Source organism: Cyprinodon tularosa, unplaced genomic scaffold (genome assembly GCF_016077235.1).
Source record: "Cyprinodon tularosa strain WSP-4 unplaced genomic scaffold, ASM1607723v1 ctg12, whole genome shotgun sequence".
NCBI lineage: Eukaryota > Metazoa > Chordata > Actinopteri > Cyprinodontiformes > Cyprinodontidae > Cyprinodon > Cyprinodon tularosa.
In genome coordinates, this window is record NW_024038003.1 from 2647783 (window position 1) to 2718479 (window position 70697).

The 70697-nt window shown below is 38.4% G+C and overlaps 5 protein-coding genes across 9 annotated transcripts in view; 2 read left to right on the forward strand and 3 right to left on the reverse strand.

The window, feature by feature from the left end:
• Positions 1-11385: 11385 nt before the first annotated feature.
• On the reverse strand, positions 11386-19205 carry metap1d (methionyl aminopeptidase type 1D (mitochondrial)). Its single transcript, XM_038271122.1, has 10 exons — positions 19115-19205; positions 16745-16905; positions 16268-16417; positions 16026-16174; positions 15607-15649; positions 15346-15509; positions 15150-15247; positions 13837-13884; positions 13688-13766; positions 11386-11744 (listed from the first exon to the last, which is right to left on the reverse strand). The coding sequence occupies exons 1-10, from the start codon at positions 19161-19163 to the stop codon at positions 11660-11662; spliced, it is 1026 nt and encodes a 341-aa protein (XP_038127050.1). The 5' UTR covers positions 19164-19205; the 3' UTR covers positions 11386-11659.
• A 2984-nt stretch (positions 19206-22189) lies between these two features.
• On the forward strand, positions 22190-36184 carry LOC119773910 (calcium-binding mitochondrial carrier protein Aralar1-like). Its single transcript, XM_038271135.1, has 18 exons — positions 22190-22351; positions 22955-23008; positions 24544-24689; positions 25048-25163; positions 25947-26086; positions 26217-26363; positions 26740-26878; positions 26966-27059; positions 27177-27261; positions 28108-28189; positions 28273-28431; positions 29493-29545; positions 29868-29948; positions 30410-30550; positions 30674-30812; positions 34103-34261; positions 34348-34438; positions 35221-36184. The coding sequence occupies exons 1-18, from the start codon at positions 22340-22342 to the stop codon at positions 35432-35434; spliced, it is 2052 nt and encodes a 683-aa protein (XP_038127063.1). The 5' UTR covers positions 22190-22339; the 3' UTR covers positions 35435-36184.
• Positions 36185-36259: 75 nt separating this feature from the next.
• On the reverse strand, positions 36260-46242 carry LOC119773919 (dynein, cytoplasmic 1, intermediate chain 2a-like). 4 transcript variants are annotated; one of them, XM_038271150.1, is made up of 17 exons: positions 46092-46242; positions 44153-44261; positions 43943-44066; positions 43383-43467; positions 42981-43043; positions 42643-42770; positions 42463-42552; positions 41543-41705; positions 41361-41460; positions 40940-41065; positions 40452-40598; positions 40252-40365; positions 40023-40156; positions 39769-39913; positions 39537-39677; positions 39268-39393; positions 36260-38005 (listed from the first exon to the last, which is right to left on the reverse strand). In XM_038271150.1, exons 2-17 carry the CDS (start codon positions 44258-44260, stop codon positions 37904-37906), a joined length of 1896 nt encoding a protein of 631 aa, XP_038127078.1. In that variant the 5' UTR covers position 44261; positions 46092-46242; the 3' UTR covers positions 36260-37903. The 4 variants fall into 4 exon arrangements, with proteins under 4 accessions (XP_038127078.1, XP_038127071.1, XP_038127096.1 ...); XM_038271143.1 differs by having other exon boundaries at positions 43383-43518; XM_038271168.1 differs by lacking the exon at positions 42981-43043.
• A 2497-nt stretch (positions 46243-48739) lies between these two features.
• On the reverse strand, positions 48740-50784 carry and3 (actinodin3). The gene is made up of 5 exons (XM_038269542.1): positions 50486-50784; positions 50184-50247; positions 49950-49994; positions 49532-49680; positions 48740-49396 (listed from the first exon to the last, which is right to left on the reverse strand). Exons 1-5 carry the CDS (start codon positions 50501-50503, stop codon positions 48740-48742), a joined length of 933 nt encoding a protein of 310 aa, XP_038125470.1. The 5' UTR covers positions 50504-50784.
• A 12537-nt stretch (positions 50785-63321) lies between these two features.
• Positions 63322-70697, forward strand: part of pcyt1aa (phosphate cytidylyltransferase 1, choline, alpha a) — a 13108-nt gene continuing 5732 nt past the window's right edge. The window contains exons 1-6 of one of the 2 annotated variants that reach the window (XM_038271190.1): positions 63322-63672; positions 65845-65955; positions 66274-66373; positions 68306-68422; positions 70082-70233; positions 70467-70545. In XM_038271190.1, the coding sequence (XP_038127118.1) occupies positions 65845-65955; positions 66274-66373; positions 68306-68422; positions 70082-70233; positions 70467-70545 (559 nt within the window). In that variant the 5' untranslated portion in view covers positions 63322-63672. Of the gene's footprint in view, positions 63673-65844; positions 65959-66273; positions 66374-68305; positions 68423-70081; positions 70234-70466; positions 70546-70697 lie in introns of both variants that reach the window. The other variant, XM_038271181.1, reaches the window with a different exon arrangement.

Consider the following 70697-nt stretch of genomic DNA (forward strand, 5'->3'; position numbering starts at 1 on the left):
ACACCAAGCATGCTTGTAGTGACAGTGGAGAGGAAAACTTCTTTTAACAGGAAGAAATCTTTAGCAGAATCAGGCTCAGTGTGAGCGGCCATCTGCCGAGGCCGACTGGGGTTCAAGGAGACAGAAGCAGAGATACAAAAAGTAACTGTCAACCACCTCCACAAGCTGCCCCCGTCCAGGAAACACACAGCCAGGCAGATGAGCTCCGAGCCAACTCCCATGTCAGAAGATCAAAGAGAGCACATCCAGCCAGTCACAGTAAGAGAAACAGGACTACACTGAAAAGCAGAGCTCCAACATCTATAATCAAAGGAGTTGGCAGCTGCACAGCTGATATTTCTCTCCAGGATGGTGTTACAGCCAAACACAATTGTTATTTTTCATATTCTGCTTATATAAAAAAATGTGTTAAAGTAGCTCAGTTTAAGTAGATGCCAAAAATTGCATCTTGGTTGCATTATTTACTTACATAGAGCATTTATATTGAACTATTGTTATTCTAATAACCCTAAATAAAATCATTAAAATTCGGACTTCCTTCCTAAGGCACCTAAACAGAATCCACTTTATGTAAAGCACTCCAAGTAGAAATCCAGCTGTCCTTCAAAAGCCTCATAGGTTTGTTAGAGAACATTGATGAACAAATAGTATTATGAAGACCAAATACTTGGCAAACACAACAGAGAAAGGGTATTACTTGAGTTTATTGTAGATTTGTTTTAAAACAATACCCTAAGCTTTAAGTATCTTGCAAATAATTGCTTTGTCCATCATACAGCACTAACACAATAGTCTCAAACCCAACTGAGAGGTTAGGCATCAAGAGCATCAATCAGAGGACCAGAAAGGAGTAGTTTGGTGGCTTGAAAGAGGCTCTTTAGATTAGCTGGAAGAAGTGGTCAAAAGGAAAACTATTATTTATGGACTTTACAAATTTGACTGTAATATACGGGTGGGAAACAGAAAACTATCGTGTACTGTTGTCTACAGAAGTGCAAAGCTGGTAGAGACATGCCCCAAAAGACCTGCAGCTCTAATTGCAGCTAAACATGGTTTACCCAATACAAAATGAGGAATGAATTAAGTGAATACCTCTGCAAGTCACTGTGCATGTGCAGCAATTGGTGCTTCAGACTACTGGCCCCCTCTGACAGTAGATCTCCTCAGTGTTACACCATAATAAAGGCTGCTTTTAAATTCCCTTGGAAACAGGCAGAAACACACAAGCTCTACCACAGAGAAAACACTGGCAAAAAAAAATAAAAAAACAGAATAAAATAATCTACACTCTTGCTCCAATTGTAGATTTCATGTTTCTTCATCAAACATTTATGTTGCTCTTGATATTCACTTTGCCGTAAATGTCGGCCTCCATTCTTTCACTCCAGAGAACAGTAGCATAGACAATGATCCTGAGTGGAAGTGGCAGGGGAGAGAGTTATTCAAATATTTAAAGTTGTAACAAATCCCTATCAGATTTAGAGTACATAAAAAAAATACAACCTCTGTTTCAATATTTAATGATTAAAATTTGTTGGTTTTTAAAGTAGCAATCCCTTTGGAAGAATTCCTTGAAATAAAGCATCACCATGCATGGTTGTAGTGTCTTTTCGCTTTAGTATGCATGAGTCACAAAACCAGAAGTGCAACACTGAACAAGGCACAGGCCCACAAATGAGGAGACTCCCTTCACAAGATGATTTCCAAGGCATTCAGTGAGACATTGACTCAAAGCTTGTCCTCTCAACACAGAATTTCAGCAGACAACGCAGGCTTTGTCTGTACAGTGAAAGTGGGCAGAGAGAAAAAGGAGAGGGTGAAAGGAACTGCCCTCATGCCATTCTATAAAAGGCACAAATAATTGTGGAAAAAGAGACTGCAGAAAATTAAAAGGTCAGGGGAGGAATGCAGTTCCTCTGCACATCTGTTAAATACTTAAGTGTTGGTTCACAGGATGAGCTAGATCAATTTAGTTCCAACTCACTGAAGTTAAACTTTCAGTTGAATTCTGTTAGATTCCAGAGTACAAGGTCCATTTAAATCATATTCTAAGACTAATTGAATCAGAATCACATACACATTCTTTTTGGCCTCATTAAACAAATGTCCTGATAATGTTAGACACATTATTCCAAAATCTAATTTTTATGGAATCCTTAAGTCAAGAGATCTTGTTCCTGGTAACTCTGTGTGCCTGTGCAGTATATTTTGTTAAGGTTTTTACATAGCCTTTTACAGGGATTTATACTGCTTGACCTTTTTCACATTTCATCAATCACATCCACAGACCACTGATTTAGTGTGATTATTGTGATAAACAACAGCAGTGTCATGCTGAATTGTGAAGTGCAAGGAATATATATATATATATATATATATATATATATATATATATATATATATATATATATATATATATATATATATATATATATATATATATATGTATATATATATATATATATATATGGCTTCAAAATAATTATAGACGTATCTGTTTGTATGGAACTTTAACACCAATCCTTCTAAAGAAATTGCAGTGCTACTTATTGATTTCAGATATAAACTACCGTGTGTAATTCAATCATTCAGTTGTTTTCTAATGGCAGCTGCTACTATGCGTTACACACTTTTGAGTCTATGACAAAATTTCCCAGAGAGAACAATAAAGCATATTCTATGGTAATCTTACATGCTGCTTTTCTGTCACGGCTTCTGAGATTTGTTGGAGAACAAACAGCATCATCAACTCAATCGGTGAGTATTAGTTCTACAAAATACTCAACCTAAGTAGAGTACATGATGAGGGTTGCGAACATTGAGGCCACTGGGTTTTGACTCAGTTGCTGGGTGAAAATTTATGGCCTCATAATAGCTGCTTCATGGTGTTAAATGTTCATTCTTCATGAATGAACTGTGTTGATAAATGACTCACAATGATTCTATTCTTTTCTGTCTGTGAAGCTTCATCATTAAAAGAATAGCATGTAAAAGTTGGGTGGAAGTTGGTTGAGGACCCAAATTCAGAGATAAGGGAGGCAGAGATATGTTCCTGTAGGTTTAATGAAATCTAAAAGGCAACTGAAACAAAGCCCAGCATCAAAATACAGGAAACCAAAAACCAGGAGATATGTGGGGGAAACACATGGGGAGCCAAGTAACAACAACAAACCAGCAATGAGGAACTGCAGAAGAAGTGTATACATGGGGAACAGAACAAAGAATGGACTAAAGAGCTGATATGGAGCAGGTGTGGATAGAAGTAACTAGAATGGAGCTAGGGGACAAGAGACAGGCACAAGGGGGCAACAGAGAGTAACTCCAAAAACACAGCTTAAATATAATATAAAATGGAAAATAAACCAAAAATCAACTAGACAACAATAGCAAATGATATAGATAACTAAAAACTCAAAGTCCAAAAGGGGAGAACCATAACATAGCATTATTAAGCATGTTCCTATTATGTTTAATTCCTAATATATCAAATATGCCATAATAAGTGAACAGCTGTGTAACCAAAGAAATAAGAAAAATCCAAATATTTAGTAAACTGCCTACAGTTGCCCCTATTGTATATGCTTTTTTTAAGCCACAACATCATATTATTTCAAAGATATCTACACAGACTAAAGACCTGAGTCATATATGCATCTCCTCATATATCACATTCTAGACCAAAGGGGCAAAAACATTCCCTCAGATGCTGAGAGAATAACTGTGATGGTAGAAGCAAATCTGGCACACAAAGCACACAGTGAGGGGTGTGTGTGTGTGATACAGCGGCGCCTGGACCTGCCCGAGCCACAGCCCTCTCTTTGTCTCTAAGTATTAAAGTAAGGCAACTCCTCTGAGGGTGGAGCACAGTTAGCTGTGTGGTGTTTCACAAGCTTAGATAGTCATGCTAGATTTAAAATCCAGATTATTTCACAACTAGAGTAAACTAATTCACCTGACTTTGTCTGAGCTCTTGTCCATTACTATACCATTCAAGATATTTGGAAAGAGAAATGGCTTAAAGATCTGATATCTAAAATATTTGAAATAAGAGAACCCCTTTCAGGATGAACAGATGATCAATGACTTTCATAAATCTGGCACAAAGACCAGAAAAAAAAAGCCTGCAGACTTTCTTGGCTTAACTTTAACTGTTTAAATGCTCTTTTAAAAAAACAGCAGTGGGCTCTCATTATGTAGGAACATCCACAACTTCAGAGTGCATTATAACTTTCCTAGCATCATTTAAAAGTCAGTTTTTAAAAAAATCATGCTTTGACATTCACTTTCAGGAATGGATGTTTAGCATAAAATCTAGTGGGAGACTAAACATTGTGAGATAAATGGATTTGGCTGCATCCAGTAAAACAGTAAAATTAGCTGTAAGCACTTTAATCATTTAGTATTTAAGTGACTCATTGGGGACGCTTTAATTCCAGTCATGCTTTCTATCATAATATTTATTTAAATGTATGGATAACCTAAAAAGTTATATGGGTTTAATGGATGTATTGAGTAAGATGACTACATTTGGGTCTTTTTAAGAGGATACCACAACAAGGTTGAAGCAAACCTCTTTGTATGTACTGTAGGTATACCTTTGGGATTAACTGTGTCTGTGACAGCCCTGGCCAGGGGATGTAATTTGAGACAGCAGTAGTTGTTGGGTTGGGCCTCAAACCTAATGGGTCCAGGTGTAGCCTGCTCAGGTTACTTCATGTTTTTTAGTTAAGTAACCTGAGTAGGTCACAGAGTGTAAAAGGTTAATTTAATCGAAAACAAAGAATAGTTATACATTCTAATAAATAATGTAACCTAAAAGATAATGTGTTTTTTTCCCTGTTTTTTTTGTGCACTTAATTATAGCTTAGACCGTTCGACTGAAACCATGTACTCTTTAATCTAAAAATCCATATCTCTGATGACAGAATTCATTTTCTGAGTCTTCTGTGTTTCCTTGTGATAAAGACATTTTCTAAAAAGTAACTCTAAAATCTGTTCAAAATATGTATTTAATTCATCCTACTGATCAAATATATTTAATACGCATTGCCAAGTGTTCATCAGGAGTAGAATATTTTGTCAATTAATAACCTTTCAAGAAAAGTTTAGAAATATTAACAAAAATGTAGCTGTGTTTCTTGGATTCACTGCTTTGCTCTTATACAAAGCTTGTTCAACTGTTTTAACAACAGAGAGACTGTGTTGTCAAACAAGCCAAGATGGATATTATTACAAGGTAAAATGGCCTAGCTTATTGCTCTGATACTTAGCCGTAGCCGGAAGTAAAGGAAGTTTACATGGTTTTCTGATTCTTATTTTAATTTTACTCCTAATCGGTATGTTTTCTTTTCTCTAGCAGTGGCAACAGCTTTTCACACAGTCCTGGTTGTGCATCATAGGTTTAAAAGAAAAACAGAGCAAAATGTCAGATTATTTCTAAAGGAAGCTTTTAATTGATTGAATCGCTAATTGAAACTGAATTTTTTAACAAATGTGTATCAGGATTACCTCACTTACCATTTTGTCTGTTCAACTGTTTTCTTTTAAATGACAACACCCATTGAAGGAAAAAGGCTTCTGGATTCTCTCAGTCATGCCTCAGGCTATTTTTATAACTAGTGGAGATAAATATGATCAAAGGCATAATAATGGGTAGGTAAAGAGAAGAAAAAGTGTCTAATGTGGCAATTCCATTAAAATCAATACTCTCCAGTGCCTTGTGATAAGTTTGGCCTTTGTGAGGGTAAATATTTTTCCTGTCGCATTCACTCTTAATCCGTTTCATAACTGAATGTATAATATTTTTCTTTTGACTTTATTTAATTGTTACTCATTTTTTTTCTATGATGCATTGTTATGAGTATCAGTGAATATACTGAAGGGGGGGGGTGTTTTTGCAATCAGATTGTTAAGGTAACACAAAACAGAAGCATGTGTCATTGCAGGGTATGATGGATGAAGACAAGGTCTGGTCATGATGAGCTCCGCAGTACTGATCTTATTTACTGTTATTCAAACTGTCATTAAAACAAAAGTATTCCATCTAATCAGTTTTTAATCTCCACATTTTGTCTTTGTTTTCTTTTTTAAGTAAAAGTAAGAAGTCTGATGCGTGACCTAAAGAAGTCATAATACTTTGTTTGGCCCTGGGGAGCTTTGATTTCTACCATGCTTAATGGATTATTCAGCCAGACGCAGTTTTGCATCAGACAGATCTGCCTGCACAAGTCTGAAGATGATACATCACTTCTTTAAACAGCTTCATACATCCCTGTTGGACCCAGTTTTTTTCCATTGCTCACGCTAAAGACCAAGCTAAATCGAGTTAAATGTCACACTGATTATATTATCGGAGCTCATGACATTTCTTTATCATAAGATCTACTGAACACAGATTTCTATGTAGCAAGATGTACTAATTGATTTTTGAAAAACATTTATCTTCGGTATATATTATCATATTGTACTAATCACAATGATCCAAACCTCAAGTAAATTTTTTTTTTTCTACAGTGGCTTCATCCTTTATCCTAAATATTTCCAATTACTATATATCATTTATATATTAACCCTGTCATGCATGAATTATGATAAACTCAGTCAGTATTTTGTAATGAGTGTTTTTACACATCCTGAGGAATGCAAAACAAGGTTTGAAAAAATAACTTCTATCTTTACTCTAAAAACAATATATATTTGTAATTTATGTATTTTATACATAGAAAAATTCAATATATCAACACAGTAGTTGCATAGATATAGTTGTAATTATATATATATATATTTGCACAAAATTCCATCAAATGTGGCATATACTACGGAGATGCGCTGTCCCCACTGCTGTTTTTGCTGTTTTGCAGAGGACTCAGGAACGGGGCCACTATCGGTCACCTCCTCTACATGGAGGACATCAATCTGTACACCAGGAATGAGCGAGACATTGACTCACTGATCCATACCACACAGATCTACAGCACAGACATCGTAATGTCACTCAGACTAGAGAAGTGTGGTCGGATTGTGACTAAGAGAGGGCAGGTAGAAGGTAGAAGGTAGGATCTCACTGCCAGAAAGAGCAACAGCAGACATTGCGGACATTTACAAGTACCTCGGAATCCCACAAGCAAATGGCAACCTTGAAGGGGTGACAAGGAAGGCGACTAGGGCCAATTACCTCCAACTAGTGAGGCAGGTCCTAAGAAGCCAGCTCAATGGCAAGAATAAGTTTCGGGCAATAAACAGCTACGCTCTACCAGTAATCAGATACCATGCAGGAATAATAAGTTGGCCAAAGGATAAGATACAGGCCACAGATGTTAAGACACTAACCATGCACATACCATAAACCCCTACATGGGATGTACCACCTAAACATAATCGAAGTGGCGGATATCAGGAAATCCTACTAATGGCTAGACAAAGGTGGTCTGAGGCCCACAGAGAGTGCAGAGGCCCTCATCATGGCTGCACAGGAGCAGGCCCTCAGAATCAGAGGAATAGAGGCCCAGATCTACCACACAAGACATGACCCCAGTCGCAAAGAGGCTCCTGAGACAATTCAGCATGTAACTGTCGGGTGTACGATGCTTGCAGGGAAAGCTTACATGGAGCGCCATAACCAAGTGGCTGGAAAAGTTTACAGGAACATCTGTGCAGAGTATGGGCTGGAAACCATAAGGTCAAAGTGGGAAAAACCCCCAAAGATGGTAGAGAATGACTGAGCCAAAAAGGACAAAAAGCAGAGGAAAGCTGTTGTGGTTGACATAGCAATACCAAGTGACTGCAACATCAGGAAAAAGGAACATGAGAAAATAGAGAAATACCAGGGGCTCAAAAAAGATGGAGAAAACCTGGAAGGTCAAGCCATCAGCAGTCATTGGGGCACTCGGGGCAGTGACCCCCAAACTTGAGGAGTGGTTACAGCAGATCCCTGGAAATACATCAGACATATTGGACCAGAAAAGGGCAGTTCTAGGAACAGCAAAGGTACTGTGCAGAGCCCTCAAGCTCCCAGGCCTCTGGTAGAGGACCTGAGCTTGGAGGGAAAAAGGGAGACCACCCGCAGTGGGTGAGGAAGAGTTTTTTTCTTTTTTTTTCCAGATAGATAGATAGATAGATAGATAGATAGATAGATAGATAGATAGATAGATAGATAGATAGATAGATAGATAGATAGATAGATAGATAGATAGATAGATAGATAGATAGATAGATAGATAGATAGATAGATAGATAGATAGATAGATAGATGGATGGATGGATGGATGGATGGATGGATGGATGGATGGATGGATGGATGGATGGATGGATGGATGGATGGATGGATGGATGGATGGATGGATGGATGGATGGATGGACGGACGGATGGACGGACGGACGGACGGACGGACGGACGGACAGACAGACAGACAGACAGACAGACAGACAGACAGACAGACAGACAGACAGACAGACAGACAGACAGACAGACGGGCATTGTTTTAAAAAGTTTAAATTTGAACTGATCAAAGGAAATGTGTCTGGTGTGGGTAAAGGATTTAAAATGACCCAAATATATTCAGCTTGCTTTAATGCCAGCCCACACGTAGAATCATGCATAGTTAATTTATAAGTTGTATAAAAACGTCTTTCCAGTTCTAATAACAAGGGAAAAGAATTGCAGTTTACTGTGTTTCTAGTGAGCATTTTAGTGATTTGAATCTTTGTAAACAACAGAAACAGCAAGATGTAATTTATAAGAGTCCCTCTAGAGGCACCTCAGGCAACGCATACCATCCAGACAACACATAACACAGCACCCCTGCTCATAGTTTGGCAAGTTGCTTTGGTTGTTTAGCCTCAAGAAGTTTTTCAGAGAAACAAAGAGAGTTGCATGGGCTGAAAAGATACAAGCAGTAATCAAGGCAACACAATGGGACTGTCGATGAATTTGCTCCCCTATCTATGACCCTGGAGCTCAGGAAAACTTAAAAGGATTTTGCCTGTACTAAAAGTCCAGAAAGGATTCTTGTAATTCCAAGAGTCTAGAGGTGAAAAGAGAGACATTTTAAACTTGTAAATATCATTAATCAGAAAGCCCCCGTGCTTCTCAGCTTGCCTCAGTGTTTTTCTATTTTATGTCCAAACACAGACATGTTTTAACAGCTTGTTTACTGTAAAATGTGCACTACTTTAAATGCATGTGTGCAGGGGTTTCATTAAATTAAAACTTGGCAGTTTGCATCATGTAACTAGTATAATTGCATAGCATCCCTTACAAGCATGTCAGCAGATTAGATAAAAAGACCTAAAAAAAAAAGGAGGGACAGAGAAGAATAAGGAACCTCTAAAGGGAGAATCTGAGCGCCATACATACAGGCTGACAAATCCATGCCACTACAAGAACCTATATTTAAGTGTTGTCATGTTTTTATTATCCTCCGATTAAACAAACCACTCTGTATTGGGCGTAACCCTGTCTGAGTCAGCCTATAGCCACATGTCCTGGCTCAGCAAAGTTTTATGGCCCACAGGTACACCGATGAATCAAATCATTAAGGTATGAATAAGTCCACACCATCTGTGCATGTATGCAGGACAGACATGTCTGTACAGATTTAGGAACAGTGCATCACTCCGTTAAGGTCCTCCAAAAATGTCTGCGGTGCTCCATGCTGCAAAATCCCAGAAAAGTGTGAAATGTAACAGCAGACTCTTAGACAAAGATATGCACATCTGGAATGTGATACTGCCTGAGAAAGAGGCATGTGCACATAATCAGATATTAAAAACATTCAAATGTACTTGTAGGTAAAAAGTTATCAAATTTGTCAAATCTGAGTTATGGTCAAATGTTAAGAATTCCCAAAGTAAGAAGGATTTCACATTAAAGCTGCAAGAGAAAGATTTTAGGAATAAGTCCTGACATGCAGAAAGCAAAATAAACAAAAGGAGAGGGGAAAAAAATTTCAGCTCTCCTCATAACTTCTTCCGTGTTTAATCTCTCTGCTACCTTCTCTGCTCCACTTTTGCTGAATCTTGTAATATAAAAATTTGCTTTTCAAACTAGAAGTTAGACTCTTCCTCAATCAATTGCAGGTGGATGATTGCAAAAAAAAAAAACTCAGTGTCATCATGATCTGATTCAAAGGGAGTCTAAGCTTCTTTTGGCTTGCACGTCCTGCCCTTAATTCAAAGCCGAGACTGTAAATCTTTAACAAATAACAAAGCCGATTCTGAAGTGTGGTGTCTACTATTTTGGAGTAACTTTTTACTGTTGAAGTTAAAATAACCTGTTACTAAGCATAATGAGGGATATGCCATACTTTAAAAAGTAAGTCATTAAATACATTTTGGTTGAATCATTTCCTGGCTGAACATGACCCACCTTTATTTGTTCAAACCTTCCCGTTTTGCCCACAAACTGTTGTTGGTAACGATCATACAAGCCCATTCTGCCTCATGACACTGGCAGGAAATGAAAACACACCCTTACAGTGGGCTGGGATCCTGTTATCTGTACAGCCTTGTCAATTTACCACTCCCATTATATTGGGTTATGTAGAAAAGAAAACTTTTTGTTTGTTAACAATGTGTACGCTTGTGTTTTTGAACAACTGACCTGTGTAACTGCCCTTCAAAAGATTATCTATTGTTTTATTGTATTGTAACAAAATAATTCAATTAGACATTACCCACACACACAACGGACATGTATCATCTTTTTCTGATACATCCATAGCAGTATAGCATGTATAACAGTAGCCACCCTCTTTGTGAACTTAAAATACTGCAAGAGCCTTGTCTAAACTTGTTGCTCGTCATTACATCCATCTACGGCCTGGGATTAGAGGTAGGTCATGGTACAGAAAAGTAAACAAAGAACACATTGCTATGATTGGAATTTATCTCCTCAGGTCAATCCTTAAAAGCCCCTTCTTTTTAAACTTTTTTTTTTTCTTATTTTATCTTTAAAATCTACTTGCTAAGTTAAGAGACCACATTACTTTGTGCCCATCAAGCCTCTAAACAATTAATCTTAGGCTGTGCAGTTTAGCAATGGTGCATAACAGGATACAGCTGCTTTAGATTAATATCACCATGGAGACCGGCTTGCTAAAACTGAGATACATGGGTTTCTCCTGACACTGCAATGACAAACAAATAAGAGGTTAAAATAGGGTGTAGAGATGCTTCTATTCTTCAGAGACTGAAAGGGCGTGAAACGTCATCTGCAAAGTCTAAGTTTTTGCTGCCATCTCCTGGCAGCATTTTATTATCTGATAGTAGCCTGTCTGATTTAACCGCTTGTAAACTGGCCTTTCAATAAAGTAAGAACTACATTAAACCAAAGCCCATTTAAGCTTCAAACATATTAAAGGGGGTGAGAGTAAATGACAAAAAGTGTTTGGATTTTATCTTTATTTGAATGCAACATGTTCTGTAGTTTAGTCTAACAATGTTGTAGGAGCATTAAATTCCTCAAACCAACAATAAGTTCAGCTTTTATAATATTTCTCAAGTTTGAATAAAGCAAACATGGCTGCATTCCTGTTTGATGAAATACAATTTGGTGTTCCCCATTCTAAGACAGTTTGTAGCATAACAGTGTTTTATTCTAACACAAAAAAGAGCTTAGAAGAACAAATGGTTCTTCTAAGCCAGCTAGCAGTCATTGCTGTCACAGATTGTCCTCTTCTGGTAGTTTGGTGAGAACCTTCGCCCCTTCTGCTGTGATGACTACCGTGTGTTCAAACTGAGCTGACCTGTGTGATCAAACCCAAACACAAGTTTAAGAAAACAAAAGAAAACAAAGATTAAAGAGAAAAAAAATAGTTATCAGTTTTATATATGCAAGGGGTATGGAGAGTATGAAAATGAAGAGTTTTGTAGCCACAAAAGCTGATTTCTCAAGGGAACTCATTAAAAAGGATAAGGATGAGGCTGGGCTTGCAAAAATACTATAGCCCCATTTTCACAACCAGTTACCATTTTCGCCAAAGTCCTGAATCGATTCAATTTTGATTCATTCAGTTCTAAATCGATTGATTTCGATTCGATCGTTTTTACAATAATGAAAGTGGTTCAACTGTGTTTCAAAATACTCATGTTTTATTTTTTTCTGTCATATTAAACACAAAGTGCAAACTTGTAAATCGGACAGTCTAAACCTGAGATGTGAACAAAACTGTCTCAAAAGTGCAAACTTGTTTGTGAAAAGTGAAAAAGTGAAGCCTCACTCGAGCAAGCAGACGTGACACAGCGGGGACACAGCAGACATGCATGGGCTGCATTATCTCCACTGCCCAAACCATATTTGCAGCGTTGTCTGTAACAACTACAGGGTGTTTGCTGGTCAGCCCCCATTTGTTAATGTCAACCTATTGGCTATATTTGCAGCTTTCTGGCTTGAAGTAATCTTGAATGCATCTTTCCTGCTCATTTTATTGTGAACATCACCCACGTCACTACAAAATTTATCGACCTCATTCCCTAGATTTTGATTTTGCAAAAATGTAAAGGAATCGATTTTTTTTATCCAGACCTATAACCGAGACACTGAACTGGACCTTGCCAGACACAACCGAACCACGCTAAATCTATTACTAGTTCAACAGTAGGGCTCGGGACGGTTCAGCTGTGGCTCGGTTTTCCTGATAACAAAACAGAGCATGAAAAGACCGTGTCATCTCATATTTACAGTCAGCTGACTCATTTCGCGAGTTTTATGGCATGTCCTTCACAATTCATAGATCCCTTCACCTGTTTACAATACAAATTTCTTCTCAGCTTATTAACAATGGCAATCAAAAGGGCGTTGTGCAACCTGGGATTATGCCAAGACCGACGCTCTCATTAAAATTTGGGTGAAGCTAACCAGGCACTTAAGTTCCTGAATATTATGGGCGCAGCTATTTTTCTTAGTGTAATTCCTGCCTTGGGAGCTAAAAGTACCAGTTTCAGAGGCGTAATGAAAATGTGGCATAAGAAATGTAAACATTTCTTGGCTAACATATCCAACTGGCAAAAACATCAAGCCTAGTTTCAAGGGTTTTCTCATCTTTGTATTATTAGTTCCCTTAATTTTGTAAATACTAACTACATTTCAGTCATGTTAATTATTTCTGATACTACACATGCATGTTTTTAGATTAGTATAGTTAAATTCTAATATTTCCGAACTACCATATGACACATTATGTTTGACCGTTCTCTAAATCAATCAATATATGTTAAAGAATTTTGTTTTCACAGTGGAACCTTTGGCATTTTTGTTTGTTTGTTTTAAAAAGCAAAGTCTGCCCCAAGTTTAATAACCACAAAATACAACTATATTAAGTCATTTTGCAAATAAGAAACCAATGGGAGCAATGATGGATTAACTTCTTACAAACTGATCACATTATTAAGTGGGACGTTTTAACTGCAATCACATGGAAAGCAATTTAAACCAAACCCTGAACCATTTCTATTGCATATATATATATATATATATATATATATATATATATATTTTTTTTTTTTTTTATGTAATATCAACATTTTTTTAGCACAAACATTTGCAGATTTACAAAGTACCTTTTTACAGATTGGTAACTAACTCCAGCAAAAATGTAACCAGCAGATCAAACCTCTTTCCTAAGTGACTTCAATTAATTTAGCTTCAGTGGCATTAGGCGCTACAGTTACTTCTTAAAGTAATTCCTACCTTTTATCATCGACCGACACAGCGGTCCACTTGTCTTTCAAAATTCTAAACTCTGGAGATCCCTCCATCACTATAGGCTCTAAAAAGAAATAACCAAACATTAATCACTGATATTTCAATGCAGAAAGAAAAACTATAAAGTATCTTACCTATTGTGAAAGCCATCCCTTCATCCATGGTTATGTCATTATCGTTAGCTGAAATTAAAAGCACTCTTTATCATACAGAATCCATATAAGCCTATATAAAGTTAACTTGTCAGGAACCGTTGTTCAATCTAAATGGAGGCAGCATGCGTTTGTTGGAATGGATCTGCCTGATCAAGTAAACATTTCAGACTCAAAAATTTGCTTTTATCCACAAGTCATGCAAGTCTAAACTTAAGTACATTTGAAAGGGTTTATTCTGTTATTATTTTAACTATTAGCCAGAAAAAACTAGAGACATTTTATTAGAGAAAAAAAGCCTTTACTCTTAATTGTTTGTCCTACTCTTAATAAAGAAATACTCTCCAGTTCTTATGAAAGATTCTAAGAGCATTTTCATCCATTCCTTTGAAATCTATTTTGATCTTACCTAATGAGATTGTCATTATTTAATAAATATTAGACTCTGAGTTGTTGTTTATCTAGGATTTCAAGAACATGCCTGATCAAAAATTTAAGATCAGTTTTAAAAAATGCCAAGAATTCACATTTTACTGTTGGATCCTAAAATTTTAAGTAAAGCTTCCAAATGCAAAAAGAAGAAATGAGAGGAGAAAAAAAAGTAAAAATTCAAAAGCAATTTATTGTTAACAACCATCCAGTTGAAACTCTTCATGTGCTCATTAAGTTTAAGAAGACAACTTTTAAAAGCCCATATTTTCACAAAAATGTAAATTTGTTGTATTTTTCTGCCAGGTATCCCCACTATCATGATTTCCAGATAATTCTCTTTAAACGTGGTCGAATGGTTGAGCTGCATAAGCACGGCCTCTTGCAGCGTGCTATTGCTGCAACGATCCTGTGGGTTACGGTACACTGAGCAAGAGGATACAACTGGCTATTAAGATACAAGAGGATCCTCAGATAAATATCACACTGATGCCAACTGCAGTCCCATTATCCATCAGATGGCACCTATAAGTTTAGGGTTTAAGAAACGTCTTGAAAGGCCTTGTCTCCTTTAATTGCGATGATTTCCCCGTTTGGGGTTAGTACAAGAGCTAAATACCATCGACAGTCCATCATTACTGGACATCAGTAATGATCAGTGATGTATCTGGTATGAAAAGGAGGTCCCACCTGATTACGGCACAGTGGCGGCCATGGATTACACTCAACTTTTTCCTTTTTTGTCTCATTTCTTATTTCTGCATTCAGACATTTTTTCTTCTGGTCTTGTTTTTTTATTTTTTTATTGTATATAAGCCACTGCCTAAAGAACTTAGCCACATTACTCCAGTTGAAGACCAACTTACCATGGTGCCATATCTCAGGATGGCAATGAAAGAAAGAGCCTATTCCATGTCCAATGAAATATGGACACACTTGAAAGCCTTTAGGATGGGCTATTTCACTGTGGAAATACAACAGATTGAATATAAATCAGTGTGTGGGAATGGTGAGGAAGATAAAAAATGTAGAATGAAAACAGGATCGTATGAAATTCTATACCTGATAGTGTTTCCTATGACACAAAGCTGTGCACCTGGTTTGCAGACAGCAATGGCCTCATCTCTGCAACGCCTGGCAGTCTCTACTAGCTGCTGGCCAACCTCATCCACCTGACCAATCAAGAAGGTTTCTGAGGTATCGCCGTGGTAACCATCCAAATAAACCTATTTCAAATAGGCTGAGATAAGTGATGTGATCTTTGTTGCTGACATTTGCAGAATTTTTTTTCATTCCTAAATGCATAAAGTTGCATAAACCTACTGTGACGTCAATGTTGATAATATCACCATCTTCAAGTTTGCGGCTGCAGATCGTAGAGATGACAAAAGATGAGACTTTAGTTGTATGACCTTATTACATAAGCATATCATGGAGGTTTGTAATATTAATTGGGTTATGATTCCTGTTTGTTTTTTTGTTGTTTTTTTTTAAGATTTAAAATTAGGAGGTTTGTAATATTAATTGGGTTATGATTCCTATTTGTTTTTTGTTGTTGCTTTTTTTAAGATTTAAAATTAGGAAAACAATGTATTTGGTGAAAAGATAATTGAGCAAACAGACAGTTTATAGTTTTACCAAATAAATTTAGGGATTTCTTGAAACCTTAGTGCATTTCACTAATAAAAATTAGTTTCTTTGTGTGTTCTGTTTATGTTTGAGTACTGAATCTTCACATTTACCTGTCAGGTATGCCATGACACACCACATTATTTACAGATGTACAGACAGACTTGGGAAAACCTCCATATCCAAGAGGGGAGGGGTAAGCATTGTGCCTGATAGTCTCTTGGTGCACAATGAAGTCGATTTCCTCTGTTGTCATACCCACCTGAAAGCCAAAAATAATATAGCTGTTGTTGTTTAGATTAAGATGACACACAGGGAAGAAAAAAAAACCCTTCTCGAAATGTGTTATTCCTACTTTCAGACTGCCTCCAGCAAGTAGCAATATGTGTCTGGCGAGCTGGCATGCTCTAGCTAGGCCTTCAATCTGCTCTTTGTTCTTGATCTCGATGTAGTCTGGCCATTCAGGAACCAGCCCAGTGCTGACATAGTCAGGCTGCACGATGTGCTTGTTTCAAAAAGACGATGAGAGGACAGAGAGGTCATGGTAGGACACACATTTCCATGTAAATGAACTTTAAAAAAGTCTTTTAAATGGTTGGAAACTGAAGAAAAAGAAGTTTGTAAGTCATTCCAATATAAATAAATATTGCAAATAAGTAGACACCATCTAGGTTTACACATAAGAATATGTCAACCTGCTGCTTGTTCTCTTTAAATTAAACTCTATAACTAATATGACTTATACCTTTAAAAAGCACCAGTGCAGCTGCAATAGTTATAACAAAACAATCCATGGCTAAACTAAGAATCATTTTCCAAAGTGTAGCTGTACCTTAGGCACTGCGTAGGCTGGCCGAACAGTAGCTGGACGAACCACATTATGAGAGCTTTTCCACTTCCTCCAGAAAAAGGTACGTTGTTGCTCACACAAAAGATCAGTTGGTCCAACACAGATACCCAAAGATGAAACTCTTCGGAGGAAACGACCAAGTCCTAAAAAAGGCATTCATAAAAAGGCTCATATTTCTTTGTTATATTAAACATGATTTCATGTTGTTAGACTTTGGAGACTCCTATTCCTATGTGCTTTCTTTACTTGTTTCAGTTACTCTGTGTAATGAGTGACAGCTGCAAAACACAGATTATACAAAACACAGATAGAGTACCTTACAAAAAGATTTATTTCCCTTCAACATTTTTGTTTAATTTTTTTGTGATGAAACTAAAAGCTGCCATCTGTTCTCATATGATTGTGTTAGGCTTCAACAAAGGAGTTAACAATTTCAAAGTGAAAGGAAAACAATCCAGAGATTTCACATTTTTTTTAATGAGTAACAATCGTAAAGGTGTTACCCTTCCTATCAGTGGTTTCTTAAAGATTTTTCACTGATATTACAATTTTGTTGCTTAATATCTGTACCGGTGCTGCCAATTCACAGACAAGAATTTCAGTTTTTCTGAACAGTGAGTTCATCATAAGTCTGATTGGATGGAGCATCTCTGTAAACGTTTATTTTCCAAGTTTTGCTAAATATTATCATATTAAATAGAACCGAATTGAATTTAATCTAGTCTTGACTATGACCTTACCTGCTTGTAGGAGCTATTTCTCCATTTTCAGTTAAATCTTAGAATTTAGATTATTTAGTTTGATTTGTTATTTAGAATATGTTTTTGGTTAGTGATTCACTTAATTAGTTATTTAATTTTAGCTTGGGATGTTGGTGTTTCACAGTTTAAAAAGGTAGTTCTTCAGTAGCTCATTATGCACGTGGCTGGTCATATGGTTTTTTACCAGTTTTCAGTCAGTCAATCAAAGAACAGGTACAGGAATCAAAGTGAGAGCAATAGTATAATCCTGTGAAGCCTGTTTGTCTGAACGGAGAAAAGAAGCAAGCAAAGAACTGAATTTTGACCACTTTGTGATCTTTTTGGACTGTGTAAGCCAGAATCCACAGTGCATCAGGTGGCTATTTGAGTTACATTCACCTTTTGCTTTAATCAGCTTTAAGACTTAAGTTTTTTTATTTTTATTTTTTTACAAATAGTCACCACGCTGCTGTTGCAGTGTCAACTTCAACACTGGTGTGTGTGTGTGTGTGTGTGTGTTTGTGTATATATACTTATTTATTTATTTATTTTTTTGGAGTGTCTAACAAGTTGCCCAGCAGGACTAACAGTAATAGGATTTCCCTTATCTAAAATTAGTATATTTGAAATCAATTCTATTAACAATCCTTAAGTATAAGTTTAGAAAGTATACCGCACAATGTACTTTTTGTCTACTTTAAGTATTACTAAAGTAATACTTCTTCGAACTAAATTGGGACATTTTTAAGTTTGCTAAAGTATAATTAAAGTATACTTTAGCAAACGATAAAGTACACAATAGTATAGTCAAGTATACTGACTATACAATTGTTTAGTATATGAGATATAGTTTAGAATAAGTAAACTCTAAGTGTACTGCCTGATTTTAAGCATGAAATCAGTGCACTTTTAGTATACTTGAATAAACTACTTTTTGCTAAGGGATGGTTCATAATTACAGACAAACTGACCACCTTTAGGTGCTAGCACCATGTAAAAGATTTGAAAGTAGACATATATAACTGTGCAAAAACTTTCGCGTGCATGGGGCATTGTATTAAGATTTACTCATTGGTTGCTATATTACTTTACATGCATTACTGATTTTTTTATGCATTTAAGCTTCACTTAGACAAATTGGTTTCTTCAGTATTTAAAAAATAAATACCAGTTGGGGGGATCCTTCCAATTAGCCCTGGGACAGTTTCACACAGGAAGGCTTTTTCATATCATTAATTAATTAATGTGCATCATTTTACGTTGGTCTGTAACATGAACAATAAAACTCGGACTAAAGCAGAGTTCGTAGCTTAACAAAATATAAAGTGTTTTTTTAGTGTGACAGCTTTTCCAGGCAGCAGTTTGGTTTGTTAAAATACAGCACTTGTTAAATGTCACCTATTTGGCATAAATAATGACTACAAATACAGATAAAAACTGGCTAAATAAATGTTTTCAGTATTAATTGTTCAGGGGTGACCATGCTAACTAATATAACAATTCAACCGTCTCCTTAAAACTTTGACTTTAGATTTTCTATCATTAATTTAATCAAACTCGCTGATGTTAAGACTCAGACTAGGCCTAATGGCGCTGAAATAACCCAAATTACCTTTCCTGCATGAAAGCCCAACAGGGCAGCGAGCAACAACGGCAGCCATTAAATACCCTATGTTCTGTTGTGGTCACATGGTCGGAGAGTATTTGGTCACGTGACCCGGAAACTTAAACTCTGCGGGTCACGTGTGAGGAGGAGGCCTTTACTATAGTGGTTTATGAAGTTTTTTTTATGTGTCTGGAATCTGTTATTTATGGTTTAGTGTGGAAGAATTTACTGTCTACTTTAACACAATTTTAAACTCACACTGAAATACATTTATTTAAAAAAAATTCAATTGTATATTACCTACGTTTTTGTCTTAGTATAAAAAAGCCATAAATCAACGTGGCAAAAAAAAAAAAAAATGAAATAAAATTCCTCACTGACACAAGAAGATGTAAGCAAATTAGATATTCCACTCTCATCCAACATTGCAGTCATCAATAGTCCAAAACTGCTTATTACCAAGGACGCCTGGCATATGGCTTAGATTCAAAGTTTGGTTTTTACACATTTTATGCATAGTTTTATATGCAGTTTTTATCTGATCAGAAGTATTTTGTACTTCAGTGCCATTGTCTGCACAGTTACTGGACTGTTACTGTCCATATTTTTTTTCTCTCACCTCCACTGTGTTAATCACTCAGCTTTTTTACTACCTTTTATTAGAAGTCTATTAATTTTCTTAATGTGTTTAATATGGTATGAATTGGTCCTAGGCTTCTCCTTTTGTTCTTCCTGTCAGCTTTAACCAACATCAACATTCTTAAAGAACACATTTTCTTCTTCCTGCTTCTCCAGTTCTGTCAGTTAAGACTGGTTAAACGCAGTGATGTTGTTCCTGTGGTTTCCAAGGGAGGCCAATAAAGCTCATGCCAGTTTTTTTAAACCCTGTCTCACAAGGATTTTGCCCCTTTCTAGGATCCTCTATTGAACATTATGAAGGAGTGCCATATGTGACAAAACCTGGCATAAACCCTAACCCATAACCAAAACCTTCAAAGTAGCAATACCTTTGTTATAAACTCATGTTGACAGTAGCAAAAATTACTAAGTAGACAGAAGGAAATATGCAGGTACATACAAGACTAGATAGTAGGCTATTTAAAAAAAAAATTTGAAGCTAAGTTATTCAGCAGAAGATAAAAACTAAATTCCAAATGTTAAATATACTGTGTGATTATATCTGGGTTATTATGCAGGAGCTTTGTATATCATTAGTAGAACGGATGGTTCAACAGAGTCTAACATCAGCAGTTAAACACAGAGGAGGTAATGTGATTGTCTGGGGATGTTTTGTAGGATTTAGAGTCTATGATTTATTACAAAGTAAGGGTCCCTCTGAGCCAAAGCGCCTACCACAGCATTCTGCAGCTGTATGCAATACCCTCTGGTATCCATCTAGTTGGTCAGAGGTTCATCTTATAGCAATATAATGACCCAAAACATAAGTCCAAGCATTGTCAGAACTACTTTGGGGGAAAATAGCTGTATTGCCCTGCAATGGGCTGCAAACAAGCCCAGGATGTACCTTGTCACTGTTGCACATATTGCTCCTGTGTAGGGCTGCAACAAACAATTATTTTGCAAATCGTTTAATCTATTAATTATGTTTTTCATTCATTGGTTAATAATCAGATAGTCAAAGGTTCCTTAAAGAAGTTTCACCTTTAGAAACTATAATGTTTCCAATTTAGGGGGTCTGGATAGAGCGTATTGAGAGACGGACCCTTTTTTCTTATCTTAAATGCAAAATGTTTACTTTTTTTTACAATTTTGTTATAATTGCTGCTCAATGTGGGTTGATGTGTCAGCTAAAGGCATGTTTTAGACCCTCTATACTCAAGTTAGGAATTAATCGATTACTAAATTAGTTGATGATTATTTTATTAATCGATTAATCATGATTAATCCGATTAATCATTTCAACCCTAGTAATAATCTAACAAGCCATGTGGGATCAGTGTGTCCCATACCATAGAGTGCTTAAAATAGATGACATTCACTCTATTTTTAAGCAAAGTTACATAACACAGCCCCTGGTCAGTCAAACAGTGAAAATACAGGAGTGGGTCACAGCTTTATCAGTGAAAACAAACATTTGTGATATCACTTGTGAGCACACAGCTGCAGTCTGGAAAGATACACTTTTGCAACTTGTTCAAAAGATAACAAACCCCCCAAAATAAGACATATTTTAGAATAGTAATAAATATAGGTAAACCATACACTGTTTTGATATGATTTCCCCATAATATAAAACCAGCTGTTATGTGCTTTTTCTCTGCCTTTGCCCATATGAAAGAGACTATTTTACTAGTTTGAAGTTCTTTAAATTATTGCATGTGTCAGTTAGTCCTCACAAACAGTTTCTGTTCAACACTTCATTAGTGCTTATTGCAAGAATTTACAGATAAAGGTCGCTTAGGGGAAGGGGCGACCAAGTGGTTCTGGCATTGTGCTTGGAATCCTGAGGTTCTGCATCCCTGAACTAAAGACCCTTAAGCCCACACTGCTCCTCGGGCGCCGCACAATGGCAGCCCACTGCTCCACAAGGGGATGGATTACATGCAGAGAGTTTATTTTGTTGCTCTGTACTTGTGACAGTGTAATGACAATAAAAAAAAGCTGGAAAAAAAGCTGCTTGGATAAGAAGATTGGAAATAATTGATTAAGTCAATCTGAGTTTAAAAGATTTATTTCAAATTTCAGATTTATTTCACTCTTTATTTCAAAGGATACAAGTAACCTACTGACTCAAGTTCTCTAAAACAGTTCTGCATTGATAAAATTAAATATGTACATTTTGCACTGATCATTACAGAGGTTATTTAACTCTTCAGGTCTATATAGATATTATATAACATTTCATCCACCTTGATTTTCCCCAATATAAGAGCTTTCTATATTTTTACTGTTGAGCTCTTGTGACTCACAGGTTATACTAGTGACAAGGTATGATGAAAAAATAGGAAGTAATCCGCAGCTTGTTCACACACGCAGAGACTGATGTAAGAGTTCTCACAGAAGCTCCTCCATGTTGAGCACTATTCAAGCAAAGTTAATCTGCTCCCTCCCTCGCCTTACATTCATCCAGCAGCTATTGTTTCCGCTGTTATCTTGTTACATTTTCTTTGCGCAGTTTTATTCTTTTAACGCTCCTCAGTTTCCTCCTCAGTCCGGGTGGATGAGCACGCGCGCTGCTCTCTCGCCCACTGCGTGTGACGTCAAACCAGCATGGCGGTCAAGGTGACTTGGGCATCGCTCTTTTTCAACTTTTTCTTTCTAGTGTGTGCGTGTTTTCTGCTCTTTTTGCTGCGTGTGAGTTATTAAAGCTAGGCTGCCCGGGTCTGTCCGGGTGCGGCGTCTCGGAGGCAGTGCGTTCCGACGCTGTAGCATCACTCGGGCTAGCTGTCGTCCTGGCGCCGGTTGGCCTTGATGAGGCATCTACAACCTCGAATTAGCCGGAAAAGGCTAAAACCCTTAAGTTGCTCATATGAAAGCCTTGCTAGCCGTCGAAGCTACGCTGTTTCGGGACTGTCTGTAGTTTGTTTGTTCTTCTCGTGTTGCATTTTGTGGATATAAATATTAACATTTTGGGACAGTGATTTGTCTTTTTTCGCTAGCTTGCTACTCGGTTTGTACATCTACTACAAGGGGTTACGATTAGCTATCTATATTTTTTAATTTTCCCTTCGAGATATTGTGGTTGAAATTTTTTTTTAATTAATTTTCTTTGTTTTGCTTTCTATTCTGCAGTGTGTCTTTAAAAGCTGACTGATTCAGCAGCCTGTGCTGCTGTCACTGTTGAATAGCGCATTCATTCTCTGCTTGTTTGTGTTTTTACTGTAGGTGCAATCTACCAAACGTGGGGACCCAACTGAGCTGAAGGCAATTTTCCAGAAGGTAAAGCTAATCAGGTTTTACTGCTACAACAAAATCAGCATCAGTAATGCACGAAGAAAGCAAGGATCTCTCTGAAAGCTGCCTTGTTTAATGAGTAAATGTTTCCACCAATTGTCCTTGAGCTCAATGACAATCCTGCAATGACCTGGTCTCCTTTAATAGATAACTTTTAACCAGTTAAGTTTTTATGATCAACAGACCTTTGATTAAAATGTGTTATAAATATCATTTAGTTGCCTTGAGAGGATTTGGATCAGAATGTGGGCTTGATTTATATATTTATTTATATATATATATATATATACACATACATTCATTTGATTTGGACTATATTTGTTTCTGTATAACCTTATGTTGTTAGATGAATTGTTTACCCGTAACATAGGCCAATAATAGTCCCAGATTTACAAAAATGTTTCTCCCCGTTGCTGGAGTTACTATTCAATACAAAAATGTTTTTACCAATATTTAGTGTGCAGTGGGTAGCACTGCTGGGTTCGATTCCTGGCCCGGGGTCTTTCTGCACGGAGTTTGCATGTTCTCCCTGAGCATGCGTGGGTTCTCTGTGGGTACTCCGGCTTCCTCCCACAGTCCAAAAAATTATGTTTGGTTAATTAGCTTCATTATATTCTCCTTAGGTGTGTTCGTGAATGGTTGTTTTTCCTGTTTGTTTCTGTGTTGCCCTGCAATGGACTGGCGACCTGTCTAGAGTGTAGACAGGTTGCCAGTAGACAGCTGGAGATGGGCACCAGCACCCCATCCGTCCCCACTTGGGATAAAGCGTGTCAGAAAATGGATGGATGGATAGCCATTTACGTGTATCCATAGATATAATTATTTTTATTATGCTTTTAAATAACATCTGTTAAAGTACTCTTGCAGGCGTGTAAATGAGTAAAATATTTTGTATGCCCTGGTTTTAAAGATTGATGGAATCTTTGTGGCATTTATAGATTTATTACACCATTATAATCTCACACCATGCATAGCAGTGCTGATTTCTGTGATCATGAAACCGCAATAAGGGCAAACTTTGTGTACCTACGCCACGCTCTGCTGTCTGCTGCATGATGAGTGTGTGATCCCGCGTGTGATCCTTAAGAAGTGGGTCAGCAGTTTTTAGCATGCTGACATTAAAAGGTCAGATAACTGAAAAGGCTGAGCCAAAAACATCAGCACACATTTGTTTGCACATGTCTTTACATGTTCGAAGGTATGCTTAGTTAAGCTACACCACACATGCTGGATCAGTTACTTGAACAGAATTTATTGTGAGGCTAGTATAATTGCTATAAGCAGAGTAACATTTCTTCAGCGTTGTCTCTAAATGCTGGCTACATGTTGCTTATCTTAAGATTGGTTGAACTACTGCTTTAAAAAAATCACGAGCTACGTTCAAGTGTTTCATTTGCAGGTCTAGATTTTGAAAGAAGGTAGCGGTTCTTATAAATGTGTAAAAAATGTGTGGGTTAATTTATACAATGTTTGCAAAAGATTAAAATCTTCTTTGTTATTTTATTTCTTCCTTCTGTTAGTATGCCAGCATAGTGGACAAGGATGGCGAGAGGTTCATGACCCCTGGAGACTTTGTCCAGAACTATCTGGGACTCCACACTCAGATTCTCCACAACCCTAAAACGGTCCAGCTCATCGCAGCTGTAGCAGACACCACAAAGGACGGGTAGGTGTTGACGCAATCGGAGCACAGACACACAAACTCTTAGCTAATCATCGATAATCAATGCCTTATAACATTTGCATGTCAGTAGCAGTCGTTATACTGACCTACAGATAAGATAGCACGACCTGTGAGTCAGGAGTAGCTCGCCTTGTGTTATACATACACAATAGGTACTCACAACAGATGAAACATGCTGTTGAGTCGTGTTCTTATGCTAATATGCCCACATGAACAGGGAGTTCTTTGTCTAAAAGTGTTGTATGATCCAGCTTTGTTTAGTCCCTTTTGGTCTTTTATGCCCTCCATTATGAGATAATTGATTTAATGCTCCTTTTGTTCAATCTACACACTATTGTAGGCTGATCTCATTCCAGGAGTTTCTTGCATTTGAATCAGTCCTGTGTGCACCAGACGCCCTCTTCATAGTCGCCTTTCAGCTGTTTGATAAGACTGGAACCGGCACCGTTTCATTTGGTAAACCTCGCTTTGCTTTTTTTATATGGGATAGTAGAAGCATATATAGTTATAATTATTTGAAGAAAGGAATAAAAAGGAATTTATGCTCAGAAAGATATTTTGTGTATGTTAACACTTAGTGAAATGTTCAATTTCATAACAAAGGTGGGGGGGTATACTTTCATTTTCACCCCACTTCTTTTCCCTGCTGTGGGAAAATCATTACCCAGCACGGCATTGTTAACCAGATTACTCACTGGGCACATGGATGGACTTTCATAATCACTCTTATGACCTTCTCCTTTCCTGCTTTTGCTACTTACTTTCATGTGGAACACACTGGGTATTTGTTGTAGTATTAACAGGTCTAGTGTGCTATATTTTATTTTAAATATGATTCCTTGCTTAGAGTGTTCAGTCGCAGTGAAACAAGGCATTGGCAGCATGATGCTTTGGGCATTCTGGATCTAATAATGAAGCAATACTCTGTCCTTCAAGAGAAACAATGCTTAACATAAATCCATGCCTACAGTGGAATACTTTGTATCAGAATATATTTCCGTTAGAGTGGACTAGTCAAAGTTAGAAATTGATGGCTAGAGTTGCTTTCCATCCAGCTTTAGCTTGAGCTATTTTTTCAAGAAATGACAAACACTGCTAGTCTTTAGATCTGTACTGCTGGTAGAAACCTGGGCCACAATATACCGGGAGGTTTGGGCGGAATTTACATGGAAATCTTAACTAATTTTGAGAGCCACAGTATGTGCAGGGTTTTATTAATGTGTTATCATTTTGCTGCAGAGAATGCACGAGACATCTTTAGCCAAACCACCGTTCACCACCACATCCCCTTCAACTGGGACTGTGAGTTCATCCGCCTTCACTTTGGCAACGACCGCCAGAAACAGCTCAGCTACTTGGAGTTCACCCAGTTCCTGCAGGTACGCTGGATGGAAACGGTCTTGTTTTTTTTGTTGTTCTACGTTTGTATTCCTTTTTTATTGGTTTCTCTTATGCAATGTTGACATATTTAGTCTATTTTTACTCTCAACCCTGTGCTGTGGATTTCAGGAACTGCAGTTGGAGCATGCCCGCCAGGCCTTTGCCCAGAAGGACAAAGAGAAGAATGGTGCCATCTCTGCGCTCGACTTCAGTGACATTATGTCCACGATCAGACACCACATGCTTACACCCTTCGTGGAGGAGAATCTTGTCTCAGTGAGTGTGCTTCCACACCGACATTGATGTTTTAATCCAAGGTTACCAGATGGGCCAGATAAGGTTAATTTGAACAAAAGGAAACCCTAAAAACATAAGGCTATTATTAGTCTTTGAGGATAACACAACTTCTTTACAACTATGATCCTGAGAAGTATTATAATAATAATTATTATTATTATATTATAATTATATTATTGTATTAATAACAATTCCATGTTTTCCTCGACGAGTTCAAAGTTTTGTGACATACCATAAAATGTGATTTACCTACTGTCCTCATAGTTTCAAAATCATCTTACCTGAAATTATCTGTTTGGTAAATAATGTTTTTCTTTTACCTAAATTTTAAATGTGCTATTCCTTCCTTTTTCAGGCTGCAGGGGGCAGCACCGCTCACATGGTCAGCTTCTCCTACTTTAATGCCTTCAACTCCCTCCTGAACAATATGGAGCTGATCCGTAAGATCTACAGCACGCTGGCCGGGACACGGAAGGACACGCAAGTGACTAAAGGTGTGAGACTGCATTGCTCTGACATTTTCACTCTCCTTTGGATTTCCCTGCTCTGTATAATTCACTGTCATCCTTCTGTTTCTGCAGAGGAGTTCGTCCATGCCGCCAACAAGTTTGGTCAGATTACTCCTATGGAAATTGACATCTTGTACCAGTTATCAGGACTTCACTCTCCATCTGGGTAGAGTCATTCCTTAACTTGCAGCTTAATTTTTAATTAGGATTCAAAATACTCTAGCATTTCCAGGGGTTATGCCGATATCTGTGCTTAACTGTGATCTTGTTTTTTTTTTTTTAGACGTCTGGAACTTGCTGACATTGAAAGGATAGCTCCACTAGAGGAGGGAAGTCTGCCCTATAACCTAGTTGAAACCCAAAAACAGGTGGGACATTTGGAGCAAATAGTTTTAGCAACTTAGGATTCATATGTTAATATACTTTTTAAAATTTTTGTATAAACATGAAGGCTTTGAATGACATTTTATAGGTTTGCACTGCCAAAGTCCTTAGACTTTGGCAGTGCAAGTTTAGTTTGTGTGCTCCTATGTATGTATCTTGTATGAGGGCAGCTGAATTATCGTAAAATAACTTATGCAGCCTGGAATAGGATTTTTGCAAGTCATGCATGAGTGGGTTACAAAGTAAATCATAGCCATAATCTCTGTAAATATCCTGAAGCATCAAAGCTAAGACCAACATATGCCCCATTTACACTAGCCCTCTGAAACTGATCCGTTCCCAGTTCGGACCAATCTTTGTTCCTTACAACCATTTACACATCATGCTAGCACAGTTCCTCGCCTTGTATCGGCATCATCCCAGCTCGCACCATGTTCTTTTGCTGCCATTTATTGTTATTAGGCAGAGTAGAAGTTTGTGTTGTGCACAGGTGAAAAGATCTGTGAATTGCAAAGCCGGATACTCTGGAAAACCTGCGAAATGAGTCCGCTGACAGTAAATCGGAGATGACTCGGTCTGCTCATGCACTCTTTGTTATAAGAGAACTGAGCACCGTGCCCAGCCCTACTAGGTCTTGCACTGTCCAGTTTAGTTTCGTTCCATTTACACTCAACAGTTATCTCAGTTACCGTGTTCACACTGTTCTCGACACGTTTTTAAAAGGGTTGTGTAAATGGGGCTTTAGTCTTTAATTAAAGTTGACAGTGGTTTTAATGATTAATCTACAGTAGTGGAGTCCCAGTTGTTCTCATTTATGTTCTTCTACCCAGTCTCACATGGACACTTCCAGGCCTGTGTGGCTCCAAGTTGCAGAGTCGGCTTATAGGTTCACCCTGGGCTCTATTGCTGGAGGTAAATTATTCTGGGCCTCATCAGAGCCAAATATTTCCTTAGAATCGTTACTCCCATCTTAACTCGTCCTGTGTTTGCTACAGCCACTGGAGCTACAGCAGTGTATCCCATTGACTTGGTGAAGACCCGTATGCAGAACCAGAGGTCCACAGGATCATTTGTTGGAGAGCTGATGTACAAAAACAGCTTTGATTGTGCAAAGAAGGTGCTGCGCTATGAAGGCTTCTTTGGCTTCTACAGAGGTAGGCAGTGTTAGATCTCCCAGTATTTACTATTTTAATCCCCTATTGATAATACAATTCCTGTTTAATGTGCAAGCCAAACTTTCAGAAATGTAAATTTAAAGGCGCAGGGAAGTGGCTGTTCCAACGGTTGCAGTTCCGAATTCTCTTTACGAGTGAATAAAGTGAAAGTGATTGGTCGATTATCAAGGGGGCGGGATTGTTGTAGCGGTAGGTTGGCAAGCTTTTTGATTGTGGCCGATGTCTCGGGAGCATCTTGCTAACCAATTAGCATTTTAGTGCTATTAGGTTTCCAATGGGAAATTACATTGGAACCAAGTAGCACTTAGCAACGACACTGTCAAGGAACGCAATGGACAGCGGAAACATGCAAGAGGAGGAGAGTTTTGTGTCGGAGGTCGTGGACGAGTCTCCTCCGTCATATTTTTTTTATTTAAAGGAGGAAAGGGGGGACGAAGTTGTTATGGAAGAGGATGCCAGGGCGGCAGAAGCTGTTTGGTGTAGAATGCTTACAGCCGTACATGTTTGAGCCTGTTAGCTCTACGCCTGCCAAAGGCATAGACGTCCATCCCCGTGAACACTAGGACGTAACTCAATGGTAAAGTAAATAATGATTCTCATTTCAACCGTTCCGTATATTAGCTGCGACATATTAATCAAGATGCTATGACCGAAAAAACTTGATAGACAGATGACCGTTGATATATGATTGGCCGAAATTAGGTGTACGGGCTGATGTATGACTAACTGGCCTGCATAAAATAACGAAGAAAAAAAACAGATTTTAAGACAGGATTTTTTTTTTATAGAAATTTTCTAACTTTTGGGACAATACAGTCTGATAAAGAGTACATTTATATACATGTTTAAACCAGAATGATTTGAAATTTAAATATGACTCCCCTACGACCTTAAGGGAATGTTTGATATTATTTAAGGTAGAAATTTAAGATCTGTTTCTCCAATTTATGTATTTAAATTTCAAGTATAATGTCATGTTTCATTATTATTAACAGCCTATGCATCTACTGTGATTCAGCTTTTCCTCTGGTTCTCCACAGGTCTGGTTCCTCAGCTCATTGGTGTGGCTCCTGAGAAGGCTATCAAACTCACTGTGAGTATGTCTTCTCCTTTTCCTTATCCAATATGTCCTCTAATTTGCATTCTGACTAATAATTAACTGTCCAAAATATGTGTTCTTAAATCACAATACCTTAACCAGAAGGGTTGCCTAAACTGCTAATCTAATTTTGAAGGCATTAGATTCCACAGGATTTAATCTTGGTGCGTCAGATTAAAGGGTTAAATAAAAATGTAGAGCATATTTCCAGGAATCATTTTCCTTCCTCTTAGGTTTTTTGCTTGTTGGTGTTGTTATATCATAGAAAAGCGATTGAAGTTTAACCGTAAGACTGCTGGTAATGTTTTTTTCACAGGTGAATGACTTCGTAAGAGACAAGTTCACTGAAAAGGACGACTCCATTCCTTTATTTGCTGAGATTCTTGCTGGTGGTTGTGTAAGTACCGAGTCCCAATAGGTGTTATTTACTCCCTTCTCTGCTTGCATAACAGAATGTTTAATGATTAAGTTTAAACATGGTCTCAAAAAATGATGTTTTCCATTTTTATTCACGTAAAATGTTGCATTGTCATCATACGTTTCATTAACTTGCATGAATGACTTGGGAAAACATTACGATAAGTAAATGCAATGAAACTGCCCCTGCAGCAATATGTCTAATGTTCAAGAGTGTGTATTAGTTGTTTCTTTTGTTTTTTGATAGCGTTGTTCAGCCTTACACTCATTGGCGCAGCACACCTTGCTGTCCGAGGAAACGGCAAAGTAATTTATTGATCTAAATTTATTATTCACCTCTGAGTTCAATGAAGCTTATGATAGAGAACTTCTTCCCAGCTTGTCGTTGTTGTTTTAGGTGAAGAAATGCAGTAATTTTCTCTGGTCTCTCTATTGATTCAGGCTGGAGGCTCTCAGGTAATCTTTACCAACCCTCTGGAGATCGTGAAGATTCGCTTGCAGGTAGCAGGCGAGATCACCACGGGGCCTCGAGTCAGTGCTTTGAGTGTGGTCCGTGACCTTGGCTTCTTCGGCCTTTATAAGGTGATTTGTTTAACACTATGTGAGAGGTTAGATCTTTTAATATCTCTCCACAGGGATTTTATGCGCACTCCCTTTTTGCCACACGTCTTTGTTGTCAGATTCATTGTTATTATGTGTCTTCAGGGTGCTAAAGCTTGCTTCCTAAGGGACATTCCCTTCTCCGCCATCTACTTTCCTGCTTACGCTCACCTCAAGACTCAATTCGCTGATGAACAAGGCAGACTAGGACCTTTACAGCTTCTTACTGCTGGAGCAATTGCAGGTAAAAGCACAGCCCACTCAGTCATTACAACATTTATATCTACTGTGGAGATTTAGCATTGTTGGATATCTTCTAGGTTAAAGCAAAGAGGTATGAGGGTATGAAAATAGATGGTGATGTACCTGTGTTTCAACATCATTAATTTACCAGTTTGCTGGTAAATTAATGATTTACCAGTTTGCTGGTAAATTAATCACTTATCTGAAATTAGCTTAACATAAATCTTTTATATCACTTCAAAAACTAAAGCAAACTTGTTTATTCTGCTAGAGCAGGGTAATATAAATAGAAGTTAGTGGGGTCCGAATAAAGAAAATCATCAACCAGTAAAGGGCTGGAGACATTTTTAATGATCTGTTACTTTAAATAGAATTTAACACTGAAATAAAATGAGGTGTTTATGCTTTCATGTTATACATTGAATTTTTAAATGAAAAAATACAACAACAAAAAAAGAAAAATTTTCCACATTAAAATCTAAAGTGTTTTTGAAGTAGAGAACAACAATCTTTCAGTTTGCTATCTAGACAATTTCCTGATTCACATGTTTTATGAAACACCTGAACGGACCGTGATGAGAGCAATAAGCTTTAGGCTGTCCTGCAAGGCTTCAAATCTGGGTTTGAATTGAGACCAAGCCGTTCTCAAGCACATATCAAGGTGCTCATTTGAGCCTGGATCCATTTTTATTTTTGATTCTGTTCATCAAGGTCAAGATCCACTATTGCAATCCCACCAAACAGGAAAAAGAATGGCGTGAAGATCTGTTTCTTTCAAATTTAAATATAGTAATAACAACAGATTGGTTATTACAAATTAGATCATAATTTTTATATATCTCAAAAAACTAACACCGTTTATTTAAAAGATTGGATGCAAACTATTGGTACTTCAACAGACCAGGTAGCAGATTTCTCAACTAGATCAGAAACCCCACATATGCTGGATGCTGATGGGGATTTTTTTTTTTTACATGTCGTATTAAATCAAGCGTTCATTTCTGCATGTTTTGCTCCTACGAATTTAATAATACCGTATTTTCACGACTATAAGGCGCACTTAAACGTCTTTTTTTTCCCTAAAAATGTGCGGTGCGCCCTTTGATGAGTTGCGCCCTATGTGTGTTGTAACTGCGACTTTTGCGACCACCTCATTGAGGAGATGATGAAAGAGTGGCTGAATGTAAGGAGACCAGGTGTTTTTTTTTTCCACTCATCCCCATCGCTGTTAATATGTAACTCCATGCGTGCCCATCTCACAGCTGATGTGAAAAACATGGGGAAACAAATTAACCCTCTGCTCGCTGTTCAACCGCTCGACATCGGTGTGAACCGGACCCAGCAGGTGCAGCAGAAGCAGCGAGTTTACATGCAAAGTCAATGGTTGACGCGCGTATAGGCGCAGCAAAAGGTCCCGCAGCGCGTTTTGAGCAGCTGGCGCTGCGTCGGGAGCGTTTAAGCATCTGACGCACCGCCAACGCGCTGCTGCTGCTCGAGATGGAAAAATTGAAGTTTTGCTGCTGGACGCGCCGCATCAACCAATCAGAGAAGCTGATCTGGGAGCTGACAGCGAGACAGACACAGCGCTCTGATGACATATGATATTAACGCAAATGAAAAGGGCTGGATGGATGAGGAGATGATGAAAGCGTGGCTGAGGCAGGTGTATGTGAGGAGAACAGGTGTTTTTTTCCACGCATCACCATCGCAGTTAATCTGTGACTCCATGCGTGCCCATCTCACAGCTGATGAGAAAAACATGGTGAATCAAATGGATGCTGTGCTCGCCGTTATCCCGGGAGGTCTAACAAAGGAACTTCAAACGCTCGACATCGGTGTGAAGCGGCCATTCAAAGTAAGGCTGCGAGCGGCGTGGGAGCGATGGATGACCGACGGAGACCACAGTTTCAGGATAAGTGGAACGCAGCGCCTGGCAAGTTACGCCACCGTTTGCGGATGGATTGTAGATGCTTGGACTAACGTGTCTGCTGGCTCTGTTGTTCGAGGAGCCGCCCGGCACGGAAAGTGACTCTGACAGCGAAGAAGGGGAAATTGGCATGTCTGATTTAGCGCAGCTGTTTAATTCAGAAACAGAGGATGAGGACTTTGATGGGTTTGATTAATACTTTGTAATAAATACATTAATAAAGCACAATCATACTCAGTTTTGCTCCCGCTCTATTTTTCTACCTGAAAACTTAATTCAACAGCAGCCTCTGGGCCGGGTCTCCTCCTCTTCACCGCAGCGGCTGGCAGGTGTTTTTTCATCTAAATAATCTAAATCTTGCAGCTATATTTGCTGTGATCAGTGGGAATAAAGTAGTTTTAATATGTTTTTAAGTGAGAAAGTCCACCTGAAAACTTAATAATTGCAGTCAGTTCATCCAGATTATCTATTTCTGTCGGAGGCGCTCAGACCCCCACATACCAGCGGTGCACCAACAGTAGAAATCCCTTCATCAGCAGCCTCTAGGCTGGGCAGGTGTTTTTCATCTAAATAATTTTAGCTGCAGGCACTAGGATACCGGTAATAAAAGCGAACATATTCCGTCGGCAGGTTTCAGGATTTTAAGTTAATTTAGGAGTGATCACAGCGCTCTGTCATCTGCGATGTGTCTATCTCACGGCCAGCACCCAGGTTTGATTAATAGTTTGTAATAAATACATGAATAAAGCACAGTCATACTCAGTTTTGCCCCCGCTGTATTTTTAAATACGCAGTAGAGGTATTTAAAGGTAGTAGAGGACATGTACCTGTATATAAAAAACGCGCCCTATAGTCCGGTGCGCCTTATGTGTGTGTTAAATACAGAAATGGGACACATAACTGAGAGTGCGCCTTTTAGTACGGTGCGCCTTATGGTCGTGAAAATACGGTAATATCGCGCATGCTCTCCTCGAGCTCTGAGGATAAGTCGGACCGCAGCAATACGGGAGGAACAGCGGAGGCTGTAGGCTCTGCTTTGCGCAGGAGGTCTGGAGCGCTGCGGGGCGCAGCGGTAACGGAGGATGTGGGATTTCAGGGTAACAGGAGAAGCGGTGCAAGTGACGTTTAGACACTGTCGTCGGACAACATGCGGTAATTTGTAAATGTTTTAAATCAGGTTGGGTCCGGATTAGCCAGCAGGTGGGTCCGCTAATCCGTGACCTCTGTGCTAGAGGAACATTGATGTCAGAATGCCCAACATGCTGGGCTTTAATCCCGTAAACCAGGTTACCTTCTTTATATTTATTTCTTTTTTTTTAAAGGACCATATAAAAACATGCTTTGTCTTTCTTATTGTTCCCCAGGCATCCCTGCTGCATCCCTGGTTACACCTGCTGATGTTATCAAGACGCGTCTGCAAGTTGCAGCACGAGCAGGACAGACCACCTACACGGGAGTTGTTGATTGCTTCAGAAAGATCATGAGGGAGGAAGGGTTCAGCGCTTTGTGGAAAGGAGCTGGGGGTGCGTTTCTGTCTGGACAACTGCTTAGATTTCTTTTCTATTAAACACCAATATTCATCAATTTGTTTGTGTTTTTCCTCCTTTAGCTCGTATGTGTCGGTCCTCCCCTCAGTTCGGTGTGACTTTGGTGACTTACGAACTGTTGCAGCGATGGTTCTACATTGATTTTGGTGGACAGTAAGTTGTGGTTTTTGTTTCTAAAATAAAACAAAAAATATAGGTTCGTTTTTTTTCAGATTTTTCTAAACAAGGAAAAATTAAATTAAAATATTAATTTTATTACTAATAAGTATATTCAGAAGCAAAACTATTCCAATTTTAAAATGTATCCTGGGTCGTCCTCCTGGTGGGGCGTGCCTGGACTGAGTGTATCTGTAAAAGAGGAGAAGCAGCTCTACTCTGAGCCTCTGCTGAATGATGGAGCTCCTAACCCTGTCTCTAAGGAAGGATCTGGGATCTCGTTCTGTAGGTCATGATCCAGATTTCGAGACCATAGGTGAGGGTAGGAAATTAGACCGACCGGTAAAGCGAGAGCTTTGCTTTTTGGCTCAGCTCTGTCTTTACCACAACCGATCAGAGCAGCACTGCATTATATCAGCCGCCTCCCCCCAAAATAACGAGTGGATTTCTAATCCCTTTGTATCATCAGGTTTATCACTATTGAGATAAATCCCCATAACGTTTGTATTAACCTTTGAAGCTCCCATCATCCTATTTGAATTGTAATCTGTAAATGTAGTCTTAAAGTGGGTTGAAATTCATCTAAAATATCTAGGAACCCTTGCAAGCTGAGAAGTGATGCTCTGGTTGTTTGCTATCCAAATATATATTTAAACTAGAGCTGACATTTGTAATTCTTACAAACAATGCTTTAGGTTTTGCATTATTGTAGATTTATAGATCAAAATACATCAGTGTCTGTTCATTAAGTGACGTCTTATCTCCTTTGCTTTCTGCAGTCGTCCAGCAGGATCTGAACCGACTCCCAAGTCACGCATTTCAGAGCTTCCTCCCATCCATGCAGAGCATGTCGGCGGCTACCGCCTGGCTGCAGCTACATTTGCCGGAGTGGAAAACAAATTCGGTCTTCACCTCCCCAAGTTCAAGTCCTCTGGTGTTGCTTCCATCCATCTTTCAGAGGCAGCTGCTGCCGGTCCTGCTAAGGCACCATAATCATCTCCAACTTCATATTGCTTCTCTACTACCAGGAGCCAGACACTTAGATCAACACAAACAAAGCACACACGACTCCACACATTAGGGACCATGATGTAGGATTGAACACCACCAGCCTGCCGCTCTCTCCAGGGCGAAGGTGCGCTCCAGTGGTCACCAACCAGCTACAGGCGGAGGTACAGGCTGTGGCTGTAGGCCAGCCTGCAGTCATACAGCGTCAGGAGAGTAGAGCTGACTGTGTTGCATCTGCAGTGGCTGTGTGCTCCTGGGAACTCCATCTTTTTGTGTTCTTCTCTCAAACATTTGTGTGAAACTGAACCTTGGGCACTCCTCTCTCTCATGAGTAGATGATTCATTCTGTTTTTTTTGTCTGATACTCTGTATGAGTAAGACTTCTCTTTTCGGGCAGTGGGCATAGGATATAACTGATTGATCTACGCAGTGTGAGGCTTTACCCAAAGTAACTCGCACAGGAGGCCACATACTGTATATATTGTATAACTGTACTGAGGAAAAGTTACAAGATCCACCTGTGTCATTACACTTTAATAGATGTAATGTTGGAGCAATGTGGGGCCTTTGGTCCCGGTCTCTGAGAATCACTCTTACTGATGTACAGAGCTTTTCCTTTGTTTTCTTGTTTAAACAAGAGTCATGAGCGGAGAATTGGATATTAATAAATTAAATGTATCTCAATTCAGTCATTGTATTTTAAATAAATAAATCATCCATATGGTTTTATCTTTATCAGTATTGTTCATTTTTTTATTTCAATGAAAAGGGGAAAGCGTTTGTTGTTTCAGGAATATTATGACAATACAATTACTGTGAAAACCTTTATTTGTCATACATAAAGCATGGTTACTTCATCAGCTTTAGTTCAAGGGTGAATGTTACTTCATAGGATGAATGATAAGGTGCACTAAACTGATTTTTTTGTTACTAATTTCCAATCTGAGCCTTGTATAACTGCTTTGACCCTGTTGATGCCGATTCTTTATACAACCAGATAATTATATTGGAAGCAACAGTAAAGTCACATGTGAGGATCGTCTTGGTAAAATTAGATTTCTGTTTATGTTGAAATTACCAAATTATCCAAAGCATATTATGTCATCTCCAAAACCCTTCCTGTTATCTTTTTATTTTTAAACGCCACATTTCTACTACCCTTAACTCTTCACTCTTCAACAGTATCCACACCAAAGACTGTTGCGGTAAACATGGAAGCACTTAAGGTGTGTCCAGTACCAAGCTATTATTTTTTCTGCTTCCCAACCAGCTGATCAAATTAAAAATCAGACAAAATTTCTTGGTGCACCTTTATCAGGAAAAAAAAAACCTTTACAACCACACTGATACATCTTCATTTACTAAATATTTTACATTCTCTTCAAGAGAATTTAGTCAACAAACATTTCCTGCTTTTTAGTACAGAGTAACTTATCAGTCATTAATGCAGGAATAAACTAACTGCCAAATTGTACAAAATTTCTTAGAGAGCAAGTAACACATTTAAATAAGTGCAGCGAGAGTAATAAATATTAAATATAGTTGCGATAAGAAAGTTAGTGACACTTCTACTCATTCCCACAGCTTGTCCTGTTGAAGGTTTACGACTTAACGCTTCGTATTTCTCTTAGAAGAGTGTCCCAAACTCAGGGTAAACATAAGCATGTTTGTAAAATATTATGCAGAACACCCAAATGGTAAGAAAAAGGTGCAAGTACAAAGGTTTTTGCATATGTAAAAAAATATTGGTTGAGGCCTAAGGAGAAAAGCAGTTTTCGGAGTCCTGAGGGTGTAGTCGAATCTACAAGTTTGAATTAGGATTCATCTTTTAACTACAACTGATTCGTACAAACTCTTAACCCTTTGTTTCTCTCCATAAGAAAATCTGTCCATTCTAGCTCCTCAGGCCCACGTTCTAGTGGAAGGAAAAGCTGGAAATCAGAGAAGAGAGTGTAAGGCTACGTTCACACAGCAGCCTAAAGTGCTCCAAATCCAATTTTTTTGCACATATGCAACCTGTATCTGATCTTTTCATGACTCTTTAGTAGTCTTTATTTTCAACCCTCTTAAATGTATTGTGATGTTAATGCACTGACTGAGGTTGGGAAATAAATTAACGATTGCAAGATGCTCAGCAGTACTACCATCCATGTTTACTTCCGTAAACACAGAGCACGCTACTAATGACGTCATTGCGTCTTCTACTGCGTGTGTGGAACACGAAAGTTAAGTTGTGTGAATTAATTTCACACAGGAGATCACATACAAGTTGCATATATTTAGAAATGTTAACAACCACACTAAAGAATTGGATTTCACAAAATTATTGGAATTGAGCATTAAGGCCTGCGGTGTGAACGCGGCCCAACTCTCTTGGTCGTGTCACCTAATGTGCTATAGATGTGTAGTGTACTAAAGAGGGATTTATTAAAGGCTAATAAGGGAGTTACAGGATCAGACGTTAGCCAGTTCCTCAGCTTCGTCTCTGTTCTCATTGATTTCTGCCAGCGTCCTGACGAACCGTGTCCACTCATCTGCTTTGGGAACGCAGATTTGCTGTTGGGAGATACCAGGGAATGCATCAAAACATGATATCAAGGAAAGTTTAGCAGTGACAGCTTTTTTCTAGGGAGAAAACTGAGTCCCATCAATAACAGTAAAATGAAGAAAAAAAGTCATTCATTTTGGGCTTTAGTTTTTTGCCTTTATGTAGTGCTGTTAGAACAAATAACTAATAAATATGAAAAGACATAGAATATAAAAGGGAGGCAAATTTCCCTTTGAACCACAAATGTTCTAAATTATGATTTACACTCACAAATAATAAAAGAGATGCTACAAACACCAACAAAATCATTAGTCACTTGGTACTAAACAGAACAATCTACCTTTTCTTTGAGAAAAAAAATTATTTTAAAAACACTTCTAAACTCCGTGATGCTGTTAATGCATTATGGAACATGGTAGCCAAAGGAACATCAATAAATGATGACCAGACAGATTTTTCAAATAGAGAAGTGGTCTAGTACGGACAATGAGTCGGATCTGGAAGGAAAAGAAACCCTGCTGCTGATCTAATATTAGGCAGTCAGATGGAAGGGGGTTAGACTCACTAAATGATGGAGGCTCGGGACAGTTTAGGAAAGCTTAAGCCCTAATTCTTGCTTCATTAGAACACAGAGATTAGCAAAGCAATTTAAGCTAAATATTTCTTGTACACATTTCTTGAAACTACACTGTTTCATTTAAGAATATTAATGGAGTGTATGCATTTATCTAAGCCTATGCAGCCATCAAACCTTGAAAAAAACCCTCAACATTATTCTACACTATTTTATATATCAATACATTTTATCCTGTGTTGTCTATCCCTTGGGTTCCTAAAGTAGGGGCCACACCCAACCAGGGGGTTGCAGAAGACAAACTAGGGGTCGTAATTTTTTTTCCCAGTAATTGGTTCTTGAAGTACAGGATATTAAGGAGCAAAATGTATCATGAAATATATAGATAGTATATTCTAGACAGTGAATTCTATGTTATAATTTAATTTAGGTTCATTTGAATATAAAAGTAAATACACTATAAAATTATAAAATGCCTTATTAAATAATGTTATGTCCTATTGGAATGTATTCTAAAATAAAGTTACTCTCCTTCCATATCAATAGTAATTACCCAGAATTTGATCCACCCTGAAGAAAGAAGAGCTGAAAAGCATTATAAGCCTGTAATATTATGTTTATGTACATGATGATGGTTTGTAAATGTCTAATTACCATTATTTATGGAGTTTATAGCCAGAGGGGCCGAAAACTTACCTCCCCTACGTCGTAAATCTGCACCTGTCCATCTGAGTCTCCAGTGGCAATCTCCTTCCCAGAATGAGACCATCTCACACGGTTGAGAGCTGGAGATCCTTCCACACAAACACTGGCTGTTGGAACCTACAACACACACAATAAATTACTGAGGAGGAGAAACTTAAATGCATTGGTTCCACTTTATTCCACGCATGACTGTCCTGTGATAAACTAAGGTGAGTTGAAGACATATTAGCCATCTGGCAGCAATTACTATGTCTTCATACTTCAGTGTCGTTGTTTAGGTTCCACAGGTCCAGCCGTCCAGATAGGTCCACACAAGCAAATAGAGCAGGATGTGCTGGCGACCACATGGAGTCGTAAACGTAGTCAGAACTGTCCTCGAATGAGTACAAAGGACGGGTGCTCTGCAGCGAGAAAACCATAATGAGAACTAAGCAAGGAAATTAAAACGAAATGTTGGTTTAGGTGGTTTAAGTGTTCCAGTGGAGGATTCACCTTCGTGCTCCACAGTTTGACAGTCCAGTCAAAAGAGGAGGAGATGAAGAGGTGAGAGAAATCCACAGGTCCTGCTGCGCTGTGACAGCTCAGTCCAGTCACAGGACCATGATGGCCTTCAAACACCTCTGTGATCCCAGCCTTACTGTAAAACACAAAATAAAAAGCGATATCAAAAGGTATGCAGATCTCCAGCCAGAACCTATGAAATCAGGCCTTTCTCACTCATAGAAAAAACATTCAGATGACCTCACCTGCCGTGACGGCAGGCGGTGTAGACTGAGCCGTCCTCGCTTCCTACCACAAAGTTATTTACATCCCCCACAGGAAATGCACTAGATGTTACAGCCACAGCCTTGCTCTGTTTGAACACCAGCTCCAGACTGTCCTGCAGGCGAAACACATATCAGGTTTAAACCCTCAGACAAAACACCTGCTTTACCCGGAAACACGTCTGTAGCCGTGGAGGCAAGCAAAGCGTACCTGCGGCTGGGAGAGCATGTCGAGACTCCAGGAGCACATCTTGCCATCAGTGGAAATGCTGATCAGGTTGTGAGCGTTCTGAGTTCCAACAACGTTCACACAGTAGACTGGATGCTGAACAGAGCGACGGACAATGTGAGCTTTAAATCAGAGTGAGTCTGATTTAAAGAGGCAGACAGGGGAGTGTTACGGTGCCTTACTGTGTGAGCAGATGCAGACAGGGGGGTTCTCTGAACAGGAGTGCGCTTGTTGCTCCTGTTGTCCCAGAGGACTATCTGTCCGGAATAAGTCCCACCCACCACCAGGTTTGGGTGAAACTTTGCAAAGCTAGCTGACATCACCTCCGACTGCAAGGAAGACAAGAAAAAGAAGCCCTAAATGTTTTCTCCCGTAACCATGTTTCCTGCACATATTTTTAGAATCCATAGCTTTCCGAGCTTGGATTTCCCATGGTCCTCTGTCCATTTTAAAAAGAATTAATGGATGGAGGGTTTTTCAAAGGGGTGGAGAAATTTTAGAGTGGGCAAACGACTGATTTACAGATGAAAAATAAGAACATTTTCCTTACAATATATTGCCAAATTTAGCTTGGAGAAATATTCCGATCATATTCTATTCCACTGGGAATTATTTTTGGACTGTGCAGGACTGTGGGAGGCAGGTAGACATGATGTATTTCAGTGATTACCTGGCAGTGGAAGATGTACTCAGGAGTGGCCTTCTTGTACTTCATGTTCCAGACAAGTGCTACACCATCGGGCTCATGTGGAGCATCCTCGTTGTTGTTATATGAAGCCACCAGCAGCTCCGGGTACTGAGACAACCAAAGCAGGAGTCGTTAAAGAAGGGGCTGGTATGATGGTGTCCGACAAGTAAACTTCTTTAATTGTCAGCATTAGGATGTATATAAAGCTACTAGTCAGGGTTTTTCTTAAATATTCTTATCGAATTGAACTTTTCAGTGCATCTTTTAAGTTTTGGTCTAGCTGTTTTCTTTTTAATCCTGCCTCTTGTGAAATCATCAACCCAGATACGCATAAACTAGATTTAACCGATTCTTTTTTTCAATTAAAAACGGAAATTCAAGGGCAGGAAGGGATGGAAATCACCTGAGGAGACCAGTCCAGGCAAGTGACAACGCGGTTTTTAGTCCAGCGCTCATCTGCAAACTGTCTGATCAAAACAAGTTTTGCTCCAGCCTGCAATTCACTGAGAAGGGCAGAAAAAAAAAAAACGGTTCAGGATTTACCATTTGATGTCAGTGAGGTTTTCTTTTTAAAGCGCATCTCACCCTTCTTTATCCTCCAGATCCCTCCCGCTGTAGTCGAAGCAGACATCAACATGCTCAGCCAGAGCTCGCTCAACGATTCTGCTGCCGCGCTCAAAAAACGACAAGAATTCGTCCGAATGAAGGACCTGCAGCTTCTCTTCTTCTGTCAGCTCCTTAGGAGTGTCTACATAAAGATAATGATATATTATAGGCAGGAAAACACTTTAGAAAGAACTCTTTCTAATTGTGCTCTAATAGATTAGTTAAGAATGGTTCAGAAAGAGAAACAGCAAATATTTATGTTTAAATTTAACACCAAGAAAGTTAAAATTGGAAACAAAAGATCCGAAATTTGTCAGTGATTCCTAAATTGTTGTTTTTTGTACAACTTTGACGCCTCCATTCCCTTCTTTAGAAACTGATTAAAAAACCAGCTGTTTAGTCTTCTTCAGACGTGTCCCACCATGTTGAGGAAAACACTCTTTGTTTTGATCTTCTAATATTTCTGCAGTGTGCATGCATTTTAAAATCCTTCATTGACAGCAAACATTGCAGAGTGTTTGTCACTTAGTGAAAGCATCTACAATGAAGAGGGTTACCTTTAAGGTTTAGAGTCTAAATGAATGTCAAAAAGTATTATTGTAAAATATTAAAAAGTGAATTTTATTTTTTGACTGTAATTTAATAAACATTTAAAGGGGTCATAGAACAGTTATATAGGTTATTTAGTGCTGGTCTTTAAGGTCTCTGAATGGGGTGTGTAACATTGGTTGGGCTGAAAATTGGCGTATTTGCTGTTCTATGAGCCCTAATGCAAGCCTGGTTAAAAGCCCTAGAATGAAACAAGTTTTCGTCCTTTTATGGAGCTCATGAATATTTAGATGAGCTGTGTGCTGATTGGTTGGTTTACAACGAGCGAAGATTTGCTCCTCTGTCCTTACCCTCTTCCTGATGTTCATCCTGCTCTTTTTTGTCATCCTGGGTATCCTCTGTCATTGGAGGAGGGCTTATCTCCTCATCCTCTTCTTCATCTAAACAAAGAAATAAATTGATATGATTCAACTAGACAAAAAAAAACAACAGCAAAAAAAAAAACAACAATCACATCAGTGAAGGTTTACCTGCTTTTTGATCACCGTGAGCCATCGCCTCTGTGGGTGTCTGTGTTTCTTTGGAGTAGGACACCATTTCTTTTGGGACGATATCCACCTGGATCAGTTTGGACATCCCAAGTCTTACCGCTCCACGTCTACATGATTTGGAAAAATAAAAAAATCTGGATATTAGATTAAAAATAGGAATTATTTTAAATATTACATTTGGAATCTTTTGTTTTAGAGTGGACATAAATAATGGTGCACAGACAAATCTGATGCAAAAAGCTAAAACCTTTGGACAAATCTAAGATGAAAGCACAAATAGTTGGAAGACGAGCTAAAGGAAAGAGGAGGAGCAGTACCCCATCAGCTCAGAGTCGGAGTGGAGTTGCAGAGTGGAGGGGTCAGGATCCCAATGCAAAGTCCTTATACAGCCAAATCACCAGACGGTGTTAGTAAAGAGAAATTCAGGACAGAATAAACAAGAGAAACGCAAACAAAGTTGTAAGGGCCAAAACGTGAGCCACATAGAAGATGTTAAAGATGGGAAAAACACGGCAAGATAGACCAGGAAACAAAAAAAATGAAATGTCATCCAACATTAGTATGGTGGTGAGAAGACATAGAGAAATGTCAGAATTTATTCATGTATAATTAAATAGTTCAAACACACACAGACTGCATGCAGGTAATTGTAAAAACAACAATAAAGAAACAACCAACTTCAACCTCTATGTCTGAAACAAACAAACTCCCACACAGACCTTGGTCCTGCGTTTCCGTCCCCAGAATCTTGGCTTCCAGCATCGCTGCCCACTGATTTGTTGGAGGGAGACATTGGGGCAGGGACTAGGTAGTGAAACAGACACGTATCCTCTGTTACTACCCTCAGGGGCTGAGCTGTGAACACGTGTGCGTTTTCGCAGTACGTGACCGATGGATGGGTGAGTGAGGGAGCACAGAGAGTGAGTGTTTGAGTAGACAGGGGATGCGTGTGGACGGGTGAGTGGATGAGTTTTCATGCAGCAAGGAGGACAAACAGAAGAGGACAGACAGAGGGAAGAGAAGAGAGAATGAAAATAAATGGCAGGCAGGTTTTAAGGAGTCATGCACCAAACATGTAACATGTGCAGTTATTGGTGTGTGTGTGTGTGTGCACATCGGGAGCAATGAGAGTGAAACAAAGCTAAGCCAAAAAAGTTAAGACAGACATTTATTTTATTTATTTTTTAATGCTGCAAAGTCAACAAGCAAACATGATGGGCTGTTAAATGAAAAGGTTAGGGAAAAAATAAATAAAAGGGTGACGACACTGTACATTTACCATGAGGGACATCAGGGGTGATGCCAACGCTCTGAAGAAGAGCCTCGGCTTCTCTCCTCTTCCTCTCCAGATCGGAGTCCTCACTTCCGACCGGTCCTCCCTCAGCGCCACGTTTGGATTCTCCCTGCAGGACAGCAAACAGGTTTACCATCGACATAACAATTCACAACATCGCCGCAAACCGATGAGCATGACATCAGTGTTGCTCACATCCTTCTTTTTTTTCTCTTCTTCTTTTCTCTTCTTTTCCTCCCGGATCTGGGCAATCCGTTGCTTCTTCCTCTCCAGCTCAGCCTTCAGCTCACTTTTGTCAGACATGCTGTAAAACAGAAAAATACTATTGTTAAAGAAGCATTAACCAAACTGCAAACAGAAAAGGAAGTGAATAAATTTTGTTATTAGAGACGCACTGCTAAATTAAATACCTCTGACCACTGTTTCTTTTGTTACTGGTTTGTTTGCTTTACATTTTAATCATGTAAAGCACTTTGCATTGTCTTTGTACTGAATTGTGCTATACAAATAAATTTGCCTTGCCTTGCCTTGCCTTAAAAATATGATTTTACCATTGATGCACACAAATCTTTCATTAACAAAAACCAGACCCTGTTAGTGCCAAGACTAAAAACACAAAAACACATAAAGCCAGGCGGCAAATACTTTGGTGCAAAAATAGGGACAGTCCTCTAACTACTCAAATTTCTATTAGATACAAACCGATTTCCTCTGTCAAGGAACCTGTAGCATCTTCTCTTCTTTTACAATCAGTGTTAAAAGATTATGCATTAAATATTTAAATTAAACCAAAGTTCTCACAAATTGCTTTGATTGTTAATTCTTAGACAAAAACATCTAAATAGCCAAGATGATATTCAGACCTGTTATTAGAGCTCAAAGAAAACAAAAAAATCAATTTATAGGTTGGTAATTTGGGCTTACAGTTCCTAAGTTATTTGCTTTTCCATTTTGGTATGAAAAATAGGCGAGGATTACCCAAAATGAGGTGGATTTTAAGAGTTAAAGCCCTTTATACCTTAATTTTCAAAGTGCAGTAATCATTCTATACAGGTTATGATGCATTGACCTCAATAGAGATAGCTCTTATTCTTTATACCCTTAAATAAAAGCAGTAAGGTAATACATTTTATTGTAACTTTTTGCATAATAGTACATAACTTTTACAACATAATACAAAAATGCACGGCAGTACTTTATACCAACCGATGCCTATTCACTATCTATGAAAAGTCCAGACATGTTTTTTTTTATAGATATACTACAATAACACAGCTGCATATTATATTATATTTATTATAATGATGTGTTATCAGTTAAAATGACCCTTAAAATGTAATCATTTATATTTGTAGTATAACTAAATACAAATATGTGGAGTGCATGTAGTATAATTCTGTTAGAAGGAATTCTAAATCTGTTTCAAATTAGTTTAGACTTTTCTGTTGAAACTGTTTTTCTTCAGGATCAATCAGTGAATTATAAAACTGAATGAATAAAAAGAGGCAACAATATATGACAACACAGAATATATCCAGTTTGCTTTGTATTTGTGCAGAATCACTGCAGCCTTGGGCTTGTCACACTGGTAACATGTGAAAAAGCTGCTTGCTGTAGGAAACAATGTTCTCTTTATTTGATTTATAAACACAGCAAATTGATCGGGGGTGTTTTATTTCTAGAAAATAAATACAGCCACGTTTACTGAAGAAAATGGGATAAAATTTATATAAAATTTTGATGTCTAAAAATTTGCTGACATAAATGATGATATTATAACACTGCTGGTATAAGTGTATAATAGCCGAGATGCTAAACTCCATCCAACCCAGCCCCAAATGACTGCAGACAACTCATAAAAACAGCAGCTGTTAACATCTTATTTTATCTTTTCGCGAGAACTCACTGAATTTAATTATTTTTAATCAGAGGAAGTGGAATAAGTAGAGGCTACGTCTTCAAACCGGGACAGCTAGCTATGCTAACGTGCTAATCTCCATGGCAGCTGCGGCTGCGGGCCTACTGTCACAATAACAGGACTGCAACGGCAACAAGGCGACCGTAGAGCTTTAACGTTTACTACTTTTAGACCTACGGTATTCAATTCCTCAAGAATGTGGAAGTAAACACTTACTTGATGTCAGAAGTTATAACTAAGTGTTAAAGCGAAGAAAGACTCCAGCTTTTTGAAAGCTTATTCCCAAAGGAAGATGATGGAGGGTGGAGATGATGATGCTGGAAGAGACGCGTCCTGGCTGCGTCGAGCTTCGTCTTTATCGGTTGGACGTCAAAGAGAAGGAGAATTACTGCCACCTGCTGGTTAAAAAAAAAAGAAAAAAAATGATTTCCAGAAAAAAAAAAAATAATAATAATAATATATCGGTTGTACGTAAAAGAGCTGGAGACTTACCGCCCCCTGCTGGTGGAAAAAAATATTTCCAGTAGAAAAAGAAAGTCTTGATATTTTAATCATTCCAAAAAAGTAAAAAAAATTAAATAAATAAAAATAAAAAACAATGTTTTGATGTTTTAACATTTTCTCATTAAAAATGTTCTCCATTCTCTTCTGTTTTATTTTTATTTATTTATGTGATTTACCAACTCAAAGTAGCAGTTGTGATGTTAGAAATAATGTAGATAAGAAATCCAAAATATTTATAACCTTTGCACATGTGGAGGTTGACAATTTTGCCAATAGTTATTTCAAATCACAACTCAAAACTCATCTGTTTAAAATAGCCTATTCTCTTTAATATTAATCTCCCTTTCCCACCCTCTGTTTTGACTTGGTTTCTCCCATTGTGTTTTTTTTAAATCTTTTTTATTGTGACCTGGAGTGTCCAGAAAGGCACCTTTGAAATAAAATGTATTATTATTATTATTATTATTATTATTAATAGTAATAAAAATAATTAAAGAACTCAGCCGAGTCATATGAGGGAGAATTCCCTTAACTGGCATAAACTATAAAATTAAATTAGTCAAAATCCCTGATTTAAAAACTACAGCTTGCTTTAGACATATTAATGCTCTAACTTACATCATCTTGAAAAACTATTCATGCTTCAAAGATTTTTGTTTTATATTTATATATTTCAAGTTTAACCCCAAACTTGAGTATTTTTTGAGAGTTTATTAACAGGCTTAGAGCAGAGCATACCTGTGAACGTAAATGTAGTTTTTTTTTTTCAAGAATTCCTTTTTGCAGCTTTTACAAAAAGACTTTTGGGAGATCCCTGTACTAGATTTGTACATTTGCACAATGACATCATTGGCCATTCTGTCAGGATCTTTGGGTCATGCTTTCGGTTTTCTTTTTATTATATCTTTTATTCAAGGGCTTTTCTTACCTGGCACACATGTTGGTGTTTAGTTTTTTAGTTATATTTTGTGTTCTGCTTTTTGTGTACTGCTTGAGATTGAAGAGTAAGTGTAAGTCTCATGGGGTTTTTTGTGAGATTAATTGCTATGTTAAATGAACACCCTCTATCAGTTTTACAGCGTAGTTTTTTCCTCCTTAGCCCTGCCTTCTACAGTCCCACCTGATTGTCATATCATTCATCCATCCTCGCTGTAGCTAAAAGTCTGTAAGTTTTCAAACTACTCCTCAGACTCTTTTGTTTTTCATCACCATCCTTCCTCAGTGTTGGTGTCTCTGTCTTCTCTTGTCATGATGTGTCAAACTCTAAGTTCCCTGGTTATCAACCTCTTTGTTCCTTTCATTTTTTTAAGGATCCATCATCATTATTACTATTATCACCTTTTCTTGTCTCTTGTCTTTACTTCACTATTACAACTTATTACACATTTCTGGAAAATGCTCAAGCTTAAATCTAACGGATGGGGAGCATCTTTGAACATTAACTTTTCTAAGCTTTCATATATATAGTAGATATTCTTCTACAGGGCTTTGACTTGGCCATCCTAATTAGTGAATGTACTTTAATCTAAACCATCCCCCTGTAGCTCTATTTCCACCTAAACTATGGATCTCTGCAGTTCCTCCACCGTTGCCATGATTTACTCCCTAAACCATCTCTCCTTAATCTACTAGTTAGATGGATGGTTACCTCTAAGGGTTGCTGTTGTTTCAATCTCTTCATTCACTCTAAAATGAAAATGAACCTCTAACTTAAATGCATTGCTTCAATTGGTAACAAGTAATTGAATCAAGTGTATCCAACTTAATCTATTAAGCTTATACGTTGAAAACTTAAATACACCAAGATGGGCAAACTTAAATGAATTATTTGTTTTTTAAAAATTTATTTTTATGAAGAATATTTCATTAAAAAACATCCTTGATATTCTAAAGGTATATTTGATTTATTTAATTTTACATATGGAAATGTTTCAGAATTATTCTGTCAAGTTTGGTGGAAGTTAGTTGAGGACCCAAATGCAGAGATGAGGAGGAAGAGAAGATTTCTAGCAAATTTCATTTAGATGTAGATGGTAACAAAAGCACAAATCCGGGAATAATAAACAGGTTACCAAAAACTAGGAGACGCCAGAGAGAAACATACATGAGGAATGAAGTAAAGAAATGAACACAAAATGGAAAAGAAACAAATGAGCAATAAATGCAGAATGACAAAACAACTGTAACTGAAAACTCAAAAAGAAAAACAAATCCACAGAGGACAGAATCATGACATACTCCATCACATTGTACAGATACTGTATGGTTTTTTAAATTTGGAATCATTTGTTAAAATGTCCTACTGTAACCTCATGTTTCAGTCTAGTTGTCGACCAGTTAGTCATTGTTTCCTATTGTCTTTACTGTGGAGTGGGAGCTGTCTCAGCATATCGAAATGGGTCGTAAAGGTCACGTTTGAAATCATAAGGGTCAAAATAAGTAGAAGGGATATTCTTTTTATCTACATTTGTAATAAATTGGACTGTCCCTTCGTCTGTTGTGTCTTTATCTGGTTCAAGGTTGTCTTCTAATGGTGCTGAAGCTTCCTGTACAGGACCGGGAGGCTGGTCGATGAGACAGTCTGGATCCCAGTACGGGTCACACTCATTCTCCATCTCTCTCATGGTGACTGGTGGAGGGGTAGGTGGGTAAACCTTTCCAGGAGCAGGGGGAGCTGGCATTGGTGCAACAGTAGCTTTAATCCTCTTTTCTTTCTGAGCCCTGCAGACGGGGTTGAGTCTGGGGTCACACAGTATGGGGACAGCTCCCGTTGGCAGGTAGACAACATGAGGTTTGCACAGAGGGTCCTTAGGGTTGCACAGATAGATCTCCTCAAGTTGGTCTGGTGTGGGAGTCGGGGTGGTGGGAGGTGCAGGGGGATGAGTTGTTGTAGGTGGTTCTTCAGTGCTGGTTAGTACACCAATTCTGTTTTGGTAGTGGGAGGCGTCTGGGCCATTGGTCAGCTCCAGGTGACGCATCTGCTGATACAACATCCTGATCCGATCAATCTCATAAAGCTGATGGAGAAATGGACAGGAGGGACATTAGAGGAGAAACACAGTCTACATCTAACGGACGCTGAAACACAAAACACATGGATGACCCCTGAAAAAATGTATCAGACTAATAAGTGTAGAGGATCTCTAACTTACACCCTCAATGTGTCCTATGCTGTTGTAGAGGCGGTAGTAGGACTGAAAGTCAGGGTCACGTCGGTACCATTTTGGATCAACGTTCCTCTTGGATCGAGGGTTGGTCAAGAAATCATTTGCTTCAGCAGAACCAATCCTGACAGGATTTTCTGTGGGGGATGTAAAAGATTTGTTCAGATTAGGGATGGAAAGAAAACACACTGCATCTTTAGCTGGAATTTAGAACTTAGACTTTATTGTCTAAGTAAACTTTGATGCCTGAAATTTTCAACATTGAACAATGTCTTACAACAGTGAAATGATAAATGACCATTTATAAAGTACAGCAGTGATGTAGAAGTATCCTACTACATTTTTTAAAGATTACTCTATTACAAATTAATATAATCCCAATTTAAGATAATAAGAGGTGAAATACCATCAGGCCTTTTTATTTTAAGCAGAGATGTTGCTCCTAGGAAACCTAAAGGAGGAAAGGAACCAAAAACATAAAAATACAATGATATAGAACTATCTTTTAAGCAGTGTAAAAAGACTAAAATACTTGACAGATAATAAAAGCAGTATGATTTGTTTTTCTTTCATGCATAAAAAAACTTTAACATACATTTAATGTGAAATTATAAATGATTCTAACAATCTATTGACTGACCTGGCATCAACAGCAGACAGCACAGTGCTCTTAACAAGAAAGCCAGGGAAAACATCACTGACATCTGGAATAACATGATCAGATACAGTGAGGTTAGCTGTTTATGCATTTTGTTGCATCACAGCTGTAGTTGAATGTTTCTATTACAAAATACCAGATTTGTATTTTTATTTTTTTGTAAAGATCATAAATGTTTGTTTTTTTTTAATTGTTATAAGTCCCAGCAAGTACTAGGATTTTCTGCCTTAGCTTCAGCAAAATAAAAATGAAATATTTCTACACAGTACAAGTAATCTGCTTACCTGTTCCCACATCATCATGGTTCTGATCTTGTCCCCAGCTTTACATCACATCCATATGAAGTGCTGAGGAAAGTCTTGAGGCCCTCTGATTGGATGACTTTCCCAGGCCAGAGGGCTGAAACTCCACCCATTCTGCATTTTCTCTTCAAATGTGGGGAAACTCGTTAGTACAGCGCATTTCAAGCATCTGTTTATTACTAACTTCAAACAAAATTGGACGCCTCGTAAAGAAAGAGTGCTGTTTCAGCAGAACGACCACCTGCTGCAAAGAGAGTTCAGCTTCTTTGTTGCCCCTTCCTTTGCACAACTGACTAAAAGAGTCACTCAAGGTAGAGTTTGTGCCAAAAAAATGTAAATATGTTGATTTACGTAAAACAAAAGGGGGGGGGGGCTTTAAATTTCTTTAAATGTGTCCTGTTTCTGATTTGCTTCAGAAACTTGCCTGTGACAAATAACAATTATCAACCTACGATTAAACAGCTGGAAATGGCTTTTTAACTGTGGTTACAAAGCTGAGTCAACTATTGTTTAGGCTTCTCAGAAAAATGCTGGAATTATGTGACGGCTTGTTCAAACATCAAACCAAGGTAACACAATCTGGTAAATGTTGTCCAGAGACCCTGAACAGCTTATTTAAACCGAAACATGTTTAAATAGAAATATAAAAAGTTGTGCTTCACTTTTTGGTAGAAGGATTGTGATACTGCACACGAATTCTAGGATTTTCAATTATAACGGTAGAGATTATGAAGGCTTTAGGAGTTTTTTCAGAAAATATTAGTGAACAAATGAGAACACAGCACACAGATGAGGGATAATACTTAAAAGAATGTTTAAATTGATGGGTTATAAAAAAATCCTTAGCGTTGAACATATCACAGAGAGAACAGCCATCTGAAAATAGCTGATGGAACTGCAAACCTAGGAATTACAAGCTTTATAAAAAGTGTTTGTAAAACAGTGTTCAATTTCAATACTGTTTATTTATTAGCGCCTATTAGAACACATGTCATCTCAAGGCACTTTACAGAGACAATTCAACCCTATCATAGAGTCAGATTGGTTTAAACATTTATATCATTTCTATCATTCTACCATTTGTTTTTAAACCTACTGTGTGTAACGAACCTAGTGAATTATTATTATTTTACGCACAAACTAGAACAAAAATTTGTCTGGGTCGTGAGGTGGGGCGGCGTGCTTGGATGTAGGGAGTGGAGGGACGGAGGAAGCTCTGTGTGGTGGGTGTTGCTGGGGGTGTGCAGGGCGGGTGGTCATCCCACGTGGATTGTTTTCTTGTGGTTGGGTTGTGCGGGGGGCTCTGTGGGTGGTTGCGGACTATACCCTGTGTGGAAGGGTGCATTTGTGTGTCGGGGCACGTCATGAGGGTCTCGGGGGTCCATGCACGATTGCAGTAGGGTTTGGTGACCATGGTACTTTGTGATTTGGTTTGTGGTTGTTTGTGTACCGGAGTTGCTTTGGCAAGTCTTTTGCTGTGCATGCGTGGATCTTGTGTGCTTGCATGGGTCTACTGCGTGTGTGTGTGGAGCTTGTACTGTGTATGTGGTTTTTTCTTATGCTTGCATGGATTGTGCTGTGTGTTTGTGGAGCTTGTTCTGTGAATGGGTAAATCACATGTGTGTATCTTTGAAAATTGAGACTGATTTAGCTCCATACATGATCTATGTTACCATTGTTTTCAAATCTGTTTTAAAGTTATTTTAAACCACATTTTCTGTAATGAAAAGTACCCTCTGAAGCACTTAATAAGGAGGACGTTATCACATATGGATGATGATGTAGCTCTGTATCTGCATCATTTGGAAATCTCGTATGGTAATCATAGAAGGAATTTCTTTCTTCACAGAGAAATATCTTTTTAATGGGAATATGTTCAGCAGATGTGCAGCCGCTTGTTGAAAGAAGGTGAGTTTAATGGAAGTGATCAAAGGAAGGTAGAAGAGATTTCTTCTTGTCCGCATAAATCAGAATTATGAAACCGCTGTCCTACTGGTTTCAAGAGAAGTAACATCAAATATTAGTGAAGAGGACCAATCAAAGCTCAAGCAGAGTCAGCAGCCAGACCTGCAGACTCAGCTGCAATAAGCCCAGTGATAGCATGGTAAAATGTTTTGTTATATTCATACAAAGCATCTGTCTTCTTGTTTAACCATAGGTGTTATCTGAGTATTTGAACTTCCCTCTTGACCACATGCTTAACATTAGAAATGTGACTAACTTTAGGTGGACAAGTAGTGTTTAAATGGTGTTACATTTGGGTCAACCAACTAATTCTTTGAAAGCTACATCACTGGGATATAGAGAAACCCTCATGAGTAAACATGGACTAAAGGTGCAGAGACAAGTGTAACTTTTTCTATCACTGCATGGGCTGTGGCTGTAAAATATTTTTATGAAAGTCTAGTTTTTCTGAGAAATACAAGTGTTGATGCCACTGGGCAATGCAGGGACAATTCCAGTCACTTTTAGGGTTTTTAAATACAGTCCTTACAGTTAAAGTGCCTTTCGCTGGTCGTGTAGAGATTTATATCCAGTGTTGGTTAATAACACAGAGCTTTTCTTCAAGACACTTCTGACCCTTTCCCCCTTACAGGGTGATCACCATACAAATCGTCTTAGCTCTACCATTGTCTTATGTGGACATGTTTGCTGTGGATTGACAGCACAGTTCCATTCATCTACAATCTCAAAATATGACAACTTTTTGAAAGGTTGCAGCTCATTGAACTAAATACATCCAAGTTGCTTCAAAACTGAATTTTATTATTGTGATTAAAAGAAACTTCTTAATCTAATTATCCCTAGAAAATTTATAAAATGATTTTCTTTTGATTCCAGCATCTCTGCTTTAATCAGATTTTCTTCTTCAATTTTACACATAAACTTAGAATACCTATTTTCATCCACAAGCTTGAAGATGACTGAAACTGGAAAATATTTTATAGAAATTACAGTATTTGACCTTTGAAAGGAACTTCTATGATTTTGGCGTGTTTGACAAAAAGCGACAGACCCCACTCCTTCATCTCTGGACCAGTGGCTGTGTGGCCTTCTCCTTGATTATGCTGAGTCCAGCTCCAGTCAGTGCATGGGATGCTGTTTGTAATGAGAAATTTAAACAGGGAACATCAGTGAAGCATGACAGGAATGTGTTTCCATTGGATGGGCTCCGTGCAAAAAAACAGAATACGGTAATAATATGAAAAGACAGAGATGAGTCCAAATGGAGAGCTCACTCTGGCCAAAGCGGAAGACTAATGTTATTGTACATTTGCTCTCACTCTGCCAGTCATAATTGGTTCTTGTTCTTCCTACCAGTTCCCCCCCTTCTGTCTCCCACTGCTTCTCCATACTCTGTTTGCTCAGGTGGACAGTGTCCCCTGCCTCTCACTTCTGGCTGTGTCATCGGCTCTGAGTCTAAAGTTGGAGCTCCCACCAGGTTCCCCCAGGGTGGAAGGGAACAGGACGTTGAGTGAAAAATGCTTTAGCAGCTTTGCCTCGTCTGTTCCTGTGTGGCTGTGACACCATCCTGGAGAGAAATATCAGCTGTAGCTTCTTTTTTTTGTGGCTCTGCTGTGATGAAGGGAAGTCTTTGCCTGTGTGATCCCTAACCCTCTATGAGGAGCTTTCTCAATAAAAGCTCTGGGGTCCTCTGAAGGGCCCCTCTCTGCTCTTTTATTATCACAGCCATTAAACCCCTGCAATGGATATATTCCCTTAAAATGAACAGCTATATTCTGGAACAAACTCTACCAGGTTAGCTCCAGTTATTTTCTTAAAAATACCAAGCATGACTGATCTAAAGGAGAATTATATCTAGTTTTTATTCTTTGACGGTTGTATGATGTGAACTGTCTGTATTTAAAACAGTGTTTAAGAGATGCAAAGTTACAAATAAGTAAGGAATGCAAACACAAAAACAGGCTTGCAAACACAAAAATGACTATCAAATACAAAATTAGACTAACAACAAAAAGATGCCAAGGAAAATACCAACAAGTAGCAAAAACAACTGGAAGTTAGGAAGCTGCAAAGTAGCTGAACATAATGAAAAAGCTCCAGACCACTAAGGGGAGATCATGAACTAATATGCAACCATTGCCTGGACCTTACTATGAATTGTCTACGGACCAGATCCACCTCACAAACATAAATGGGATGCCTGAACAGGATATATTTCAGGGAAAGAAAGAAAAAGCTAAGTTAACCTAAATGTCTCCTTTAAACAATTAATCTGAGCATCATATTTATGTCTTCACAGGGGGTCTGGTTCCATATGTGTTGGTGATGGTCTCCCCCCAGTAGTGTGGAGCAACTCTGTGGTCAGGAGCTGGTTTGCTGCTTTTCTCAACTTGCAGTTGTTTTTGCTACTTACAGCGTTTTTCCAAAAATAGAGTAGCAAAGTAGAGTTGCTTATCTCTATTTTCTGCGTTTGCACATGGCATGCAATTAGTGTTTTAGTCTAATCTTTGTGTTTGCTAGTCTAGGATTTTTTTGCAGTACTTTTTGTAATTGTAGCCTATTTATGTACCTGCAGTGCATTTGCACCTCTTATGACCACCATCATTTAGAGCAGCCCATTAGAAATGATAGACAAACCACTCTCTCTTTCTTTGAGGCAAAAACTTTTCAGAATCAAGTGTATCCTTATATCATCCTACTTGTACATTCCCTCTAAACTGAGCAGCCAATATTTAAATAACAGAAACTGAAAAGCTGAAAAACACTTTTGTTAGTTTCTTGTTTTGATAAACTGAAACGTGAATGCTATGTGTGTGTGTTGGGATCATGGGTGTTAAAAGTCCCCAAAACAGGGTGTACTGATTTTTCTTCCTTTTTTGAATTATTTTAACTGATTTTGTCATTTAACTGAAATAGGATAAGAAATGGACTTACTAGTTGCTACGCATCTGAAGAGCACAGGTTAAATGACCATGTTCTTACTGGTTTAGGGTCCATCTTTAGATTTTTGTTCAAAAGGGAGAGCTCAATATGAGCAGTCAATATTATATAAAAAGACCAAGTCTGTTAAAAAAAAAGATGGAATATATATTTCATATATATTGAATATATAAAAAGAATATATAAAAAGAAAGACTCCTCTCTGGAAATGGACAGGGGAGCCAGATACAGAGTCTAATAGTTTGGTCTGTAACGTTATGTCTGAGGACTCATCCAGAAATTCCTCTTTTTTTACCTCTACTGTGCTTTATGCCTTAGATAGCATCTTCTTGTTACTCAAACTTTATGATAATATTGTTAATTATCATTGAAGGTCTTTTGAGTTTACTAGACCTTGGTATTGGCTGCCTGTTGCATGTCAGAACTGAAGTTTTAATCTAATAAAGACAGTTTCTCTGTCTGGATATACAATAATCTTCATTCTGTACATGGCAAAGATTTGGAAATGGAATGAGAGCAGTGTCCTTCAGCTAAGAATAAAGTGTGATAACTTGATAAGGCTGGAGCCATGGATGTCTAATCATCTGCTAATGTGTATGATGTAAAATAAGATGATGTGGAAGACTGGAAATGTATAAAATGCTTTTTTAACTGTTAGTCAGGGCCACTTGCTGAGAGGTGAGCCCAGAGGGGAACAGCTGTCTTCTGTAAACTCTAAAAAAATTCTCTGATCTGAGTAAGATTACAATTTCTGTCAGAAAAAAAAGTTTTATATCAAAGGAAAACCAGCTGATTGCATTGACTCCTTGACTCGACAGCATCCCTCACACCAATCAGGAAAAACCCCCTTTTAACAGGAAGAAACCTCCAGCAGAACCAGGCTCAGTGTGAGCAGACTAATAATGGTAGTTTGTTCCACATGAGAGGAGCCTGATAACTAAAAGATCTGCCTCCCATTCTACTTTTAGAAATTCTAGGAACCACCAGTAAACCTGCAGATTGAGAGCAAAGTGCTCTGTTAGGGACATGAGGAACAATCAGATCCCTGATATAATACAGAGATTGGCCGCTTAAGGCTTTATGTGTTAGAAGAAGGATTTCCAATTCTATTCTGGGTTTAACAGGAGTAATAATCTGTCATGTGTTGCAGTCAGAGGAGATAAAAATTTAACTTCCTGACCAATATGCTTTTTTTCTTTCACCTCATATTCATAGTTATTTTGTGTAATTCCATCATCTGATATCTTGATGAAATTATATGATTCCTCTAGTGTTGATATGTGATTTCTTTTGGAAAATGTTTTAAAAGTAGCCAATTAGCACCAAACACATGCTGGAAAGTCTTCTTTTACTATTTACTGAGATTTACAGGTTTAAGAATAAACCATGCAAGCACTACCAGGTTACAGGTTCCTTTTTTGAGCGAAGGACTTTTTGGATCAGTCCTGCTTTTGTTTGTTCTTTTAGCAGTAGAGAAAATTCTATCTGTCAGAAAAATAGGTGAGGCTGTGATCAAAGAAACCCAGATGGTAAGAGGCTGTCTGAGAACTTCTTCCAGGTGGCTAATGGTGAACACTGTACTGTAATTTCTCAACCGACAAGATAAAATAAAAGAGTAGAGCTAACTACTGCTAAATCATATATATTTAGGTCATCTAAACATGGAGAAAACATGTTATGCTCTCTGGAGAGTTCTTTTCTGTCATGCTTAAATACCACAGCTTTTATTGTGTTTTGGCAGGAAAAACATGAAATCTTTATAAATAGCTGCATGAAACTCTGCTTATCTGTATCAAACATGCTGAAAGTTAATTAAACAATTGAATCACTTATTAGAGTGTAGTCTAGTCTATCGGGTGTGGCAATGTCACTTTGTTGTGAAAGAAAACTATTTCTTTTTTGACATTTTTTATTTTCCATTTTGTGAGAGCATTACAATAAGGTGGTAGTTACTGTCAGTGAATGTACAATGTTACTACCGCCACTCACAATTCGTTTTTGTGAACAAAATTATAGACATAATATGCAAAGTTAAATAAATTACATCTAACAACTTTGAAGAAACTGGGAAAGATAGGTCTACCTGAAAAAAACAAAAATAAATAAACTATCTAAAAGGCTGTTTTGAAGTAAAGTATGGGAGATACATTAATATATTAATCCTTTTTTTTTTTTACTTGCTTTGATTCTGTTTTATTTTCCTATATTTTAATCATGTAAAGCACTTTGCATTGTCTTTGTACTTAATTGTGCTATACAGATAAATTTGCCTTGCCTTGCCTTGCCTTAGACGCTACAAAATATAAGAAAAAAAAGAATTAAATGGCGAGCATTGCATGGTCACCCATTCTGTACTTCTGTCTGTTCAAGACCAGAATATTTCAGTTCTGGACCATATTTCTCAGTCTAAGACTGACCCAGACAGCCGCTCAGTTTCTTAGTATGCTACCCGTGCCTTCATAGATATGTAGTATTATCTTAAAGTGTAAATGGTAATCAGTGCAGTGTAACCGTTACTTAGATAACTTGTCTGGCTTGTTTCCATTTTTTTTTTTCTCTTCCTGCCTTTCTCTTTTCTTTTTCCCTCTGTTGTTGATTTTTTTTTTTTTTGTATTATTACTATTATTGGTAAGAATTTTTTTTTTTTTAGACCATAATTTCTTTTATATATGTATGCTGTATACTCGGGTGTGTGATTTTTGTATGTTGCACTTTGGAAACTTAATAAACATATATTAAACAAACAAAAAAAAAAGACCAGAATAATTAACCCACTTGGCTCACTTCTTACTGAATATGGTTTTTTGAAGTCGGAGGGAGAAGGTGATCTTTTCCAAGGTAAATGTCATTTAAATAACTTATTCACTCTTGTATTGTGGGTGGGTCGAGGGCCGACCAATGTCTTTTGAGTGTTTTTTTTAGCATCGGTTATCGGAATACCAAATAAATATTCATCAGCTTTTCTGACCTGTAAAACAAAATTTCCTAAAAATAATGCATTGCATTAGATAATGCCATGCATAAACTGTATAGGAGGATTAGTATTAAACAGACTGCTTAGTACCTTATGAAGCTCTGCCCCAAAGGGTCTAACCACTGGGCTTTCCCAAAAGATATGCCAATGATCAGCTTCACAGTGTCAACATTGTCTCCAACACCCAGCTTCCCCTCTAGTAAAATGTGTCTATTGTTTTGGTGTAATAATGAAATGGATCATACACTTCCAACCAAACTCTCGCCATGACTGAGAGCTAGTGCATTTCCACTGGGATTGGTAAATGTCAAGCCAATCCTCCTCAGGTATCAACAGATTACCCTCCTTCTCCCACTTATTCCTAACATACGGTAATCTATATTGTGGGACTGTGTAGACAATAGGCCTTTATAAATTCTGGAGATGACACCCTTGTTGGATTTTCCTTGATAAGCATCAATAAAAAATTTTGAATATGGAGTCATTGAGTTCTGTTTCCTTTCTGATATCTTCGAAAACAACTACACACCTGGAGCAACCTAAAAAAATTACGTTTGGTCCAGGTTATGGAAAGAAAAGATATTTCAAAGACTGATCTTACAGATAGAGGATCATTGTTTTCCTTTGTGTACAGCAGCTTCTGAAGCACAACACTCTGAAGGTGGCAATTATTCTAACATTTACCTCTGTGATCTTTAAATTATACCCTAAGCCAAAGCATTCTGCAGGGCAAAACAGACTCTTTAAAGGTTAACACTCTAAAAAAAAACAGTAAAAACAGCTGCTCAGAAGGAAAAGAAAAATAGTGTTCAAATGTTTATAAATGATTTATTATTTTGTTTGTTTTGTTGAATTTATGATTAAGTCTTTATTGTCTTAAAGAAAAAATGGTTTTGGTTTTTATAAGTCATAACAAATGCGTTTTAACGCCCCTTAAAAGGAATGAGCTGGTTAAAACCCCCCATGCCCTTGGGAAATAAATCAGTCTGGCTGTATGGTTGATGCTGTAGCAGAAGGAACCCTTTTCTCCTCCAGTGGACTCTCTGAGAACAACCACTGCGTGTGTATGTATGTGTAACCATTAGTTTTTATAGAATCTTATTAAAATACAACACAAAAACATGCACTTTCATTTGCAAATAAGTTTTTTTAAAGCTATACATATTTTTTTCTTACATGGTCCTTTTGATAGTGTCATGATGGGTCTGAGAGGCCCAAGGATGCAGAACACCACGGAGGCAGAAACAGGGGTAAAAGTATAACAGAGTTTATTGAAGATAGTCACAAAGTATAATGACTGGTACTGGGTCACTTCTGGGGTTCTGGTACTCAGGTAACTGGAAGGGAGACAGTTCAGTTAGCCACGTAGCTGAAGAATGTTGGGATGTAATTGTTTAGAGATCTACCTTGTAGAATCCGGGTTTGGTCTTTGAGAGAGGCACTGTTGGGTCCAGAGACTGTTTGGATCGACAGAGTTCGGTTTACAGCTTCAGCGTCTTGCATCTAGTTTAGGACAGACCTTGGTTCTCCAGCTATTAGCCAGAGCTGCGTTGATTAGTGATGGGCTATCTCAGGGGCGTTGCTAGGCACAAAGCTTTACTGGGGCACTGGCCCCCATACCACATATGCCCCTCCTTCCATACACAAATACAGACAAGCACACTGCCCCACCCTGATAAATTCCTACCAAAATTACCAGTTGAGATATTAATGAGTGTAAGAGCATATTTGTTTTAACAAACATGAACGTTTTCAACATTGCAGCTATAAAAAATAAGACATTACCAACTTTAAAAATAAAAAGTTTCCTTATACACATTCTGAAGTAATCATTAATTCCTAGAGTTTTAGTTCAGGGGAAAGTTTAACTCAACCTGAACTAAGTTTTTCTTTTATTTTTTGAGCATTAAAGTGTACCTCCTATTTTTCATTTTTGCAAAGCGGTCAATCACTAGACTGTGACTCAGCTTAGAAAGTTCTTCCTTTTCAACTGATAAAATAGCAAGATGATGGAGCCTGTCTTGTCCCATTGTGCACCTCAGCCAAGTGTGGATCCTTCTCAGCACACTGAATGACCTTTCACAACTACAGCTGTAGTCTGGGATTGTGAGGGAGATCTGGATGACCTGTGTTAGTCTTGGGAACATGATGTTATCAAGCAAGTTGAAAACACACTGCATATCCTTGATGACAAGGCTTATAAAAATGATAAAAAGCTTTCAAACCATTTTGAATTAAATGAACGTTTTTTTTACTCCAAATTTGTCCTGGGGATGGTGGGACAACTTCACTTGTCTAGGACCATCATGCTTTCCCCCTAAGTCACAAATGTCCCCTTCTTGTTTGTGGAAGCTGGTTGTTGCTCCCTCATCACCTTCATGGTCCTGTCTCTCTCCTGTCTCTCTTGTCCTTCACCTGTCTCTTGCCCGTCAGTCTCGCCTCCTCCTCCCTTTCCTACTCCAGCACCTTCATTCTCATTCTCTACAGCGAACATTAAAAAACGTAAATTTATAATTATGTAAATATCTATCATATTGCTTATAACGTTCCTAATGTAACTGGTTAGCTTAAATCACTAATTCATCACGGGACCTTACCTCCCTCTCTCATCTTGTTTTACTGCTTCCCTGTCTCTGCTTCGTGTGAGGAATTTCCTGATATCCAGTAATTTTCAGTTAGTAGCCTATAAATCATGTGGTTTCACTGGGAAAATAATAAAATTGACAGGTAAGAAACGTTACCAGAACTAAAAATGCGTCGCCGCCGCACAGTGTCCCATCAACTCAGCTGAGAGCAGCGCGTTAATTTACCTGCAGTTCATGCAGTGACATGCGCTGACGTGGGGGCGCTAATACATCCTCAATTTGGATGTACGCATTTGAGTAGAAATATACGTCTCCTCCCATTATCTAAATTGATGCATTAAAAAAATGTATCACTGTTTCAAATATTCATGAGATTTATACTGGGGCACGTGCCCCAGTAAATGGGGTCTGGTGACGCCGATGGGCTATCTGAAGCCAGGCTTCGAGGCTTGTACCGAGTAATAAGGGGGCGTGTCAATGAAGCCCCGCTTCGAGGCCTGTGTTGTCTTTTTTGCGTGTCGGTTTTCAAAATAAAAGCGCGATGAATCCTGTTTCTTCGTGGGTTGTAGTAGGTGGTTTGGTATCAGCAGAACAGTTTTCATCAGCAGTGGTTGAAATGGAGCCGTCAAAAAAGAGAAAAACCTCTCATATATATGTGGGAGTATTATGAGATGACAGATCACAACCTGAAACAGTGAGTCCTATTCCTAAATAAAAACAATTAAACCTAAAATCCAGAAATTTCTATATTTTCTTTTGTTTAATCAGGAGATGCATCAGAATCACACATCAAAACCAGACTAAAAGCCATTAGAAGAGGCAAACTCTATGTGTAACTTAATATTAAGAATCAGAACTAGAACTCCTAGGAAGAGATGATTTTAAACAAATTCTGTCTTTAAGGAAGCAAGTTTCAAGCTCAAAGTACACAGAGTCTGCAGCAACAGTCACTCAGTTCTCAATACATTAAAGTAACACATCTTCATTGTCTAATAAGTCCATGACATAAAAGAAAACCTAACACCACCACTGATGGTCAAGGATTAGATTGGCTACAAATCATTTTAATAATTAAAACATGACAATTGAATAGGATTCTCCTCTTACTAAACATGAGTTTGGTGAAAACTTTGTGACAATATTGCATTTCCTAATATTTGGAAGTATGATCCAACTGAGTAACAAGGCTGTTACAGTTTCACCAGCAGATGTCACTAGTGAGTGATGAATGAAGCATCGAGTAATGAACTTTTTTTTAACATTTTGCGTTGGAAAGCTTCATTGCTTCATGAGGCTTCACTTGCCCATCACTAGCGTTGATATCCAGGAGGAGTCTTCAGGTTTGGCTCAGAGGGCAGTTAAGACAGGTTAAGCTCATCCAGAGCTTACAGGACAAAAACAGGTTTCCTGTAGGCAGAGACAAAAAGGGGAATTAGAATCCACTAGGAGACAAGAAGCAATCAAAGTAATCACAGAGGTAGAGAGGCTCAGGTGCTAACCAAACTGGATAAACACTGCGGCGTTGATGCAAGGTCTGAGAGCAGCTTATATAGTGGAGGATCCTCCTGATGACGAGATGGGCTTCAGGTGTGTTGAAGGCTCAGCTCAGGAGGATCCACAGCGAACTCTGCTGGAGACAGGTGGTACAGCTCCAGATCCCAACAGATAGAGGATGCTTTATGGAAGAGAAAAAGTCTCATTGGAATCAGGATTTGTTTAGACATTGAATTTTTTAACCACTGCAATTATGTCTTTGAATTTGTTACTTAATATGAATGAGCCAAAATTTCACATGAAAATGTTCAAATGCAAATTTTTGCAAGAAATTCAAACAAAAAAAATCACCTACCAAATCAAATCAGTGTAATTTGATTGGCTAAAAGCCGCTTAATTTAATCTCTACTTCTAATTTTTCTTTTTTTTTTTTTTTTTGGTTTGTTGCCTGAGTCATCCAGATTTGCATTTGAATTTTTGCAGGTAAAATTTTACAAGTGCAGTTTAGTATTTGCAGGGGATGTTTTTGCATTTGATTTTTTTAGGTGCATTTTTGCAACTGAATTTATGACACAGACTTTTTTAATATGTGAATTTCTGCAGTAGCATTTTCACAGGGGACACATTTGCTGTTGAATTTAAAGTAAAACAAATTATTTGTTAGTTTAGATTTAACCTTTAAACAAGGCCCGATTCTAATGAGAATATCTTTCTTCCATTTTTGTTTTATTAAAATTTCCCATCAAAATCTATGACGTTCTGTGCTGTAACGTGACGAACTTTGAAATAAGGCACGCTGTGGCAATGCCCCGTTTGCCCAGTAGAGGGCAGCAAATAAGACACTCTTCCGGAAGTAGCTCACAGGGTATTTCCTTTTAGGATGTCTTAGCTTTGTAGTTCTTGTGTTGGTGACCTGTCAGCGTTGTAGTACAAGCTGTCACTGCTAATACACTATCCATCTTCTCGGTGGTCGCTTAATGCTCGCATCGAAGTATTAAGAACCGCTTCTTTTGACGCTCAGGGAGTTTTTATTCGTGTTAATTATGTCAGATAAGTACCATGCTAACGGCTTAAGCTAACTAACTTAGCCGCATAACTTGACAGCTAGCTTTCGACAGAGGCTAGTGGTGTTTGCAAAGCTTGCTGGCAGGACGAGGTGTTGGAATCCGCCCACCCCTTTAAATCAGGGTTCCGGGATAAAAGATTGAACGGTAAGTTTCCAAAAGAGAAAAAACCCGAAGGAAATTGTTTAATATTAATACAACAACGTAAGTTAAATGTAATTATAAGAAGCTTTAATGTAAATAACCAACAGGTCAGGGTTTTAACGGCTGAGCTACTAAACCAGCGTCACTACAATAACCACTCCTTCAGCTGTTTTTAGTCACAGACTAAATGAAAACTTTCCCAAGTTGGAGTCAGATCTTATATTTCTGGAAAGAAAATGTCCACCAGTGATAGTTTACCATTATCAAGAGAAGCGTTAGGAAATGCAAGCAAAGCGTCAGGCTGTTAGGGTGGCCATCAGGAAGACAGGAACTTATTTGAAAGTGGGAATCCTGTGTTAAAGAGGCCGAATATGTTTATTATCTGAGGGATCTCTGAGGTAAAAAGCTGAGTTGTAACATGTTTTGAGTTCCAGGAAAGGAAACTGCTAATAAAAACAGTTTAAATGAGTTCATTGTTAATCGACATTCGCCTGTTTGGCACAGTAAAGCCTATTACATGAGGTTCACAGCTTATTTCTGTCCTTGTTCGCCTCTCTTTGTGGTCAGATTTTGCCACCATCTCTTGTTTCTTATTATGGAAGTCAGTTTAAATGAGAAGGACATCTGCTGTTCGGTGTTGGAGTCCTGCAGGGTTTCCTGCGGCAGCCAAATAAAAAAGGGGATGGTGGGGGTTATTATATAAGATATCTAGTGTTGGATCAGGTCACTGTCACCACCTGGGACGTGTACTGTGACATTGATCACTGATTGCAGGCAGTCACACTCTCATAACTTACTGGTTTTCAGCATGTTTATCATTTGATTGCAGCATTAAAACCGTTAGAGGTGTGCATTGAGAGCATTGGTTGCAGTATAAAAGCCAGATAAAAAAAAAGTGATGCGTGAAAATAGTGACCCCTCCCTGTAATTGACTAGTGGTGTGATGGAATGTGTGGAATGGCGCACCGTTTCAACCCATAACACAAGAAACCTTGTAATGGTGTGCACACCCTCAGTTATTTGCTTTTGCTGTATTCATTTCATTCAACCATTCATTCATATGTTTGTATTGCCCTTTACAACAACAATGAAGTCATAAAAGTCCATAAAAAAAAATCAAACAAATGAAACGTAAAGGTAAGACATTTGGAATGAGATGCCACAGTGTTTCTGAGTTTTCAGAACCTTCCTAAATGAAATGGTCTTAAGTTTGAATAATGAAAAAATCATAAGTGGGGGTCGTGATAGAGAAGCCCCTTTCACCCCAGTGTTTATATTTAGTTCAGAAGGCTCAGAAGGAACTGGGACAAAGACCTCAGGGGTTTACCATGCATGCAGAAACTCAGTACATCAGAACTGCTGGGTGATGCCTGACTTTTATGTTCTGCAAAAGCAAACAACAGAAGTTTCCAAAGTTTGATTGAGATGTAATTTAAGATACTTGTAGCTGGATTTTGGACCGATTGAATCCTGCTGAAGAACGACAGACGAGACACAGACACAAAGAGTAATCCATTCTTGAGCTGATAAGACTGAGCCTTTCCTTCTATTCTGACAGACAGGATGGATGAGTGTTTGAGTGGGATCACAGACTGATTTAAAGTGCAGCTCTAGAGGTCAGCAACCGTCACGATCCCAAGAGCCATTTTTGCCCTGACTCCTACTAAAATAGAAACTGTCCAGGCCTGCAAAACCTACTTGACAATTTGGATAAATCTGGCTTTATAAATATATCCTTTCTAAAAGGATATTGTAAAATAACATTGTATTTTATATATGTATATGTGAGCCTTTTTCATATATATAACATGTACTGTAAGGTCCCAGATGCTGGTTTTTATGGGAAAATGTCTAAGTAAATGTTACATGTTGCTGGTCCAGGTGACGTTTACATCACAAGACAAAATCCACTCTTTCCTCCCAACGTAAGAAACTTACATTTAAGCAATGCTTTTGAAGTAATAAACACTTGGAGACTGGATTCTTAGTCTTCGTGTTTCTGGGTCAAAGTTGACCGAGCACATGTCGGCCTCCATAACCTCACAGCTGTCCAGATTTACAGTCAGTTGAGTCTCCTGACATGATGCAACTCGTCCCCTGCATCGACCCCTGACAGTGTTAAAGGCATGGCTATGTGTGATTTTTTTTTTTTTCATCTTTTGCCTTTGCGCCCAGATGGAGGCCCAGAGCTCTCACGAGATGGTCATGGCTAGGAAAAGAAGAAGAGAAGGCTCCAATGGGGACACTGAAGAAGGGGAAAGACTTGGGAAAATCCCTAGATGTACCGTGGTGAGTCGGCTCTTATAGATGGTCTATGACCTCTGACCTTTATTTTCTGGACAGACAAGCCAGCGCTGCAAATAACATAAGGAAGTAGAATTTCAAAATCGTGCAGATCTCTGTTAAGAAGTGCTTGCTTCACTTGTGTGACCAATTATTACCACATCCTACTGTTCTATTAGAGGGCAAATATTACAAAACTAGAGACTGACATTTTTTTCCCCTGCTTATTGTTTTATGTTTATGTTGGTGAATAATTTTTTTTGTCAGTTTAAAGCAAATCTGCTTTATAAAATGTTGTTTTCATACATTTGTATCTTCTAGGGACTGAAAAACCCTGCACCTTTTGCAGACGAGCTCGAGCCGGCTGATAATAAACCCTATGAGAGAGTCACCATGGAAGAGGCAAAGAAGGGGACACCCCGTGGGTTGGATTTTAACTACCGTATTTTCACGACCATAAGGCGCACCGGACTAAAAGGCGCACTCTCAGTTATGTGTCCCATTTCTGTATTTAACACACACATAAGGCGCACCGGACTATAGGGCGCATTTTTTATATACAGGTACATGTCCTCTACTACCTTTAAATACCTCTACTGCGTATTTAAAAATACAGCGGGGGCAAAAATGAGTATGATTGTGCTTTATTCATGCATTTATTACAAAGTATTAATCAAACCTGGCAGCTGGCCGTGAGATAGACACATCGCAGATGACACAGCGCTGTGGTCACTCCTAAATTAACTTAAAATCCTGAAACCTGCCGACAGAATATGTTCGCTTTTATTACCGGTATCCTGGTGCCTGCAGTTTCAATTATTTAGATGAAAAACACCTGCCAAACGCCGCGGTGATCGAAAGGATTTCTACTGTCGGCACACCGCTGGTATGTGGGGGTCTGAGCGCCTCCGACAGAAATAGATAATCTGGATGAACTGACTGCAATTATTAAGTTTTCAGGTGGCCTTTCTCACTTAAAAACATATTAAAACTACTTTATTCCCACTGATCACAGCAAATATAGCTGCAAGATTTAGATTATTTAGATGAAAAAACACCTGCCAGCCACCGCGCTGAAGAGGAGGAGACCCGCCCAGAGGCTGCTGTTGAATTAAGTTTTCAGGTAGAAAAATACAGCGGGAGCAAAACTGAGTATGATTGTGCTTTATTCATGTATTTATTACAAAGTATTAATCAAACCCATCAAAGTCATCATCCTCTGTTTCTGAATTAAACAGCTGCGCTAAATCAGACATGCCAGTTTCCCCTTCTGCGCTGTCAGAGTCACTTTCCGTGCAGCGCAGCTCTTCAGAAATAATGCCGGCTTTTGCAAAAGCTTGAAGAACAGAGCCAGCAGACACGTTATTCCAAGCATCTACAATCCATCCGCAAACTGTGGCGTAACTTGCCCGGCGCTGCCTTCCATTTATCCTGAAACTGTGGTCTCTGCCGGTCATCCATCGCTCCCACGCCGCTCGCAGCCTTACTTTGAACGGCCGCGTCACACCGATGTCAAGCGGTTGAAATTCCTTTGTCAGACCCCCCGGGATAACAGCGAGCACAGCGTTCATTGATTCACCTTTTTTTTCACATCGGCTGTGAGATGGGCAAGCAGCGATGGTGATGCGTGGAAAAAAGCACCTGGTCTCCTCACATACACCTCCCTCAGCCACGCTTTCATCATCTCCTCTTTCATCAGAGTGCTGTGTCTGTCTAGCTGTCAGCTCCCAGATCAGCTTCTCTGATTGGTTGATGCGGCGCGTCCAGCAGCAAAACTTAAAATTTCCATCTGGAGCAGCAGCAGCGCGTTGGCGGTGCGTCAGATGCTTAAACGATCCCGACGTGCTGCACCTGCGGCTCAAAACGCGCTGCAGGACCTTTTGCTGCACCTATACGCGCGTCAACCATTGACTTTGCATGTAAACTCGCTGCTTCTGCTGCACCTGCTGAGCGGTTGAACAGCGAGCACAGGGTTAATTTGGTTCCCCATGTTTTTCACATCAGCTGTGAGATGGGCACGCATGGAGTTACAGATTAATGGTGATGAGTGGAAAAAAAAACACCTGGTCTCCTTACATTCAGCCACTCTTTCATCATCTCCTCAAATAGGTGGTCTCAAAAGTCGCAGTTACAACACACATAAGGCGCACCGCACCATAGGGCGCACCGCACATTTTGAGGGGAAAAAAAGACGTTTAAGTGTGCCTTATAGTCGTGAAAATACGGTACATGCTTTTAGAGATCACTCGCGCTGCTTGATCTTTTGTTTTTGTAAACTTGTTTCAAGTTACTTACTGCATCCACCACCGTAGACTATGTTAATAATTCCTCTGTCTTATTTCTCCGCACCCAGTCAACAGACCCGTGAGAGTCTATGCAGATGGCATCTTTGATGTTTTCCACTCGGGTCATGCCAGAGCTCTGATGCAGGCAAAACGTCTCTTCCCAAATTCTCATCTCATTGTTGGAGGTAAGCTCGTTTAAATTAGTGGATTTTAGCTGAACTTAACCCTGATATGGTGAGAAAAGGTCCAGATGAAACGTCAGTTGGTAAATAGTGCTTTTACACTCAGAACATGTTTTTAGCATTTAAACAATCAGATAACAGTGTAGTTATTTGTTTTCCATTTTATTCTAAGAGCATCTACGATTGTGTTGATTAATGTCCACAGTATTCCTTGTCGACATTATTTATTTATTCAGCAAATTCTTAAATGTAAATTAGACTTTTAGACTTGGACTAAGACAAACTTTATGGTTGTTTTGTAAACACAGAGCATATACAAACAGAATGTTGTTTTATACAGCTTTCCAACAGTGAATGAGCAGCAGCTTAGCAGTGAAAAGGAACGTTTCCATTTCTAAAGTGCTGATGTGATTAAATGTAAACAGATTTGGAGAGACATGGTGCAAAAAAAGGCATTGATGGGGAAGTTTTAGAGCAGTGCAAAAATAAATATATATGGTGCAAAAATGCAGTAGAAAATATTTGAGTTGAGTTCTATTAGGTGTGATGTTATCAGAGTGATGCAGAGTCTCAATTGGTGACTTGATTTAGTTTCTTTTTCAACAGTTTAGCAGTCGGCCTGAATCAAAACTGATGTGCATTAAAGTACAATTTTAGAAAAAGCATCATACAGGCAAACTGTGTGTGTGCACTATGTTCTATATCATGTCCTTGAGGGGTTGGGCACAGGAGAGAATTTCTTGCTGCCTTTTAGAGCTAAAGTTTGCAACATCTGTCAATAAATAGCATAATTTAAAATAATTAGAAAAAAGGAGATTTTGTTTTTTGGCAGTTACATAAAGTCTGTTTAATAAAAGAATAGCGCTTTGGATAAATAATCCTCTACTGGATGAAAGTGTGATTGAGAAAGAAACTTACAGGGTGGATAATGAGGGGAAAAAAGGGTTTTTGGACAGGCTTAGACTGGGGCATTTTAGGTTATTCTCTCATTGTCATGGAAACAAGAAGCATCTAAAATAGTCTGCATCCTAATTACAGTTTGTGGTCTCTGGATAGAGAGGAGGATGATTGCTTTAAGTTGTTCACACATATGTAAGGTTGCTGGTGTAAAGCATGGGGCAATGCTTATTTTTCCTCCTACGACGTGGGAAAAAATTACTGATTTTATTTATTTTTATGTGATTGTGGGAATGTGAGAATAATTACAGCTGCCTTCTTGACTAATTTCCAATTCTAACCTATGCAGCTAAATCACCTGATGCCTTCCTCTATGATATCATCATATAACTTTCCACTTTAGGCTTTACTTTGCCTCTCTATCATATTCCCATTCCACATTTTTGTTTCCAGAAATTCTTGAAAACACCTTTTCTTTTATTAGTTTTCCTATCCAGCTCTTAAAACACCAACTTCCAGAGCAGATCTTCGGTCAGGCTTGAGCTGGAGTTCTGGCCTTGCACCAGAGAGGCAGATTTGCAAAACAAATAAAAAGGAATAATTTTTTAAGTTCCGCTTTACACATCCAGGGCTGTACTATCACAAAGGCTCACAAGATGACACATCAGCAGGCACTAGTGGTATACCGACGAAATCTGGATGTGTTGGTTTGAGGAGAATAGTGAAAAGTGTTAAACCAGTATTTTCTTTTTTATTTTGTTTCAGTGTGCAGTGATGAGCTCACACACAAATACAAGGGCTTCACTGTGATGAATGAAGACGAGCGTTACGACGCCGTCAGACACTGCCGCTACGTGGATGAAGTGGTGCGAAATGCTCCTTGGACATTAACGCCAGAGTTCCTTGCTAAGCATCGGGTGAGTTAAAAATATGAAAACATAGCAGAGTTCAAGATTCTTAGATGCATTTATCAGGAGAAAACAAGCAGAACATTGAAGCTTTGAATTGAAAATGGTTCCAAACTTGTAAAAGAGCCTTCAAGAGGTGTTGGTCTCCTCCCATCATGCTTCTGTCCGTGGTTCTGATCTTGTACAACCTATAGATCTGAATCAGCCGTGATGAGTGATGTATTTTGTCATTAAATCTCCAGATTGACTTTGTGGCCCACGATGACATCCCATACATATCAGCAGGAAGTGATGACGTGTACAAGCACATTAAAGAAGCAGGTAAGGCAATTAAAGTAAAGGAAATCGATGAGATGCACTCACAAAGACTCCAGAAGTTTATTTTGTTTAATCCTAAAGAGGCTCTTTGTATGCATTCACTTTGGGAAAGATTATTTAAATCCTTTAGAATTAAGATGTCGTGTTTTTTGTTT

Excerpts from the sequence above, each read along its gene's own strand:
- metap1d (XM_038271122.1), bottom strand. The coding sequence starts at position 19,163 with ATGGCTGCCGTTGTTGCTCGCTGCCCTGTTGGGCTTTCATGCAGGAAA. Across the intron at positions 16,175-16,267 it reads TTGCTGGAGGCAGTCTGAAA|GTGGGTATGACAACAGAGGA; the intron begins GTAGGAATAACA and ends TTTGGCTTTCAG. Across the intron at positions 15,248-15,345 it reads GTCATAGGAAACACTATCAG|TGAAATAGCCCATCCTAAAG; the intron begins GTATAGAATTTC and ends GTATTTCCACAG.
- LOC119773910 (XM_038271135.1), top strand. Across the intron at positions 25,164-25,946 it reads AACCGGCACCGTTTCATTTG|AGAATGCACGAGACATCTTT; the intron begins GTAAACCTCGCT and ends ATTTTGCTGCAG. Across the intron at positions 30,551-30,673 it reads GCTTCTTCGGCCTTTATAAG|GGTGCTAAAGCTTGCTTCCT; the intron begins GTGATTTGTTTA and ends ATGTGTCTTCAG.
- LOC119773919 (XM_038271143.1), bottom strand. The coding sequence starts at position 44,260 with ATGTCTGACAAAAGTGAGCTGAAGGCTGAGCTGGAGAGGAAGAAGCAA. Across the intron at positions 40,599-40,939 it reads AGTACATCTTCCACTGCCAG|TCGGAGGTGATGTCAGCTAG; the intron begins GTAATCACTGAA and ends TCTTCCTTGCAG. Across the intron at positions 39,394-39,536 it reads ACCTAAACAACGACACTGAA|GTTCCAACAGCCAGTGTTTG; the intron begins GTATGAAGACAT and ends TGTGTGTTGTAG.
- and3 (XM_038269542.1), bottom strand. Across the intron at positions 49,995-50,183 it reads CTGTCTGCTGTTGATGCCAG|GTTTCCTAGGAGCAACATCT; the intron begins GTCAGTCAATAG and ends TTCCTCCTTTAG. Across the intron at positions 49,397-49,531 it reads GCATAGGACACATTGAGGGT|CTTTATGAGATTGATCGGAT; the intron begins GTAAGTTAGAGA and ends TTTCTCCATCAG.